General features: G+C 44.0%; 1 protein-coding gene across 2 annotated transcripts; it reads left to right on the top strand.

Moving 5' to 3' along the window:
- Window positions 1-16,946: 16,946 nt before the first annotated feature.
- Window positions 16,947-30,602, top strand: SUB1 (SUB1 regulator of transcription). Of its 2 annotated transcripts, none has more exons than XM_084782473.1 (5): window positions 16,947-17,059; window positions 18,987-19,059; window positions 21,916-22,038; window positions 27,912-28,020; window positions 30,278-30,602. In XM_084782473.1, exons 2-5 carry the CDS (start codon window positions 18,988-18,990, stop codon window positions 30,355-30,357), a joined length of 384 nt encoding a protein of 127 aa, XP_084638599.1. In that variant the 5' UTR covers window positions 16,947-17,059; window position 18,987; the 3' UTR covers window positions 30,358-30,602. The 2 variants fall into 2 exon arrangements, with proteins under 2 accessions (XP_084638599.1, XP_084638600.1); XM_084782474.1 differs by lacking the exon at window positions 16,947-17,059 and adding an exon at window positions 17,225-17,243.
- Window positions 30,603-67,569: the final 36,967 nt, after the last annotated feature.

The following is a 67,569-nucleotide window of genomic DNA, read 5'->3' on the forward strand; positions in this document are numbered from 1 at the left end:
CTTGTCTCTGGGCCTGCAGAACCACCTTGCAAATTTGAACTGTTCAATCATGAGCCAATGTCTTTTGGTCTCCTTCCCCCCACAGCCCGCTTGTATATTCTATTGCTTGTGTTTCTTTGGAGAACTCTATTTAATTTAACATAAAGACTGTAAAGTCCAAAGACTATACTGCCTGTACTTTCTAGAATTTGGTGTTAGGGTGGATATTTACAGAGCACTTGGGGCTGCAGGAATATCCAATAGGGGGCTTAGCCGGAAACATTATGTACTTTTAGACAGCACCAGGAATGTTTACATCCTGCTTTTAAAAAGTGCATGCTTTGAAAACCTCTGCTTTCCCCCTCCCCCCTACAGTTGTAGCTTTCTTTTTATTCGTCCTTCTGCTACTATTTACTCTTTCCACTCTTTCAGGGAATCTGCAAAATAGCCTCAGCCTCAGAATTATCCTCAGGAAGGCAAACGAGGAAACCACGGCACACTTTGGGAGTTAATGGTCCGTCTCTGTCTTGTCCCAGAGCTAATCACTCAGCCAGCTGTATGTGTGAGGAGGGGGCGAGGGGGGGGGGAGGGCGGGAGCGGCCTAGCTTGAAGCAATGGAAAACTGATGCTACCAGAAGGGGAGGGCTGGGGGGCAGCAGATGCAGGGAGAGCCGGCAGGGGAGAGGAGGAAGGGCTGGAGGAAGTGGGCAGCAGCCTGGGCCTGGCACTGTGCACGGCCTTTCAGGAGGGAGAGGCTGTAAAGGACCTGGGTCTTTTTGCTTTGTTTGTTTGTTTGTTTTCTGTAGCCATCATAGATGCAGGATGCACAGGAAAAGGTACCAATCGCTTCCTACCTTGTGTCAGAGCATTTAAAGCCACACCAGGATCCGGTTCCCTGCCGTTTCCGGCATGTAGAGAACAGCAACTCCTCTCGTTATTTTGAAATATGATCATTTTTAATGATATTGTGAATGTAAACGCTCCTGCCTATTTTAGAAATTCATATATGCCAGCTTTTCATTTTATGTGTGCAAGGTTCAGCACTTAAAAATAATTTCTTAACTGATAACACTGCTGAAATGTCCTAAATTATACAATTTAAAACATGCAGCGTTGTAGCTGATATGGCTGAGTGAGGGAACATCCGCAGGTGTGCTTTGAGGTACGGAGAGGTTTGTGCTGTTTCAGAGGTCTCTGTGAGAGGTGTAACGAGCCCTTTACCCCCACGCCTCACTCATCAACTTTTATATAATATATGAAAAAGGCAGTGGTAATGTGTTTTTGGAGACTGAACTAAGGAAACAGGAGCGAAAGATTGCTGCTCTGTGACCAGCCAGAGAGAGGAGTTATTACTGTCTCATTCAGAGTTCACAGGCATTCTATGATGTGCTGGAAAGTTCCCAGGAGCTGAAGCAATGACAATTCTCAGAAGTTGTGGTTTGAGTTAAGGACTATTTCCCTCCAACCCCAGGAAACAGATTTTGGTTATTACTGGGGTGTGTGTGTGTGTGTGTGTGTATGTGTGTGTGTGTGTATGTCACTGGCATCCTGTGAATAGAGACCAAGGATGCTGCCAAATATCTTAGCAGTGGCCCTCACACCAAACAATGACTTTACTCATACTGCAATAGCATTGCGGTGGAGGAACCCAGTGTTAGGATTAAAAATAACTCGAGCAGCTGTTCAGTGGTGGCGCATGCCTTTAATCCCAGCACTTAGGAGGCAGAGGCAGGCAGATGGGTGTGAGTTCGAGGCCAGCCTGGTCTACAGAGTGAGTTCTGGGACAGCCAGAGCTGTTACACAGAAAAACCCTGTCTCAAAGCAAAACAAACAAACAAAAAGTTAAAAACAACAACAAACTGGAGTGAGCCACAATAGATCTGATTTATAATAAATCTGGAGAGATTTATTATAGAAGCACATTTATTATGTGAAAGAGAGAGGAGCGTTACTGTCTGAGTGGGCCATGAGGCTGGGGGGTTGGAGGAGAGAGAGAGAGAGAGAGAGAGAGAGAGAGAGAGAGAGAGAGAGAGAGAGAGAGAGAGAGAGAGAGAGAGAGAGAAGCGGGTGCCCCTTAGAGATAGTGAAAGAGTTGGTCCTTTTTTATAGTCTGGGACACACCTGGCAGCTGCAGGCGATGACGTCATAGGCTGCTATGCAACCTAGAGGCAGCCGCCTATATGCTAACACCCAGCCCTAGAGAAAGTCTGCAGTCCTCCATACTGGCCCCCTTTTCCACTCCAAGTGCGGAACCTGAGCTTAAAGTAGACTCGTCAACCATCTCCAGCTTTTTTTTTTTCCCTTGTGGTTTTGAATCCCTTTTGAAATCTCTTGTCTAGGAGATCCCTAGCAGCCGCTGCTGGGGCATTTTAAACGTAGGAAGACCGAGGGCTCCTGTTTAAACATTGGTACCTTTACTATTTTTCACACTCTGCTTCATTTCACGACCAAACCATCGAATGAGTCATGCAGGGACAGCATTAGGCTCAAGCTCTTGCTGGGGTGTGAGGCCTCCTAGGTGCGTCCCTTGGTCCCCAAAGAGACTTGCTCAAGAGGACCCTGCGGCAGGCCCACTGCAGGGAGAAACCCACTGCCCTGAGACTCCTTTCATATCTGCTTGAGGCTCTGGAGCTCCCGGGTGTTGAGAGTTAACTTAAAACACATGGTGGAAAGCATTCAGCCTTTGTTTGGGAGCTCCCCTGGGTGAAGGGATGCCTTGCTCCATTGAAATTGTCTAGACTCAGAGACGAACGTGCCCACTAGGGGTTATATAATATTAAGAAGACTCATAAGTGAGGCGTTTTAAAATGTCCTTCCCCAGGACTGAGGATGTAGTTTGGTTGGTAGAGCGCCTGTCTAGCAAGTAGAGAGCCCTGGATTTTGGCCACAGTACTGCCCACATAAACTGGTTCCAGCCCATTATTCCTGAATGTCGGAGGAACAAACCCTGCCGTAGAGCCGGGACAAAGCCTGCTGCCAAATAACGTGTATAGAGCTGGCCTGAGACCTGCCTGCACATGCCCAGAGACTTGACCAGACACAAGCCAATGAGGAAGAGCCACAGCAGCAGCTTGCAGTCTGGGAGCCAATGGGACACCAGGTGCGGGTGAGGGTACTAAGGGGCATCCTCTTCCTGAAATAAATGAGTCTGCTTTTGCCACTTGCTTGACTCCAAGAGTCTGTGTCCTTGACTCTGCGCCAGATCACACCCTCATCCTCCCAAGGGTCCCTGGGCTGGGTTCAAGCAACACCTGAACCTGACATGTTGTTGAGGCAGGAAGATAGTAAGTTCAGTCATTCCCTCAGCCTCAAAATAAATTATAGTCTAGCCTGAGCTACATGAGATTGTCTTAACAACAACAACAACAACAACAACAACAACAACAAAAATCTTTCAATTATTCATCGTTGTTACACTTTGCATCTGAGGAGCCCAGTCCCATGTTTGAACACTTGATCCCCAGGTTGTGGTGGCATTTTGAAGGCCATGGATCTTTTAGGGGTCTGGCTGATGAGGAGTAGGTGACTGCGATGGACCTTTGGATTTTGTACCTGCCTCTGGTTTGGGCTTGCATTTTCTGCTCTGGGTGTTCCCACCTGATTCTGGTGTCATGCCCGAGCCAAAACAAGCCTTCCTTTCAGCTAGTTGCTTCTATCTGGTGTTTTGTTACAGCTGATGAGGATAACAAATAAACAAACCAACCAACCAACACACACACACACACACACACACACACACACACACACACACACGAGATGTCATTTATATATGAGTTTCTTAGAATTGGGAATCAGTACAGAGAGAGATGTCATGGACACACCATGTAAGAGTAGGGAGGTCCTCACTCTCAGGGTGCTCCACAGTCAGGGTCAGTGTGGCCATCAGCCCAGCAGTACCTTAGGGACCTCTCATTTTACTTGATACAAACATCCTGTTCTTGTAACACCTAACCTTTAGGAAGGACCAGAGGTGGTAGTTGTTGGTGTTTGTTTGTTTGTTTGTTGCCACTGAGTGGGACATACGAGGATACGAAATGCTTAGAGGATTTGTTCAGGGTCTTGCGTAATCTTGCATTTCCTTGTCTCCTGGTCTCAGATTGTTCCCTTCAGCCCTGAAATCAGTCTGTTGACAGTTCAGGATTATTTCCCTAGTTCTCCCTGCTGTTGTGTTGTCTTCCTGTTTCCAAACACTTTATACTCCTTCATTTGACCGTCTGAGCAGTGTTTCTCTGCCCTCCACACCTCTTTGGTTCTCACTCCCTCTGTTCTTGTCCTTATTAATGCACTAGTCCAAATAAGATTCACGTTCTAGTGCCTGAGCCATTTTAACCATATACAGCAGAAGGCATTTCCATGTGTAACGGGGCTAAATATTGGAAGTAGTGAGGTTTTTCCTGATTTAGCCAGAAGGACTCCAAATGTAACCACAAATATCTTTTTTCCCTTGCATATTCGTGCACGTGTGTGTGTGTGTGTGTGTGTGTGTGTGTGTGTGTGTGTGTGTGTGTGAATGTGTATATGTGTAGGTGCTCATAGAGACCAGAAGAATGTGTCAGATTTCCTGAAGGTGGAGTGCCAGCTGGTCGTCAGTCACACAGCATGAGTACTGGGGACTAAATGCATCTGGTCCTCTGTAAAAGCAGCAAGTGTTCTTCACCGCTGAGCCATCTCTCTGGCTCCACAGATGTCTTTAAAAGAGGAAGGCAGAGGAGCTTTGGATGGGAATGGACCCGATCTGCTCACATATTTGCATGCTTAGCCTCCAGTTGATGAACTCTTTGAGAAAACATGGAAGGATTAGAAAGTGTTGCCAAGTGTGTCACAGAGGGCTGGTTTTGAGAGTTCAAAAGCCCACAGCAAGCCCAATCTCTCTTTCTCCCTCCCTCCCCCCACCCCACCCCCCTCTCTCTCTGTCTCTCTGTCTCTCTCTCTCTCTCTCTCTCTCTCTCTCTCTCTCTCTCTCTCTCTCTCTCATCTGCTGACCAGTAGTATAAGTTTAACTTCTTCCTGTCTAAACTGATGAATTTCCCCACCTCAGATTTCCCCCCCCAGAATTCCTCTCTCCTGGAAGTCTCACCTTTCCTCTTCTGCCTCAGCCATTGGCCATTTAGCTCTTGATAAGACAAATCAGGAGGTGTTAGAGAGAATGTTTACAAAATAGGATTTTACAAAAAAAGAAATCACATTTCGTAGTCTTCCTTGAAGCCACTGATAACAGTTCTTTTTTTTTTTTTTAAAGATGTATTTATTTATTGTGTATACAGTGCTCTGCCTGCATGTACACCTGCAGGACAGAAGAGGGCATCAGACTGGATTATAGATGATTGTGAGCCACCAAGTGGTTGCTGGGAATTGAACTCAGGACCTCTGGAAGAGCAGTCAGTACTCTTAACCTCTGAGCCATCTCTCCAGCCCTGATAACAGTTCTTGCCAAATCTCAGAGTCATCTCTGTCATGGATGACAAAGATAGCTGTTTGCAGAGATTGAATGGGCTGGGACATGCATGAGACCTAGGGTTCTATTCCCCGGTACTGCAGGAACTGGGCATGGTGGCACATGCCTGTAGGAAGGAACATCAGAAGTTCAAGGTCATCCCCAGTTACACAGTGTGCTGGCTAGTTTTATGGCAACCTGACACAAGCCAGAGTCCTCTTAGAAGAGGGACCCTCAACTGAGAAAATGCCCCCAGCTGATTGGCCTGTGGGCAAATTTGTGGTTCGTTTTCTTGATTGACATAGGAGGGCCCAGCTCGCTGTGGGCAGTGCTACCCCTGTGTGGTTCTGCATATGGTAAGAAAGCAGGCTGAGTAAGCCATGAGAAGCAAGCCAGTAACCAGTGATCCTTCACGGCCCCTGCTTCAGTTACTGCCCCCAGCTGTCTGCCCTAACTCCCCCCTACAAGAGAGACTGTGGTGAGGACACGGGAGCTGAAGTAAGCCCTTTCCTCTCCACGCTGCTCTTGTTCATGAGACCCTAGCTAAGACACACAGTGAGCTTGAGGCCAGGCTGGACTGCATGAGGATGTGTCTCAAAACCAATCAATCAGTTCATACATAAATGGGAGTGGACGTGACTGGCACACACTATCCTTCTCAGGATGGCACAAGGAATATGAAGGTCGATGTAGCTTGGGTCTCTAATGGAATCATAGAGATAATCCTTCATTCCTGGACTGCTTGCCTACAAAGCTCCTTGTGTGTGTGTGTGTGTGTGTGTGTGTGTGTGTGTGTGTGTGTGTGTGAGAGAGAGAGAGAGAGAGAGAGAGAGAGAGAGAGAGAGAGAGAGAGAGTGTTAGCCCCTTCCCTGGTTAAGCCACTGTACTGTGTTCTCTGTTCTGTTAACCCTGTGACCCATGACTTACTTTAAATGTAGGGAGAGGCTACTCATTTCTGTTTTTGATTCCCGTGTGCCGATGCAGTGTACGTTTAGCCGTCTTTAGATTTACATGGCCAGCAGGTACCAGTGAGTGAGTCTATTAGTTGGGGCAAGCGGCTCCAGGCATTACATCAGACATAGCCTAGGTTCCCTGTGGCTCCACGGAGCAGCTTACTTCTTGTTGCTAGGAAACATGTCTTATACTTGTTTCCAGAGTATGTTGTCCTTCGTGGATGTGGGCTCTTACCTTCTTGTGGGTCTTTGCTGCACTGTCTAGATACAACAGTCTGACCTGTGCACTGGGCGAAACTGGACATTCCCAGCTCAGTTGAGCCATAAGAAAGGGGTGATGTTTAAGCTGGGCATGATGAGAATCACAGTGCGTGGGAGGCAGAGGTAGAGGACCACAAGGCTGAGGGTAGCTTGGACCACATACTACGACTCGGTTTCAAAAAACCAAAAACACCGTGCCTGGTGGGTCAGACCTGCAATCTCAGTTACTTAGGAAGCTGAGGCCAGAGGATTGCAAACTTGACATTTACCTGGGCGACAGAGAGAGTTCAGGGTAGCTTGGGCACTTAGTGAGATCCTGTCTCAAAACAAACAAAGAAACAAAGAATGTGTGTGGGACAAATTTAACTCAGTGGTAAAACTTGTCTAACTTGTGAGAGGTTGCATGTTCAGTCCCCAGTGTCAAACCAACCAGCAGGCAGCTAACCAACCAACCAACCTGATGATGTTTAAACACAAAATCAGCCAACCAACCAACCAACTGGATGACATTTAAACACAAAATTAACCAACCAATCAACCAATTGGTGACATTTGAACAGAAAACCTCCTACAAAATGGCAGATTCATATGATTTGATCTAATTTCACATATGTGATTTGAGCAAGAGGCTCTCTGAACCTGTCCCTTATCTTTAAGAAAGGTCCCAAGGCTCTCAAGAAAGTAAAAAAAAAAAAAAAAAAAGAAAAGAAAAAGAAAAAAAAATCTGCAAAGACTCAGGACCAAGTTTGACACATAGTAAGTGACTCAAAAGGACCAGCTTTAAATTTAAAAAAAATTTTTTTTTAAAAAACCTACAATCTAGTACAGACTCCTGGCACATGGCTGCCACTCTTTAATTATCTTGTTGTCGGAAGACAGGCATATGCCCCATATAGTGTAAGTTTACCCTCTTAATTGGTATATGATTTGGAAGGTGTTAGTGGGGTTTACACAATTGTGTCATCACACCATGGATCTGGCCCAGTTTTCATCGCTGGGGAAAGAAACTTCACATGTGTGAGAGCAGTTATTTTGCTTTTGTTTCCAAGTGGCTGGTATTGCACCTTTTTTAGGTCACCAAGCTCAGTAGATATTGACTTTATCTTGCAGAATTAAAGAAACAGCTCCCGTTTCCTCATTCAACAGCAAGTGGGGTGCAGCGCACATATACAGTGCACACTTTCTACACAATAGCAAGAAAGACAAAAACAACAACAGCCACACTGTTGCTGATAATGGCACTGGCTATGCCTTTACAGTGCCAGGAGGATTGCCATTGTCATGTCCTGAGCCACTGGTTTGCCTCTGCGAGAGAATTTGAAAGGAAGATGGTAACCTCCACACCCTCACATGCTCCCAGTCCCGGCAGCTGATGGCTCTGAATGAGCGGAAACTGAACCAATGGTCAGGGAATTGCCTCGAAAGCACCTTTCCTATATTAACCTTTTGATTTCAGAGACTTTTTATAAATAGCATTGTTTTGGTTACACACAAACAAGGGTGAGTCAAAGTGAAACTGGCCTAGTTCTCCTTCTTAGCTAAGAGTGCCTGATTGCACAGGATGCAACATCCGGGGTGACGGTCAATGAGGTTCAGTCACAGAAGAAGAAGGAAATGCAGTTTTACCTATTGAAAATTTCACGCCCCCTGGGAGGAAATTCTTTTATTTCCCCTTACATTCCCTTACCAATTGCCTTTCCTCCCATTCAATATTTTTTTTTCAATTTCACTTCTTTTAGTATGTTAAGAGTTCTATTTGTTTATTTGTTTATTTATTTATTTATTTGGTGTTTTAAGACAGGGTTTCCCTGTGTAGCCTTGGCTGCCCTGGACTCACTTTGAGGACCAGGCTGGCCTTGAACTCAGAGATCCGCCTGCCTATGCCTCCCGTGTACTGGGATTTCAGGCATGATGTGTATGCGTATGTCTGTGTGTGAATATATAAGATGCCTGTAGAAGCGGGAAGACATAATCCGCTCCTGCACTGGAATTACAGTTGATTATTGTGAGCCGCTTGAGATGGGTCCTGGGAACTGAGTTCAGGTACTTTGACAAAGCAGCAAGGACTCTTAGCCACTGAGCAATCTCTCCAGCCCCGCCTATTTTTTTTTTTTTTAATGTGGAATGCTTTGGAGGTTGATAATTGGTTCACCCTTTCCTTCATGTAGGTTCCCTGGATTGAACTCAGGTTGTCAGCCATGTGGCAAGTGCTCTTAATACTGAGCCATCTTGCTGGCCTTCACTAAATTAATCAATCACGTATGTATTTATTGAGACATGGTCTGACTAGGTAGCCCTAACTATCGGACTTGGTATATAGACCCTGGTAGCTTTGAATTTATAGAGATCTGCTTGATTCTGTCCCCACCCCCCACCCCTAAGTGCTGGGATTAAGGCAGACACGCACCACCTGCCCAATTTTCTAAATTAATTTTTATTCTTAAATGAGCACACACAATACTATATATCATTATAGCATTTTCAAACAATGTGTTAGTAGAGTCTGCTTACCCCTCCCCCCCACGCCCCTGCTGACCATACTCCCCTTAAAGTCTCCTTCCACCCGCTTCTGCGTTTATGTCCCGTGTGTCCACTCTCCATCCTACTTCATTGTGTAGTTTTGCTCTCTTGGTCTCCTTTATAGCTTTAGAAGATTTTACCATAATGTGTGTGCGCATGTGCATGTGCGTGCGCCCGCACGCAAACACACACACACACACACACACACACACACACACACACACACACACACATGCAAGCTAGATGCCACGTATGGGGGAGAACATGTGGTTTTTGAATGTTTGAGTTTGAGTAATACTTTGCTATCTATTAGACTTTCTGAATCTACCCATTTCCCTTTGTAGCTGAAGAAATTTCCGTTGAGTATCTGTGCCATATTGTCATTATCTATAGCCATCGGTTGGTGGGCATCAAGACTGGTCCATCTCCTTGCTCTTTCAGGCAGAGGAGACATAAGCACAGATGTGCAAGCATCTTTACAGTAAGGCTATGGAACCCTTTGGTAGCTGTCCAAGGGGCTGTACGGGTGGATCAGAAGGTGGCTCTACTTTTAATTTTTTTCAAGACTGCTTAATACTAGTTTCCATAGTATATATACTGTTTTGCACTCATGCCAGTGGTGGGTGAGGCCTTACCAGTGTCTGTGATCAGATTTCTTGATGACGCCCATTCTGACTGGCATGAGGTGCATCACTAAGTAGTTGAAATTTTCTGTCTTTAAAAAAAATTATTATTACTCGAGCTGTTGAAGAAATGTCATCATGGAAGTTAACAGTTTAATCTGGACAGGGCTCTGCATGGTTGATGATTTCAAAATGCTAATTGCTGCCTACACCTATGGGGATGGTTCACTGCTCTTGCTTTTGAAACAGCCCAGTTCTCTTTTGAACCAGCTGTCACCACAGGGCCACTGCTCTACTCTAGCCTTTTCCCCGCCCTCTTTCTAGTCTTGGAAAGTAGGAGCTGCTGGCTACTGAGAAGGAGGAACAACAGTATTGGGTGCTGTTTCTTTTTGGGGGCAACAGGATGCATTGCCATTTCAAGGTACCGCATCTTAAGTCTTGACGTTCAAGCAGGTGTAGCCAAGGAGCAAGGATGTTTATACAAAATGTTACTGAAGAGAAGAGCTTCCTGAAAAGAGAGGCAGCAGGCTGCGGGTCTGTCTTGGTTCATTAATCACAGTCAAACTGCAAAACACAAAGTGAGAAAATGTCCTGCTTAAAGCAACAAACACGCTTACCGAAGCCAAAGCAGTCAAAATATGATCAAATACCATAATAACCTTGACCTGGCTGTTCCATCCTTTTGTATTGGAGCTGAGTTTCCTATGCAGCCATTTAGAAATCTTAGGGCCCTGGGAGGTGTTGCTGCCCAACTGTAGTCTATTGGGATTTGTTAGTGTAGGTGTCCATGGTCAGTGAGTTTAGTACGTCCAGTTCTTACTTCAACTGAGACCAGGCCAGTGTTGGCCACGGCTCAGTCACTACCACAGTTCCTGCTCTGTTCCTTGGTAGGGGCACGACTGCCCGGTGTTAGCTTAGTGTTGGGTCCCAGGGAAAGAGAGGTGACCTTGGGTTGGGTTTTTCAACTGGATCCATCAGCACAGGCATTGCAATATATTATGCATGTTAAATATGAAGAACGGTGAAACTTTAACCCAAGTAATAGTACATGTAAACCTTCTTCCTAGTGTCTCTTGGAGAGGTTATGCATTTATTCGGAGGCTGTCCCCACACTTGCTCGCACACTTGAACCGTTGAAAAACTTTATCATTTTATGCATGTCTTTGTATCTCACATTACTTACCTGATTGCTAGAAAACAGTAGAAAATGGCCTCAGAAGCTCCACATTTTTTTGCCGTGGGGACTTATAAAAGATGAGGCTTCAAGCCACTCTCAAACATTCTCAAAGACGGGATCTAAAAGTTAACTCTGGCCAATGTTAGAACCACGGTGGGGCTTGCACAACCTCCAAGATAGCGCTTGAAGGAGAAAGCACTCTCAGGTATGAGTTATGGCATATTTACTAGAAACTCATTACACTATTTTATAGCACATTAAATAAAGCAGGTGTAAGCTCATCGGAGACGAGCACTCTTCACCCACTCAAAAAACGATAGTCACATATATTTGCTGTTATAAAGTGCATCCTTCTATAAAAAGTAATACTGTATTTCTAATGAAAGTTGGAGCTACGAAAGTTCACAGAAGTCACCTTAGGGACAGAATGCTCAGCAGTTTGAAATTTAATATAGTTTCTGTTATCTGCATATGACCTTCATAGAACACATATTTATCTGTAGTTACTTGAGAAAGGAGCATTAAATCTCAGGAATGACAACTTTCCCATATCCTACTCTGAAAGTCACGTTTCTAAGAGCAGATGGAATAGGAGCCTGTAGCTGCTTGTTCGAGACAATTTTATTAAGTGATTCGTGGGTTTGCCTATTAGGGAGCAAAGATAGATTTATTTTCCTTTTCTTCTTCCTACTCCTCTCAAAGCTGCCTTCTTTGGGATGCAGAGGATGAGCATTGCCTATAGCTGCTGGCAGAGCGTTCTAGAATTGATGATCAGTACTTTACCCCAGGTATGCTACCAGCAACAGACCAAAGGAACAATTCCACTCAAATCTACCTTGGTGAACCGATGAGTGAAATTACGGTGACTAATTGGGCAAGTGGCTTACCAGGAAGTGCATGGGTGAGGGTTGATTTTTCAGGACCACGGGGAAACTTCTGAGTGTTTATACCATGGAAGAAAGTATCTCTCAGTCGCCAAGTAATCATTGTTTGTCAGCATCCTCAGGGGTGTGTGTGTGTGTGTGTGTGTGTGTGTGTGTGTGTGTGTGTGTGTGTGTGTGTGTGTCTCCCCTCCTTTACCCAGCAACTGTTAACTGCCTATAAAACCTTTGGGTCCTCCCCTTACAATGGCACATTAGTGTGCTCAGTCCTGTTCAGTTCCTGTGCTTGTAATCACACTTTTGAGGCAAACGTCATGTCCTGCCCAGAGGACAGTGTTTCACAGCACAGAGCCGGTGATGCTCTCTTGTTTTTGATTGCTGCTGGCTTTCTGCCTTATAAATAGCCTATCAAACCTGAACGTATAGAACAATGGGCCAACAGACAGTACTTGCCGGCTGCTCCTTCCTCTGTCTCCAGCTGTAATTTTCCAGTGTCTCAGGGGAAAAGATGGAGAAGCGTGGTGGTTTGAACGAGAATGTCCCTCCGGCCCCCCCACCCTCCCACCCCACGTAGGCCCCTGTGTTTAAACACCTGATCCCCAGGTGGTGGTGCTATTTCAAGAGGCTTAGGAGGCGCAGCCTTGTAGGAGAAAAGATGTCACTGGAGGTAGGCCTCATGCCATTTCCTGTTTGGCCTCTCTGTTTGACCTTGTTTAGGAGATGCATTCTCAGCTTCTTGCTCTGGCTGCCCAATTTCCTGCCAAAGCCTTCCTTCTAATCTCACCCCAGCGGGGGCACGAGCATTCACCCACACCAACTCCTTTACTTGTACGCTTTTTTCCCCAGTTCTTCAGAATGACTATTAGAGGGCGCCCAGGGTTCCCTTTCATTGTGGTTTCCTTCTTCTTCGAGATTCAGATGAGCCCATCCTAAGTGGTCCACGACCTCCAGGCCTCCAGAGATGTCTACATCCTTTTACGTACAAATGGACCCATTGGTGCTACCATCCCTGGTACTCTGTGCCCTTCAGCATCCTGCTAGGTTTCCCCCAATCTGCTCTCCTGATTCAGTCAGGAGGCTGAAGGAGAGGCTGCTGGCCTCCATCTGTGTGCAGTGGGTTCCCAGCACAAACACTGTTCTTCTCCCTTTGCTTCTTGCTTCTTGCTCTTTGCATGTTGATGGTGTGATTTCTTGCTGCAATCTAAACTCTCAGAAATTGTGACTACCCTGATTTCTCTACAACTGTGATTGTAGAGATATAAAATAGCAATCACTATTTTAGTTAGAGTTGGAAACTTATTCTTAGCTAATGTCAGGTCAAACTCACGACTTTCCCTTGTTTTTACCCTTCTAAATCTGGTGTATAGCTGGGCTGTGGTGGTGCACACCGTTAATCCTAGAACTCTGGAGGCAGAGGCAGGTAGATTGCTATGAGTTCCAGGACAGCCTGGTCTACAAAGAGAGTCCAGGACAGCCAGGGATACACAGAGAAACCCTGTCTCAAAGAATTAAAAAACCAAACCAAACCAAAAACAATAAATCTGGTGTATAGAGGTGGTGTGGAGTGCCATGATGTTAGAGCATCAGGTGAGGTCCTGGCGTCTGGTGCATTTCCCTAAGTATTCTTGCTGCTCTTAAGAGTGCGTGTAGCAGCCAGGCCCAGTGGCACACACCTTTAATCCCATCACTCGGGAGGCAGAGGCAGGAGGATAACTGTGAGTTTGAGGCCAGCCTGGTCTACAAAGAGAGTCCAAGACAGCCAAGGCTACACAGAGAAACCTTGTTTCAAGACACCACTCCCACCCATCCACCCCCCACCCCCAAAAAAAGTTCATATCACATTGCTTCTTGGCCTTTTGGCTAAGATCAGGCGAAAAGTGCATGTCGCCTGGTTCTCATCCATTTCTTCACCCTGGCACTTACTGAGGTGCCTTTATTCTGCCCGTGCTATGCAGGTCATGGCTGGTGAGGTCTCGCCTGTAAGGCCTTCTCTGTGCTCTTTGCCAAGCTTCTGGGACTCTGGGAGGCCGCTTGAGCCCTCTCACCCCTGCAGCCATCAGGTACAGAGGCCCTCTGTGAGCCTGACCAGTTAGAGAGCAGCTCACTGGCTGGTTTTGCTCTCAGACCCCTGAACGACATTATGTAAAGCTGAATCACTTGTGGAAATATAACTTCAGAAACAGCTATTTGATCTGCCTTTCCTTTTATAGAGAAAGCCAGAAGATTCTTTTGGGAGAGATATTTTTCACATACGAAGGTCTGAAAATAGCCTTGATTCCTGGAGACAAGTAGTTGGGGTTGCAATAATTTGAATAAATAAATACTTTGATGTCACTTTTACCTTCTTCCACTAGCTTTGTATCACCCTACCACACATATTTCTTAGAAATACCCCCCCCCCCGAATCAGTAATTCTGGCCCAAGTAGCCACTGTCCACTATTTCTCAAAAATTTTCTTTGTTTAAAAGCACCATGGTTTTGACCATTTCTTCTCACATCACTGTCCTGTAGATTCCCCAGGCATGTGTAAATCTAATAACAACTTTTACTTTTTTTTTTCTTGTTAGTCAGATTCAATATTAATTAGGCCCCTAGATCTAGTCACAAAGCCTGGCTGAGAATCGATGGAGATTGGTGTGTGTGTCGGGGGGGGGGGGGGGGGGGGGGGGGGGGACACGACTCTCTCTTTCCTAATCCACAAACTGCCTTTGGACCTAGAGTTTCTTCTTCCCTTGAGCTGTTGTGGGTAAACAGAATGAGCTGCTTTTCAAAGACAAGGAGGAGGGGCCTTCCCTTCACAGTTTCAGGCGTGGGGGTGTGCCTGCAAAGTGGTGCAGGTGGGAGCCTCTTCTAAAGGTGTATTTGTGAATGGCTGTTGCGTGCACACGTATGTGTACCACATGCATGCAGTGCCCATGGAGGCATCGGAGCCCTTGGTACTGGACTTACAAATGTAGTCACCACATGAGTGCTGGAAAGCGAACCTGAGTCCTCTGGAAGAGCAGTTAGTACTCTTAGCTGCTGAGTGGCCTGTCCAGCCTACAGGTGGGAGTCTAAGTTGCTAGGCTGATGGAGATGTTCATGTGCATAGGACATGTAAGCAAGAGCCTTAGGCTGTCAAAGGCATCACGATAGGCATGCGCATAGTCCAAGCCAGGTGGAGTTCCAGGATGCTAAGCCATTCCTTATGCTTACTCACCTTGTAAATAGTTCTCTTATGAGACCTCTGCTCATACGAAACAAGAATCTTGTCATACGCCACAGAAAAAGCATCTCAGGACAAGTGCGTCTGAAGCAAACGTAGGGTTTATTAATAAAAGGTGGACCTGGAGAGGTGGTCCAGCAGCTAAGAATGTCTTCTGTTCCTGCAGAGGACCCAAGTTCGGCTCCCAGCACCCATGCTGGGCAGTTTACAACTGGTAACTACCTGTAACTCCAGCGCTAGGGAATCTGATACCTCTGGCTCCACAGCTACCTGCACTCATGTGCACACACATTCCCACCTGCCCATGCATGTAGTTGAAAATAAAATAAGTCTTTTAAAAAAGGAAAAGCTTTGGGAGCTGGAGTGATGATGGCCCGGTGGTGGTGAACACTCGTTGCTCTTCCAGAGGACCCAGGTTTGCCTGCCAGCATCCACATTGGTGGCTCACAACTGTTTGTAACTCCAGTATAATGAGAACCCAATGCCGTCTTCTGGCCTTAAGTGGCTTTAGACTCACAGTAATCCTCCTGCTTCAACTTCCTGAGCCATGGGATTACAGACATGTACCACCAACCGTTCGAAATTTTAAGTGTACTAACGTAAGTTATAAATATGATTTAGGTGGCTTCTGAAGTTATTTTTTCAAAGAGTTTAACATACTAAGCGCTAGAGAGATGGCTGAGGGTATGGGCACGTGTGTCTTTTGCAGAGGACCAGAGTTTGATTCTCAGTACCCTCAATGGGTGGCTATAACCGTCTGTAACTCTGGCTCCAAAGGAGCTCTGCACCTTGGACCTCATCAGGCATTTTCATGTCACTGTTGATCTTTGTGTGTGTGCTGTATGTGTGGGTATACACGTCTGCGCATGCGTGCTCACTAAGTGTGCCTGTGCACTGGAGGTTGATTTGGGGTGTCTTTATTACTGTTCATCCTGTTTTTTGAGACAGGGTCTTTTGGTGAATGTGGAACTCTCTCTTGGTCAGCCAGGCTGGCTGGCCACGCCGCCAGGCACTCTCCTGTCTGCTTTCCACATTCTCTGCTGCTCCTCACCTCATCTTAGTGTTGCAGATGAGAGCTGCCATGCCCAGCTTGTGGGTGCTGGGAATCTTAACCAAAGTTCTCAATCATACAAAGTAAGGACTTTACTCACTGAGCCATCTCCCCAGCCCTGCCAAGAGGTTTTTGTTTTGTTTTGTTTTGTTTTTTTGAGACAGGGTTTCTCTGTGTAGCCTTGACTATCCTGGACTTGCTTTGGAGACCAGGCTGGCCTCGAACTCACAGCGCTGAGTGTGCCACCTCAGCCCAGCCTGCCTCTACTTCTTATCATCATCTCGTAATGATCCCGTCGTATTATGACTGTGTCAGGGCATTAATTCATTGATTAGGGCAGAGCCTTTACGACCCAGTATCTTCTGAAAAGGCAGGCCCGCAATAAATGAGCCCACGGAGGAATTTGATATTCAAAACACAATTACTTTGCACATCCAGAAGGTCATTTTAGGGATAAAGGTTTCATGGCCAAGGACATCTGCTGGATTTCTTGGGCTTTCCGGAATTAAATAGTGCGCCTCCCTGGCTTGTTTCTTTTGGATTTTAGCAGCTTGAGTCAGATATTAAAGGTGGAACAGGAAGATCATTTGTGGGCAAATGGGTCAGCACATTGTTCTTAGTATTCCTTCATTCCAGTACAGCATTTATACAGCTAGCGCAGAGCTCCGCGCTTGTTATACACGTTTCATTTGCACCTCATTCTCTTTCAATCAGGTCAGGCCCAAGCCTTGTGGCATCTCACTGTGGCGACATCTCCCTCCGTTTCAGGAGCATCCATTTCAGGATCCGTGGCGGTCCCTTTAAGGCCCTGGAAAGGGCCGGCAATCGGTTGGCCGACGAGGCCACGCCCCGTCACGTGTCCTTCGTGCCATTGGGCGTGGCCAGAGCCTCTAAGTTGCCGTCACTTCCGGCTCTCTGTCAGTCCGGAGCGAGCGAGCGAGCGACCTAGCGGCTGTTGGACGGCAGGAGCGAAGCGTGAGTGCGCGGGACCCCGGGCCCACTCCTCGCGGCCGCGGCCGGCCCGACCCCAGGCTCCCCGCCGAGCTGCCGGGGCCCCTTCGCTCCCCTTGCCCGCCGCGGCTAGGAGAAACGGCAGCTCGGACGGGTCTCCGCGCCGCGGGCCTCACGTGGCTGCCGCTCTGGGAGCCGAGCCCAGGCGGTGGGCGCGGGCGGGCGTGCGGGCGAGCGAGCGGACGGGCGGGCGGGCTGGCGGGGAGCGGCGGGTGGTGGCCGCGCGTCCCTGGGACATGTGGCGGGGCTCCGGGCGGAGGCGCGCGCGGTCCCCACCCCCCACCCCCACCCGTGGGCTCGGGAGGGCCCCGGGGATCGATGGCCCCGCCGGGTTGAGGGGTCGGGGGCGCGCCTCGGCGAACGCGCCTGGGCTCCGAGGCTAGGATAAGATGGCGCTGGCGCAAGGCCCTCCTCTCCCGCACGCTCCCGGCGCCCCACGCCCCCTTCCTGAGACCGGCCGTAGCCCCAGCCCTCGCCTCGGGGCTTTGAGGAGCTTCCTGGCGGCGACCCCCACGGCGCCCTGCGCCTTCTCACCTTCAAGTGCCTTCTTGCAATCAGGGCTGTTATCGCCGCTCCTCCCCCATGCAAGTCATCGAGTGATCCGTATAAACTCTACGGTCACCCCTTTAGTTACCATTCCCGAATTACGAAGCTTTCCCTCCCCCCCCCCAGCCCCCAAAGAAAGTACCCCGGTAAAAGACTCATTAAAGTTAGAAGTCATAAAGGGTTGGCTTTAGTTACCGTTGTCGTCTTACTGGCTAGATTTAGGTTAGATAATGACGTGGTCATTTGAAGTAATTTTAGTTCCCTAGACAGCTTTTCGTAATGGTAGATAGATATGGCTGGCAGTTTGCAAGTGAAAGACAGTTTATGTTCAAGCTAATTCTCTGTTTAAAACAGGTTTTGTGTAGTTGCGTGTGAACAGCTAGCACGGGAAACTAACTTGATTTAGGAGATTGGGTTGAAATGGAGGCCGCCCGAAGAAAAGCGAATGGAACTGGTTAGGAGCCTTTCAGCTCCCTCCTGTCAGTTGTGTTCTGTATGGTCGTGCTTGCTTGATTTGAGCGGTTTGGATTTAATGATCAGGATTTGGATAGGTTACTTTTGCCTTGACCTCCTATTTTGGAACATTGATTTCTAGTTTGGTCTATAAAGAGCTGGGATATTATATATATATGGAAATTGAGTGTTATGTATATTAGGCCCTTTAAGCCATACAGAAATTAATAGTTTATTGAAGTGGAGAGAGCAAAAATAGTTTGGTAATTAGCTTTTTGCTACCTGGTATTACCACCAGGTATATACTACCTGGTGTAAGTATCTTGAAAAGGGCTTAGGACATGCCTTAGGATTCCTTGAAATTTGGGTTAGACTCAAGATAGTCTGCTCTTTGTTTTAGGCTTAGGCACTCAATAACCAGCCCGCTCTGGGCTCTGGGCCTTGTCTGGTGAGATTTGCCCTGGGCATACAGCCTTCACATTTTACTTCCCAAAGTAGAAAATCAGTGCAAAATACTGTGAATTGTGTATACGGTTGTGAACTCTTGACTGTTGCCTGTTATTTTGATAGTGTGGCCACAAAGTGATAATTAGTGTATACAAAGCAGGGAAAGGATGACTTACAAGGACAACATTAATTAGGTTAAAAAAAGACCCATCAACTTAGAGAAAGGTGAAGGAATGTGCACATGGCTTTTATTTCTTTGTCCTACCTGGGTTCAGAGTATTTGGTTGTGCTTATTATTTGCAATTTAGACATGTGTTCAGTGTAACGACCCCAGTGCCACAAAAAGGCAGACTAAGCCATAGAACTTCTTTTTGACTGGGAGAGAGCTAAGATGAAGATAATAAAGTACCTTGTAAATTATTCATGTAAAGTTTTTTTCTTTCAGAATGCCTAAATCAAAGGAACTTGTTTCTTCAAGCTCTTCAGGCAGTGATTCTGACAGCGAAGTTGAAAAAAAGGTGACTTTTATTGTATAAAATTTGTGGTGCATTACTTCCTCTATAATGCCAACATCCAGTTTTGAAGTGAAAGGCCTGTTGTCTTTTTAGATAGGTTTTGCCATGTTTCCTAGACCTCCTCCATCCCCCTCAGATTTCCCTGAGGGTCGGGACTGTGCTCCCAGTGCTGGGCTCAGAATGTGAGAGGAGAGAGAATCTGCAAGGGTGTTTCTGTAACGGTAGATGGCAAATGGACTGCTTGAATGAATATTAGATTCTAGGCGCATCTGCAGGCTTTAAATCAGACATGAGAGGTTGTTTTTGTGCTGTATTTGGGGTTCAACCTCAGGTCCAAGTGGTGTATCCCAGGCAAGTACTCAACACGGAGTTACATCTCTGCCCCTCCTTTAATTTCCCACAGGGTCTCAATAAGTTGTCTTGGTGACCTTGAACTGTTGTCTTATGCCTCAGCCTCATGAGTGGGGGCCCAGCTCAGATTAAACAAGTCCTCCATTGAACACCTTTAGTAACCTAAACTCACAGAAATGCTTTCTTAGACTCCAGAATTCTAATTAGGCCGAAGACTCTTCTCTGTTACTTATAAATCTGTGTCATTCACAAATCTGCTTAATCTTGGCTGTTGAGGTGGCTCAGTGGGTAAAGGCCCTTGCCATCAAACCTGACAACCCAAGTTTGGTCTCTGTTCTTCCGCATGGTGGAAGAGAACCAGTTCTACCAAGTTTGCCCTCCGACCTCATGCACCCATATACACGCATCACAAGTAATACACAAAGTAATAGTAATAAATAAAATTTTTAAAAATCTGCCTAACCTGTAGGTAGTAAGTCACTATTGGGCTGTGTCACTGACATTTTTAGTGAAAACATTAATTTGACAGCTTTCTCAGTCACTGCTCCCCCTTCCCCAAATTACTGAATTTTAGTTTAGATACATTTTTTTTGAGACAGGGTTTCTCTGTGTAGTCTTGGCTGTCCTGGACTCGTAGACCAGGCTGGCCTCGAACTCACAGCGATCCGCCTGCCTCTGCCTCCCCAGTGCTGGGATTAAAGGCGTGCACCACCACGACCGGCTGTTTAGGTACATTTTAATTTTAAGTTATTTGCTTTAAGTAAATAAAGTCATCCAGCACAACAAACACAATTTACTCATTTTGTTAGAATAAGCTTTTTATGCATTAGGTGACAGCTGTTTTGTCAACTTCATTCCACTTAATTGATCACACCAGTGAGGTGTGACATAGCAGCTCATCTTGTGGTCAAGACTTCCTTCCACATGGCTGTGTCTTGATAGAGATTTATGTCTGAATAAACACACATCCTAGAGGTTGAACAAATTGTATTCTTCTTGCTTTGTGGAAAATAATTACTAGACATATGGTTTACAAATGTTTAAGAGCAGCAGGCAGGACTGGTGATGTAGTTGAGTTGGTAAAGCGCTGGCCTATCACCCAGGAAGCCCTAGCTGTTCCCCAGCATTGCGTACACCTGAGCTTGAATGAGGAGGATGAGAAAGTCCGTCACCTGGGGTACTGGGTCCTGTTCTATTTTTTTAAGCAGCAATCCCCCTTTTGTACTACCTAACAAAAGGGAGCTCTTTATAGGAAAAATGGGAAAGTTGGAGCCTCAAAGTGTAAAGATAGCATATAGTATCATTTATAATATTGAAATAAGGCTTCAAACATCATACATAGCTGTACTTGAAATCTTTTTAGAATTTATATCAGTGTAACATCTTCTGTTTATGTAACTAATTTATATTGGGGTTGCTTTCTGGCCATGTACCAACCAGTCCAGGGAATTGCCTTCTGCTTACTAAGCTGAATTTAGTAGTTTGTCTCACATAGTACTATTAATCCTGTAAGCATTTACATTAAGTACATTCATATTTTTAATTTCATGGCTTTTTATGTGTATTGTTAACCTAGCTTTATCAAATTTAATACAGTAAATTAAAATAGTAATATTAAAATAGTTTGTGCTTGTCCACCAAGAAGGAACATGTCTGCCCTCTACTGTTCGGGGTGGGAACTTAATGTGAGGTTTTGTTTTTTGTTTTGTTTTAAGCTGTTCGCTCATTTTGAGAATGAGGCTGTATAAAATGCTTTTATACTAGTGCTTCTTCAAAAATATTATGAGGTTGAGTGCTAGTCTTAAATTATTACTGCCTATCTTCAGTATTCTTTGTGTTGAAGTTTTTGAGCTGTAGGTTGTCAGTGCTTGGCATAAAATAACTTCCTTACCTAAGCATCCATTCCTCCAACTCCCCCAGACAGGGTTTCATTATGTAGCCCTGGCTGGCTTGGAGCTTTTATGTAGCCCAGGCTGGAAGCATACATTCTTGAAAACAGTTAAGGTTACTTTTGGAATAGACAAGGAATTAATAAATATTAATGTCTTCATCATAGATTTTTTTTTTGAGATGTTTGCTGTATATAGCTTAGGCTGGTTTTGATCTTTAGTTCTCCTGCCTCAACCTTAACCAGGGTTACAGGGTATCCTACTATTCTTTGTTTTGTTTTGTTTCTGAATTAAATAATAAAAGGAAAGCTTTTAGTAGATTTGTGGTTTCTAAAAGCTTATTCAAAAATTATAGTCCACTTTCCTCCCTCATCCCAAAGAAGTATTGTATGGTTCTAGTCTATAATATATGAAGTATCTTTGGGGATTTTGAGAAGAGTTTATGAGCATGATTATTAGTTTATTATTATGAGTGAAGACTAGATTCATAGATAATTTTTTTAATGTACATATATTTCTTTTAATAGATCAAGCCTTTTTTGGTCTCTCTTTAAAAGTAATAAAGTCTTTGAATCCAATATGAATGTCTTTCCCACCCCCATTTTTTAATTTTTTTTAGTTAAAGAGGAAAAAGCAGGTTGTTCCAGAAAAACCTGTGAAGAAACAGAAGCCTGGTGAGACTTCAAGAGCTCTGGCATCTTCCAAGCAGAGCAGCAGCAGCAGAGATGACAACATGTTTCAGGTAATACTGGATTGCATTCAGTTAGTGGGACAGAGCCTTGATCTGAAGAACATTAGAAGTGTTTTGATCTGATAGCACACCACAGTCTGAGTCGTAATCCTCTTGACTAATGATTACTGACAAATGAGTAGGTAGTGAAGGTAATTTGTTCAATTTGGGCTATTGGTAAAGTCTAGAAGTCTGTGTAGTTTTGCTATATTTAAACAATGGAAATCTAACTGTTAAAGAAATCCAAAAGAATATTTAGAACTGTACATTTGGGAAGCAAATTTGAGTTGGTTGGTTGAGTATTAGACTGGAAAGAGTAATTTGATAGATTTTGAGAGAAATGGCCTAATTTAGGCTTCACAAGAACCATAAGGCTGGGGTATAACATGTGTAAAGTGCTTCAATAGCATGTTTAGGCCTTGAGTATGGGCTTAAGCCCTGGGAAAAAAAGGAGATAAATAGATAAAATGAGAGATGTGAGAACACAGGAAGAGGTCTAGTTTGGCACCTTGAGTTTATTAATGTGTTTTTAGCCATTCAATATTTGCTTCGTTCCTTAATGATCTATGAGATGAGGCATTGTGGGTGTATGATGCTGTGAGATTGCTGAGATAAATTATAGACTTTAATCTGTATTGATAAGGAAGAGGTAGTGATGGTTACAAAGATGGTAATAAAGAATGCGCCAGAGGACAGAAGTCATGAGTGAGGAGATAGACATGATGTGAATGTGTCACTTGAGGGTCTCCTGCAGCACTTGGAAGTTTTGGCTGGGAATTAAAAATAGCCAACCACCAAAGCAGATGACAGCTTGTGAGTAATTTTCAAATGGACAGTGAGAGTAGAAAGAGGATGTAAGTTGATAAGATGGTAAAAGAAAACTAAAAGTAAAGTAGTGGAAGCAAGAAACAGACACATTGTAGATTACTTAGTTACAGGTTAAATCTTCTTGATTTCTGTGCAATTTAGGGGCAGAGGTTAATTTGATATAGAATATAGATGAAGATATGTGATGAGGAATTTAAACGATGCTATTATTGCTTTGAATAATAAATTGGGTGCTTACTGTGTTCTGTATTTCATTCAGGGTTTGTCAGGTTCTGGTAATCCACGTGGAATATGGTCTATAACTTAAGGGGACCACAGTTACACACACATACATAGTAAAAATTACAGTAAGGCCTGAGAAGTAGTGGGCAGATTGTTTGAGAGAGTAGGTGTAAGAATCTCATTAAAGAAGTGGCATCAAAATCTTGTTTTGTTTTGAGAAGAGGTATCTCTGTTGTCTTGGCTGTTCTGGAACTTACCTGTAGACCAGGCTAGCCTCTGCCTCCTGAGTGCTGGGATCAAAGGCGGCATGGACCACCACTGCCCGGCTGGGACCTAAATACCCCCCACCCCCACCCCCACCCCCACCCCCACCCCCAAACAGGGTTTCTCTGTGTAGTCTTGGCTGTCCTGGACTCACTTTGTAGACCAGGCTGGCCTCGAACTCAATAGCAGTCTACCTGCCTCTGCCTCCCAAGTGCTGGGATTAAAGGCGTGCGCCACCATGCCTGGCTGGGATCTAAATCTTAGATCTTAAGGTCTTAAGGTTAAGCCAGCTGAGCAAAAAGTGTGTGGACAAACGAAGTGTTTTCAAGATTAGGATATTGAGTTAATATCTTGAAGTGGGAAGAGCTTGTGTTTTGTATGAATTTTGGAGCCTGGAAAGTCTTGCTGAGAATGAGGAGTCTATTTGGTGACGAGAATGAAGGGCAGATCTTCTAGGCTATTTGAGTTTTACTCTTAAGTACAACAAGAAACTGTTTGGGATCAGGGTAAATATAAAATTAGCAGGATTATTTCTTAGTGTTTGTAAAGAATTGATTTGGAGTAGTCAGTTTGAGTACTGTTAGTATCTGTCTTGACTTTTCTTTCATCAGTTGTGCTTCACTGTATAGAACAGGCTACATTTGAGTTGTTAGCAATCCTCCTGCTTCACAAGTACTGAGATTGTAGACATAAGGTACCATGCCCAGCTCATCTCTTGCCTTTTAACTTGCTTGTTTTTTTTATTTTTTTTTATTTTTTATTTTTTACATAGGATCACATTTCAGGGTGGCTGTGAGCTTGCTGTTGTAGCTGAGTGAGGCTTTGCACTTGTGAGCTTCCTTCCTCTGGACCTCCCAAGAGTGGAATCATAAGTCTGCATGCGATACCACACTTGGCTTGACTCTAGATTTTAATCTTTCCTATTCTCCCTAATTTTATATAGATTCTGTTTTGTTAGAGATTTTTGGGAAAATGGATTTTATTTTTTAGGGGTTTATTTTTTTCACTACAGAAAAGAGCTTTGGGTTTTTGTGTTTTGTTTTATTTGTTTTTGGTATTTTGAGAAGAGATTTCTTTGTGTAGCCATGCTGTCTTAGAAATAGTTCTAGACTCATGGAGATCTGCCTGACTCTTACGTGCTGGGATTAAAGGCTTGCACCACCACCACTGAGCAGAAGGCCTAAGGCTGTTCAAAACCTAAGTAATCTTTTTAAAAGTGTCTATCTAGAAGGAACGATAGTTCTTACTTTTATGGATTGTGTAACACTAAAGGAGGCCTGTATTTTTATTAGTAATAGTGGCTTGATAATTTCATTAGGAATTTAAAGGATAGGGTTTTTAGAAGAGAAAACAGTAAGCCCACTGATTTTTTTCTTTTCTTTTTGTTGTTGTTGTTGTTGTTAAGGGTTTTTTGTTTTTTCTTTTTCTTAAAGACAGGGATTCTCTGTGTAGCCTTGGCTGTCCTGGAATCACTCTGCAGAGCAGGCTGGCCTTAAACTCACAACTATCTGCCTGCCTCTGCCTGGGATTAAAGGGGTATGCTACCACTTCCTGGCTAGGTCGTTTTTTTTTGTTTATTTTTCTTTAAATAATTATATTCTCTATATTCTCCATTATCAAGAAAGTATACATACACAGATAAGTAATTAAAAGTCTTATTAAAGATATCACTGAGTTGTGTTCTAAGATGCCATCTAAATGCTCTTTAATACTATGTTGTTATAAATTTTTCTTTGTGTTGCTGAGTGATGTAAGTTTGAGAGATTATTTTGTAAATTGTTCTTCCATTCACCTAGGGTGGGCATTTAGCTTCTTTTTGAGTTCTTGAGCTACTAGGAATAAAGGTTTTGTGAATATTTTTTTTTAAAAAAGTATTTCTTTATTATGTATACAATGTTGTGTTCACATGTACACCTGCACACCAGAAGAGGGCACCAGATCTCATTATAGATGGTTGTGAGCCACCATATGGTTGCTGGGATTGAACTCAGGACTTTGGGAAGAGGAGCCAATGCTCTTAACCTCTGAGCCATCTTTCCAGCCCTGAATATTCTTTAGTATTAGTCTTTATGAATACTTTTGGGGGTGGTAAAAATTTATTTGCTGAATCATAAGTGTATATTTGACTTTATAAAAAACTATCAACCTGGGTGTGTTGGTGCACACCTTTAATCCCAGCACCTGGGAGGCTGTGAGTTTGAGGTTAGCCTGGTCTGCAAAGTGAGTCCAGGACAGCCAGGAATACACAAAGAACCGTGTCTCAAAACCAAAAAGAAAGAAAGAAAGAAAGAAAAAAAAGAAACTATTAAATTATTTTCCAAGTAAGTTGTATTATTTAACTCTATCATTGGCAGTACAGGATGCTAGTTGCTCCACATCCTGGGTGTTAGTCTTTTACATTTTATCCAGATTAGTTTAAAAACTGTGTATTGGGAACTCTGGTTTTATTTTGAGTTAATTTTGTGTATCTTTGATCATGTTCTTTGGCTTTTTTTGTGTCTTTTGGGAACAGTGTCTTCAGGGTTTTGTTTTGTTTTCTCTTATTTAAAAAAAAAAAAGCCTAGACCGATTTACTTAGTCATAAGGCTGTATTTTGGATATAAGGCCTTTGCTTTAATAAGTATAGTGATTTTTTATTTATAAGCTTAGGAAAAAAATGCAATCCTTTAAAACTCACTATAGTTTAAAAATGAGTCAAGAAGAAACGTCAAGAAAACAAGAGATATAAGGAAATGGATTGGATAAACACAGCCAGGAGAGAGGTAGCCTTTGCAGGCATCAGTTCTCCATTTGATGATGAGGTTTCACATCCTGGGGTTTTGTTGTCTTTTGTCTTCTGCCCCATGGTCTTCTTTTCTTCTTTTCTTTTTTTCCAAGACAGGATTTCTCTGTATAGCCTTAGTGTGCTGGACTCGATTCCTAGACCAGGCTGGCCTTGAACTCATAGCAATCCACCTGCCTCTCCCTCCCCTGAGTGCTGGGATCACAGGCTTGCGCCGCCACACCCAGCTCTTTTTCCCCTCCATCAGTCATGAAATAAAATATGTGTCTGTCACCATAGATACTGTGTGGCTTTTAGTTAAGTCACACATGTAGTGGCAAAATTGGCTAAGTTTTGTTCCCTGTAGGTAGGAAATGACTTTGAGACCATGTTTGATGTTACAATAGTCTCAAATGTGCTGTCTTCCTCTATGAAGAGACAGCATGGCCATGGCAACTCTTACAAAGGAAAACTTTTAATTGGGGCTGGCTCACAGTTTCAGAGGGTTAGTCCATTATTGTGATGGTGGCATGCAGGCCGACTTGGTGCTGGAGGAGGAGTTGAGAGTTCTTAATTCATAGGCAGCAGAAGCAATTGTGAGCCACACTGGATGTAGCTTGAGTATATGAGATCTTAAAGCCTACCCCACAGTATGTACACACTTCCTTAACAAGGCCACACCTTCTAATAGTGCCCACTCCTTGTGGATCAAGCATTCAGATACATAAGTATATGGGGGCGATACCTATTCAAACCACCATGCCCTGGGTGGTCTGGAACTTGCTATGTGTAAACTAAGCTAACCTTGAACACAGAGCTGCCTGCCTCTTCCTCCAGCTGCTTTACTTTTTGAGTTCTTTGAGTTTGACTACGTTAGGCTTTAGGTATCTCACTTAGGTTGGATCTATGACTGGCTCACCTCACTTAGCACAATGCTATAGAATGTGACAAGATTTCCTAATTTATAAAGGCTGAATAGTGTTTTATTGCATGTGTAAGCTATTGCCTCTCCTTTTTAGCAATCTCCTTGGAGAACTTAACTGCCAGTTGTTTTGAATGGACAGTATGTGCCTCAAGTTTCAGTCAGTGGCAGAGCATGTATACAGTGAGGGCACTATAGGATGGTACCATATTGTCTATAAACTGCTTCACTAAGTATGTTCTGGTGTTCACACAGGAGAGTCTTCTGAGTAGGCAGTTCTCAGGGTGTACCCGGTCTGTTAAGTATTACATGAGAGTAATGCACCCCAAACTGGGATTATTGGAACACATTATGTTTCTATTTTTGTCGAAGGACATTCATTCTATTTACTTTAGCAGTTGAGTTTATTAATATTCATAAATGTAAAAGCGAGACTGAAGAGATAGATAGCTCAGTAGGCAGAAGGCTTGTACAAACACGAGGACCTGAGTTTGGATCCTTAGCACCCACATTAGGTAGTTGGATTTGGGTGCAGATGGAGTATAATTGCCCCACTGTGGGCAGAGATGGCAGATTGTGTGTGCTCTGTGGCCAGCAAACTGAACCTTAACAGTGTGAGCTTCTAGTGCAGCAAGAGACCCTCTCAAAACAAGGCAGAGGAGAAAGACACCTCAAGTCATTCTCTAGACATCATAATGTGGATGTGTGTGTGTGCACACCCCTGCCCCATGATTGGAAAGTGGAGATTTGCTTTGTTTCATTATGTCTTTTTTAAAGCAGTGATTCCCACCCCCTTCATTATAGTTACATATATTTCAGGATTATAAGTGGAGTTAGCCTGAAGCTAGTTTTGACACCTCTTATGAATTTCTTCCCCCTCTTTGCTAGATTGGGAAAATGAGATACGTCAGTGTACGGGACTTTAAAGGAAAAATTCTAATTGATATTAGAGAGTATTGGATGGACTCAGAAGGTGAAATGAAACCAGGGAGAAAAGGTAAGGTTTCATTTCTTCTATTTGATGTTAATGCTGACTAAATACTTGCCTTAATTTGTTACAGGGTGTGCAGATTAAGGATTGGCCTTACTCAGTTGATCCTGTTATAATCAATTTGTAATGAAACCTAGGAAAACAGCATCCTAATGTTACTTTAAATTGATTGCTAATTTACTTGAACTTTCTCTTTGATTTTACATCATTTCCAGAGCTGATCAGGCATTACTTGGAAACAGAAAAATGCTGGGTTTAGTGTGTCCTTTGGTACTGTCAGTACTTCACCCAGGCCTAAGCCTCTTAGCATGTGGAAACATTCTGTCAGCAAGTAGCTAGAACCAGCTTGTATTTAGTTAACTTTTCTTGTGACAAAATACTAGACAAAAGCAATTTAAAGGAGGAGGGGTTGATTTTGACTCAGTCTGAAGGCCTAAGGCAGTTAGCTGGTCCACACTGGGGCTCAGTCAGGAAGTGGAGAGATGAGTTTGCTGGTTCTTGGCTTGGTTTCTTGGTGCCACCCACATTCAGCCTGGGTCTTCCTCCTTCAGCTTAACCTGTCTGCAAATACCCTCCTTGCCACTCCCACAGAGGTGTATTCATGACGATTCTAAATCCATCCAGTTGATAGTCAAGGTTAACTGTTAACTTGTTATTTGTACTGTAAGGAGCAACACAAATTGAGACCCATAGACAAAGGCATGCACACGAAAGTAGAAGGGGAACGGTGGGACACTAAGAGAGGGGAGTGGATGGTAAAATTATCAAAACACATTGTTTACATGTACGGAAATGTCATGGTGAAATGTTGTATATGATTATGCTGATAAACTTTGATAAAAGTCTACCATACAACCTACATTTATGTAGTTCTATGCTCTGGGTTGATCTTTAGTTGATGAAAAGCTGCTTTCTTGAGCCAGTATGGTATGGTGCCTCAGCAGGTGAAGGCACTTGCTGTGAAGCCTGATGACTCCCAGGACCCTTGAGGTGGAAGGGGAGAATGGATATTGCCTACACTGTTGTAAACACTGGCACAGGTGCCTCACACATGTACACATGTGTGTTCCCATTAAGTAAATAAATGTGACAGATACTTTGTTTGTTCTTTCGAGATAGGGTTTCTCTGTAGCCCTGGCTGGCCTGAAACCTTGTAGACCAGGTTGGCCTTGAACTCAGATTTGCCTGCCTCTGCCTCCCAAGTGCTGGAATTAAAGAGATGTGCCACTACGGACTGGCTATGTGACAGATTTTTAATAGATGAAAAAAAAAAAGCTTCATTTTCTGTACTATCCTGTCTGTTGTTAAAGATGACACTTGGTTCATGCAGTTTTGGAGTCTGTTTTAAAAGCTTCCTTTTTTATATTTGCCATTTAATTCCTGTCTGAGTTTTCACTCAGGATTTTCCTGAGTGGCTAATGTCAGATTTCATTCTTGCAAATGTTTACTGAAGGAATTCAGTTAGCCTCAAAGACTTTTCTACATGCTGCCCATTATGTTCTCTCTTTCAATTCCATGTTCCCTCAGAAGTTTTCTAAACATGTGTTGTTTGCTTGTGTTATGTGTTAGACTAAGGGGTTTCATATTACCCGATTTAATATATTATAACCACCCTTTGATGTGTAAGTCTCATTTACTGATTAAGAAAATGACCCTAGAAAATGCAGCTAGTGATGGTGAGGCTGGGTTTTCCACAGTGTACTCGCACCTATATCTGAATTCTGCATTCTGTCATGCCCCTTATGAATCACTTTCTAGGGAGTTTCCCAGAGTGGAATGGATGCTGTGGGAGAACTCAGCACAGAACTGAACACCTTGAAATTTGGTGGAACAAACACTGGAAGAGACAGGATGTAATAATGCTAACGTTTTATGCCAAATCTAGGTCCTGACTCTTAGCCTGCACATATTTGTGAAACATCTTCAAGTTATCATTACTTCTTATTGGTCAAAACAGGCATTATGTAGATGCAGTATTGGAAGCCTAGATACAAAATTGAACCTGTGACTAACAAATGTAAGATTCTAATATCAATATAGATCTCTCACAAGACCTCGTTGTAGTATTTGTCCCATTCAACATGTCAGTTTGGAGGCTGATGAGGTAGCTCTGTGATAGAGGGTGGATGTGGCATGTGTGAGGTCTGTCCTCAATACTAGAAAATCCACATGAGCAAAATGGCAGTTTGATAGAATATTTGGAAATACCAAAATCTCTAAGAAGGGATGATTTTTCACCTTGTATTTCTTAAACCTTGTCTAGGTATTTCCTTAAACATGGAGCAGTGGAGCCAGCTGAAGGAACAGATCTCTGACATAGATGATGCAGTAAGAAAGCTGTAAAATCTGAGCCATATCAAACCTGTACTGTTGTAGTTGTTTTAATCTGTCTTTTTACATTGGCTTTTGTTTTCTAAATGTTGTTTTCCAAGCTGTTGTATATTTGGATTGCAGAACAATTTGTAAGATGAATACTTTTTTTAAATGTGCATTGTTAAAATGTTCTAAGTGAAGCTAATTGTCAACTTTATTAAAGAGGATTGCTTTGTGCCCCCTACCTAGTGTAAAATAAAGTCAGATCATTACAATCTTAACTGTTGTAGCCTTTTTCATCCAGGAAAAAAGAAAAAAGAAAAAGCCCACTAGTGACTGCATAAGGCCAAAAGAACAACCTTTATAGATACATTTTTGACTTGGCCTTTACATTTAGAAGGATTTGTATTACATTGAGCTTCTTAGAGGATTGCTTTGTGGAATGCATACTCAATCTCTTCCGTTCCAGCCAGATTTATTGAAACTTTCTCCCCAATGCTTCTCCCCACGACAGTACTTTTTATTCATTTCTTTAATAACTTACTTTATGTTCAAGTTTTACATAACTCTTCGCAGATATAGTATGATGATTTGGAAAGTCAAACTGTCAATATTATTGTCTCCTAAGTCTACGGTATTAAACATTAGCAGATACCTGTTTGGTAACATGGCTTGTGTGAAAACTCCAAGCAAGTATATGTCATTACGGTGTTCTGTGTAGGTGTTTCGTAGTCTACAGAACATGGTGACTTTGATGTCTGATGAGCCTTCACTTGTAAACATTCGTGCTGGGATGATGTCTGTAAAGTCAGATGTTAAACTAGATTAGACCTTAGTAAAAACTGTGAAACTTACTGACATTATATTCTAATATGGGTATGGATTATATGTAGTCAGGCATGTCACTGAGCTTTATTGTCATGGTAGGTTCTGTGGCCAGTTTTTTGAGTTGGCTGTTGTACAGTTAATCTGGACAAGAGACTTTATGCTAAGTTTGGTAGATATGTTCATTGATTTTCATTTTAACCATGATGATAACCAGGCAGGCACAGATTTCAGGGCTATTGCCCCAATGGATAGGGCATAGTGTTCTTGAGGGAATGTGTTTGCAAAGGAAACTCACCATACTGAAGGGAGCTGGCCTGTGATGAGAAAGAATTTTTCTTGAAACTAAATGGTGTACACATGATATTTTGGTGATACAGTATGACAGTTCTATGTAGAGTAATAAGTGACAAGGATGATTTAAAGACGTGTAAGGGCTGCCATATTAGAATTGTGCTATCTTATTACCAGGTTTGATTCCCATTGTCTACACATTTTTTATAATTGTCAAGGATTTACTTTAAAAATCCATCTCCCAGGGCTCATGGTTAACTTGCCCTCCCCACAGAAATTCTTTAGGTAACTTTTTTGTTGTTGTTGTTGTTTTTTGAGCTATGGCTTCTCTGGGTAGCCTTGGCCGTCCTGGAACTCACTCTGTAGACCAGGCTTGCCCGTTCTCTCAAGCATGGGCCTTAAAGGCGTGCATCAACACTCTGCCCGACTTCAGGGATTTTTTAGTGTGTTAATTACTGCAAATTGATAGTGAAGTTTCACTTCACCTTGATAAGTACCACAGTGGTCAGGATATATTGCACATGCCATAGTTCATTCTTGAGGGATACTTACCTTATTTGGGCGTTTCATTAATATAGTTTTGTAAAGTATTCCTTATTTGCCATTTATAGAAAGGGTAGTTAGAACATAAAACTTTGGTTTTGGTATAGATGAAAAGGGGGGTAAATTTCCTAGGCCATGAGTTCACAGGGCATGTATGCATTTCAGGTATCTGTTTTGTTGTTGTTTTTTTTGAGACAGGGTTTCTCTGTGTCACCTGGCTTTCCTGGACTCACTTTGTAGACCAGGCTGGCCTTGAACTCATAGGGATCCGCCTGCCTCTGTCTGCGAGTGCTGGGGTTAAAGGTGTGTGCCACCATGCCCAGCTTTTGTAGAGATAGTGCTGTCATCTGTTACCTAGGCATTACTACCTGCTTAGCATAATAAAATCTCCACATGGAAAGCTTTCTCTGGCATTATTTGTTAGGTTGGTAGCTAAAGCCATTCACTAATGTTACAGAGTAGGTATTAATCCAGAGTTATTAACATGTGTGCATGCGTGTGTATAGGAAAGGAGAATTAGGTTCAGAGTAGAGACTGACTCAGACTGAAAAGGATACAGGCCGTCTGTTTTGCGTTCAGACTGCTCTCTGCTCAGTAACTGCCTTAGTGTCTTTTCTGTTGCTGTGATGAAGCGCCCTGACAGGCTGCTTAAGGGAGAGAGGGTTTATTCTGTACTCGGGTCAGGTCGCAATGGCAGGAACTCCAGATACCTGGACACTTTGTAGTCAGAAAGCTGAGAGCAGCGACTGCATGCTCAGCTCCCTCTCCTCTTCATTTAACCTTTAACCTAGCCCGAGAACTGCTGTCCACAGTGGGCAGGTCTTCCCACCTCAAAGGAATCAAGGTAATTCTCCAGACACACCTAGAGGGCCATCTTCCAGGTGCTTCTAAATTCTGTTAATATTGACAACACTAACCATCACAGTAAGTCTTTTCCCAGGAAGAAGGCTTGACATTTTGAGCCATGAGCGTCTTATTTCTTTTTTTTTAGTGCAGAAATAATTATATCTGCCCCCAGGTTTTGCCCTTTAATATGCTCTGTAGCAAGGCTTCCAAATGGGTTTGTCTTTTAGAGTAAAGCCAGTATTGGTCCAATTTTTACAATCAAAAATGAAAAAGAGAAACGCTTTTGTTTTGCCTCACAAATACCTAAAAACTTGGGAAATACTATCTCATTACCTAGTCAAGATGCTGTGATAGCCAGTCTATTCTGCATAGTGTCTTGGGAGACAGCAACTTAGGGAAAACCATGGAGGAAAATGCATCCTAGCCTGGCCACAAAGGGAGGGAGAAAGGACTGAGCATTTATATAAGTGTTCCTGATAGGAATGTTAGCACAGTGCTGGCCAAAAGCTTGAAGATCTTAGGAAGTGTTGAGTTATATTTAGGAATTTCTTTGTGGTTCACTTAATGGAAATTAATGTAGTGAAACACTTTTTTTTTTTTTAAAGAAAAGTGCTTCTTCCAGAAACACTGTAGTGTAAACATGCATATGAGAAGTATGTAATTCTGTAATTGTGGAATTCCTGTATGCTTTGGCATATTTTCCATGGGGTGTCAATGAACCTAATATTCTTCCTGTGAATATTTTAAATATTGAAATAAAGACAAAAAATGTACCCTCTGTGTTTTCCCATTTTCACAACCTGAAGATGATTGGATAATTTAATTTTTAAATGGGTTTTAGAGGCAAATAACCTTTGTTAATGCTCTACAATCTGTATTAGCTTTAGAGTGTTAAATCTGAAGGCCTCTGGGGCTTTGTCTGGGCCTTTTCTTCCCAACGTCCCCCCAAATCCATTGATCCTAATGGGAAAATAATGCAAATGCCAAGGTGTACACAGATAGCATCAAACTTTTTTCATCCTGAAAATGCTTTGCAGTCTGATGTCTTGATATGTGTCTTAGTCATTGTTCTATTGCTGTGAAGAAACACCATGACCAAGTCAACTTTTATAAAAGTAAGCATATAAATGAGGCTTGCTTACAGTTTCAGAGATTTAATCCTCTTCTTCATGGCAGAAAACGCGATAGCACACAGGCAGATGTGGTGTATGGGAGAAGTAGCTGAGACTTCTACCTCTAGATCTACAGGCAGCAGGAGAAAAGACACTGGGCTTGGGTTGGGCTATTGAAACCTCAAAGTCCACCCCTAGTGACATACTTTTTCCAATGAAGCCACACCTACCCTAACAAGGCCACACCTCCTATTTCTTAAGCAGTGCTACTGCCTGATGAGTAAGCATTCAAATATATGAACCTATGGGAGCCATTTGCATTCAAACCACAACAGTATAATTGTATTTTCATTCACAAAATTGTTTCATTGTTGTCAAGTTGTATTATGTAGTTAGCTCATGCATTTCTGTTTATGAACATGAATAGGGATTAAAACATGGAGAACAATTCAAGACTTATATGCTACTTTCAACCTTAGAGTTTAGTAAAACATGAATTTAAATGTTCAGTAAGAAGGGGAAGAAACTAAGTAGTACTTGAAGTTTCTGTAGTGTGGGTCAAAGAAGTTAGTAGAATAAAAGGGATTTTACAAACATGTTGAAACTGAAGTTTTTTCCTGTGCCCACTATAGCTCACAATTACCTAGACCTGTTAACATTTATTTTATTTAGCTATGTATCTATTTTTTAAAAATAAATATTGGGAGTTATAAAAAAAAAGATTGTGTATACAGTGTTCTGCCTGCATGTACATGTGCACACCAGAAGAGGGCACCGGATCTCATTATAGATCTGTGGTCCCAGAGAATTGAGCTCAGAACCTTTGGAAGAGGAGCCAGTGCTCTTAACCACTCTGAGCCATGTCTCTAGCCTCTCTTTATTTTTTTATTTTTTATTTTTTTTCTGAGATAAGGTTTCTCTGGGTAGCCTTGGCTGTCCTGGCTTTTGTAGAGCATGCTGGCCTTGAACTCACAGAGATCCACTTGCCTCTGCCTCCCCAAGTGCTGGGGTTACAGATGTGCGCCACCATGCCTGGCTCCTGTTAAATTTATTAAATCTTTAAGCACCATAACTGGGCAGATTTTGATCTTTTCTAACCTGTCTATGCTACTCTAGTTACTTAGCCCCATGCCCTGTACCTGTCCTCTAGTCTGCCCTGGTCATTCCTGCTCCATCTTTGTCCCCTATGGTGACTCCCCCACGGTGACCTCCCTCCCCACCCTCTATCTCCTTTCCCCTCTCCCCTCCTCCCTCTCTCTCACCTTTCCTACCCCTCCCCCCTTCCAGGCTGAGAACAGAAGTCCTTACTGTCTCCTCTGCCCAGTCATTGCCTTGTCAGCTTCTTTGTTAACTAATCAGAGATAATTGGGGAGAAATTTCCACACAACATTGAGAAGGGAGATTCCTCAATAGCAATGACAATACCAGAATCTCTTAGCATTTAGCTTACTGCAGGTTCGGCAATTAACATACAAGGACACACCTTAATAAATGTAAGTGAAGATCACCTCTACAAACATAGAATCTCTTCCTGTTATTACAAAGAATGAAAATTCCAACATTCGATTTTTACCAATGAAGGCTCAGGAGCCAGATGCTGGGGTGAAAACTTGCTAGCTCAGAGGAAGCACCCAGCTGACCTTCCTACTCAGCTCACCTCCCAGAGGAAAACCCAAAAAGCACAAAGCCGAAAGCTTGCTTGCTTAGCTGACAGCCTAGGAGGAAAAGCCAAAAAATTTGAAAGTCAAGGAGCTTGCTTGCTCAAAGCCCAAAAGCCCCTGCTTATCCACACTGTCTTAAATACCCTTCAACTCAAAGTCCCTCCTACTCTTTAATCTTGTCAGCTGGTTTCTTGCTCCGCCTCTTGACCTAGGGTTAACTATCAAATCCTGTATACAGAAGGATCTTGGATTAAGGGTGTGTGCTAGAAAGGGCTAGCTGAACCACACCATAATCACCTGTTTAAAATAAACAGAAAGTTCTTGGATTAAAGGTGTGTTAGGCTCAACCACACCAAACAGGAAACAGGATTTTACAGTTCACAGTCTTGGGGTTCACAATGGGATCAAGTACCCTGCAACATGTTGCATGTGATTTACTGTGTAATAAGTCTATTGATGTCATTTAGGTAAGTATCTTGCCACATAGGTCTTTCTCCACTCCTCCTGCTTTGCGTAAGTTCCTCAGAGATCATATTCTCTAGAATTGCTCTTACACTCATTTTAATCTTGGATTAATTAATAGCGTCCTGACCCTGCTTGTTTCTGTGTTTTACTTATAGGCTTCTTGTTTGTTGCAGGCTAGAGTTCAGCTTATTTTCTTCTAAATTGAATTAAGAATTAAGAAGTAGGGCTGGAAAGGTGGCTCAGAGGTTAAGCACAGTGGCTGTTCTTCCAAGGGTCTGAGTTCAATTCCCAGCAGCCACATGGTGGCTCACAACCATTTATAATGAGATCTGGTGCCCTCTTCTGGCATGCAGGTGTACATGCAGGCAGGACACTGTATACATAGTAAATAGATAAGTCTTTCAAAAAACAAAACAAAACAACAACAAAGAACTAGGAGGCACAGAAAAAGTCTGAGTTGAGAGCAAAGTTTTATTGCTGAGCAATGTAGGCTTTTGAGGCTGAGAGGGTCCCAGAGCTGGAAAACAGCTGACAAGGAGGCCTATGCTTTTCTTTTGTTTCAAGTATCCATTCCTCGTGGCTCCTTTTCTCTCCCCCACTGCCCCTGTTGGTGTTCATGTGTCCTTCCTGGCAGGTGAACTTATCTCTGAATCTCAATTAGGTGTATAGAAGAAATCTTTCTTGTTTCAGAGAAATAGGATCAAGTACTTCTACAATCAAAACCTAGAACGTATCTGAAATTGTGTGTATAGTGACTTTAGTGTGTCCTGGGAAGTGCTAGGATATTCCAGTTCTAACTGTTGTGATGAAGATGGATTCAGCTTTTGGTTAAAATACCCCATCAAAAACAACTTAAGGGAGAAAGCCTTTTTTCCTTTTTTTTTTCCCTTAGAGTTTCAGGGAGTCCTCCATGGCAGCAGGCAGGGAAGGCATGGGGCAGCGGTGGCAGTTTGGCTGATCACATTGCATCTAAGGTCAAGAAGCAGAGCAAGAACAGCAAATGCAGCCAGACTAATTAATGGGGAGGTAGCTTAAGTTGGGAGACTATAGGGCAGGAGAGAGAGTTGGGAGGGATAACACTAAGGATATTTGAGAAAACCATTTGGAAATACTGATTTCTAAGTACACAAATACATCTCTATATACAAGAGTTTAATTGGAGCTACCATACGTAGGTTGACAGAAAGCCAAGTATGTAATTCCTCCCCTTCAGTTGTTGGTTAGGGGTGCCCCAGAGACCCTCCCTCCCCCATCACCAAAATATATATTACTCATCGCTGCCCATCAGAACTTGATAGTAAGACCCTATTGCTGAAGACGTCTCATTCTTTGGTAACAGGATGTAGGGAAATCAAATCTGTGTTGACCAGGATGTTTTCTGCTGGCCAGCTTTCAAAGTACCAGAAGGTGCAATGTAGACTGCTGGGGGAGGAAAAGCAAGTTTTACTGAACTATGAATTCTGGGAGCTCCAGTAGTGACCAGTGTGCCGAGACAACGGCCATGGGTGCAGTAATGACACAGATGTTACAGTAGCAATCACCGGCTTCCTGGTTGGAGTTAAGGCCCAGCGCATGCGAAAAAATGTACCTGATGCTGTAAATCTGGCCAAGGACTAATGGCCCGGAAGTTCATAGTCCCCAGCAGTGGATGTACTACTGCTATTTTGCTAAAGGGTCATAGTGTCAAAATATCTTCTAAATTTGCTTCTCCATACCCATTAATTAGTGCAGCTCTGTCCTCATGGGAGAAGTTCCTTTGTGCAGCCGACACTGGTGAATGCAGAAACTCATGCCCGAGCCATATGGAGTGTTTGTGGAGTGCTTAGCCATAAATGGGACATCCGTAGGACACCCCCTTCCACCAAGGCTCAGGGAGCCTCTTGGAAGAGGAGGCAGGAAGATCGTAAGAGCTAGAGGCTAGGGAAGGCCGTGGGGAGACTTTCTCCTGGTCTGGGCAGGACCATTGCACTCAGGAGCAACCACCAGCTGGACAGCATCCCAGCACAGAGCAGGGAGGGGCAGCTGATGGGTTCTAGGAGAGGGATAGTCAGTTATCTTTAAGGGTCCAACCCCTGGTAAGTTGACCATGCTCCCATGGATGGCTTGACACCCCTAAGTGATCAGTGACTACGTGGGTTAGAGTATAGAGACATAAAACAAAAAAACAAAAAAAAACCCCAAACTCCCAACAAACAAATGAACAACAACAACAACAACAAAAACAAAAACAAACAAACAAAAAAAAGAAAATAGAGACATGTGGTGAGGAGGAGTGGGAGTGGGAGGAGACATGGAGTGGGAGGAGATCTGCGAGGAGTTGGGGTTGAGGAGCATCTGATAAATATATTGTATGCAAGTGTTAAGAGATTCAGGTTCTATCTTGCTGGCAGGGTCAAAACTGAGTTCATGTTCCCAGGCCCCAGAAGCCAACTCTAGCTTCTTCGGGTGTTTTCATGTTTTGTCACCAGTAAAGGATGTAATAATGTTACCATTATCCACCATCTAAACCTAAGGGACCCAGGTTATAAATGTGTTGCCTGTCTTCTTTGTTTTACTATCATTCTAAATTCCAGGCCGAAGTCCAAGAGAGGAGGTGACTGCAAAAAGCTGAGTCCAGGGTCCTGAAACCAGATGACCTGGAAAGGCCCAGTCCCCCACATTCGCTTCTTTGCCCAACCCCTTGTGTGAAAATATGAGTGGTCAATGCAACAGCCTGCCCCTCTCCCCCTTGCGTGTGTTCCCATCCTTTACAAATGTACTGGGGCTGCAGAGATGGCCCAGTGGCTAAGAGCACTGGCTGCCTTTCCAGAGGTCCTGAGTTCAATTCCCAGCAACCATATGGTGGCTCCCAACCATCCGTAATAGAATCTGATGCCCTCTTGCATGCATGGAAACAGAGCACTCATACACACAAAATAAATAAACAAGTCTTTAAAAAAAAAAAGACAAGAAAAATCTTTTTGAAAAAATTTTTTTTTTCTTTTTAAAGATACATTAAGAAAAAAAAGATGTTGTACAGTCTTCCTTCGGGGATGAGGTTGAGATGCCGAGCTGGCCACCTCCCTGTGTGCGTAGAAGGTAACGCTTGCCTTTTAAGATTCTGTCTCTGAAGTGAGTTTTCTTGCCTTCCACCCAGAACCCAACACAAGTATGAAATAATAAAAAATATTAAAAGTGGAAAACAATCCTCAAAAGCCCTCCCCCTGTGACATACTTAGTCCAGCAAAGATGTGCCTCCTAAAGGTTCTGCATCCTCCCCAAACAGTGCCACCTCCTAGGGACCAAGTGTTAAAACACACGAGCCTGAGGGAGACATTGCACATTCAGACCACGGCAGCTTTATTTTCCAGAGATGCACGTTGGTATAGGAATGGTAAGAGAACCTTAAATACGCCTCCACCCAGACACCCATTCAAATTTTGTCTATTTTTCCAATGTCTTCTAGCAAAAGCTTCTAGGATTAGAGATTTTTTTGATTTATGCTGACAGACCTTAAGTCTTTCCTTGACTTTTACAGGTGTCATTTCTGAAGTTCCTTAAAGTGAGGATCATTGGGGCTGATGGCAGGTGGGGAAAGGTGGAGGTTGTGTGAGTGAGGGACAAAGACCATGGTGGGAAAATTAGGCTGTGGTGTTCAATAAGGGATGGTGGCCATGTGTAGGACATAGAAGACGGGGGGGGGGGGGGGGGGGGGGGGGGAAGGGTGGGGACATCCGAGAGGAACCAGAGTGCACGTGGCCTCTTATCACATGCTTAAATCAAGTCAGCTGGTTTCACATTCCTTTTGCGTTTTCTCTGTCTGTGTAACTTCTGAGGTGCCACCTAGAACAGCAGCACATTTTTATACCCCAGGTTTTGAAAGTACCTCCTGGAGGTCAAGTTTGAAGACTAACCCACTGAAGACAATTTCAGAAGCCCAAAGGCATTCTTCAGAGCTCTTAGGACCAAAGGGTGCATGCTATCCAGGCATCCATAACCAGATTCATGTTTCACCTGTGGCTCATTTCTGCTGTTTGGGAATATGAGAAATGGCTCCTGTTCATTTTACACATTAGTTATTAGGCAGAGGAGCCACTCAGAAGCACTTGATAATTTCAGCACATTTGAGCCCTTTACAGTGGTGCTTGAAACAGAAGCCACGTTCATCAGAAAAGCACCTCAGAAAGCTTGAAGGGCATACACACTAAAAATAAATCTAAAAGCCAGGCATGGTGGCACATGCCTTTAATTCCAGCACTCAGGAGGCAGAGGTAGGTGGATCTCTGTGAGTTCAAGGCCAGTCTGGTCTACAAAGAGTCCAGGACATCCAGGACTGTAAGGGAAACTGTCTCGACCTCCCCTCCCCCAAATCTAAAATTGCTTCCAATACTGAGTTTGCTAATTTTTTATTTTTTATTTTTCCAAGACATGGTTTCTCTATGTAGCCTTGGCTGTCCTGGATTCGAGACCAGGCTGGCCTCAAATTCACAGATACCCTCCTGCCTCTGCCTTCCCCCAGTGGTGGGGTTACAGGCATGTGCCACCATGCCTGGCTTGGGTTTGCTAATTTTATATTTATATATTTATTTTTTCCCTTTCTTTTTAAGCTCTAGCAATAATTGGGGGGGGGTGTGTGTGGGAGGTCACAATTTAAGAATGCTTAGGACGTCTTCCTTAAGTATTTGAAAGAAGTTCAGCTAGACAGGCTTGACTTTTCTTTTTTTAATTTTAGAATCACTACATTTATATAACCTATTCCTTACTGTAAACGGCCCCGCGGAGAGCCTGGTACACCTAGTGGGCTGAGAGTCCCCACTCGCAGAGTACTGGGGTGGAGTAGCAGAAATAGTCGTAGCTATTTGGCATTTATTTCCCATTTATTTTCATTGTTCTATGATAAAGGATGGAACTAGACGACATTTTGTATATGAAGTTGAGATTTCCAGAGATTAGCTGATGAGTACAAATGGCCCAAGTGGCAGGAGTAGGATTTGAACTCTTACTCCAAAACCTTGAGCCTATATTTACTTTTCGCCCGTGTGTACCGGGCACAAAAGGATGACATGATTCACTGTTCATTGATTTAGTGGGCTTTACTGAAGGAACCCTTGCCCTAGTTTTCACTGTTGGCAGCATGAGCTAGGATTAGCATCTGACCCAGTGAATCTTGTTGGGTTTCTTAAAGCCGTCTCTCATTTCCTCACAGCAACAGAAACAGCACTTGTCTGAAGTGTGTCCACTTCTAGCTAGCTCAGGTGAACCCTCGCTGATCCATTAGACTGTGGTTCTTTTTTTAAAAAATATATTTTATTAATTTATTCATATTACATCTCAATTGCTATCCCATCCCTTGTATCCTCCCATTCCTCCCTCCCTCCCGCTTCCACCCTATTCCCCTCCCCTATGACTGTGACAGAGGGGGTCCTCCTCCCCCTGTATATGCTCATAGGGCATCAAGTAGAAGAGTGGATAAAGAAACTGTGGTACATTTACACTATGGAATACTACTCAGCTATTAAAAACAAAGAATTCCCAAAATTTGTGGACAAATTGATTGAACTAGAAATGATCAAAGTGAGTGAGTTAATCCAGAAGCAGAAAGAGTCAAATGCTATATACTCACTTATATCTGGACACTACCCTAAAGGGCATGTCCCATGAAAGAGGGGAAGACCCGTGGTTCTTAACCTGTGGGTCTCGACCCCTTAGGGGGGTCATATATTAGACATTTACAGTACAATTCATAGCAGTAACAAAGTTACAGTTACGAAGTAGCAACAGAAAGAATTTTATGGTTGGGGTCACAACATAAGGGGCTGTATTAAAGAGTCACAGCACTACGAAGGCTGAGAGCCACTGCTTTAGACTAAACTGAGGAAGCTGACTTGTACCAGTCGGGTTTCATCGCTGGCCTGAACTGAGGCAGGAGCAACAGGAGGAGCTGCGCGTGAGTGTGAGGGCTGTGGTTTCCGTTTGTCCTGGTCTCTGCTGGTTTCCAGGCACCCTGTGCACTGTTGACTGTAGAAGTTTAACCCCGTAATGAAGATAATGCGGGAAGGGGGTTGGGGGAGAAAAATACAAAGTCTCTGGCCTTGCTTTCTGCCGTTACACAACGACAGCGCCCCTGTCCTTGGGTTTGGACTCCAGCTCTTTATAGTGAGTAAGTGTAGGATGCCTTCTGGAACCCTACTTATATACCTGGCCAACTGCCCAGGAGGAGCGAGGCGACACACTTTTGGCAGCTTCTCTCTGCCAAGGCCAGTGTAGAGCCCTGGGAGGAAGTCAGAGGGAGAGAGGAGCATCAATTTAGGCTTCCAACCTCCCTTCATGGCTACCTTTACTCCTGTGAGCCTCAAAGAATGGGGACCTCTTCAGTTCCCAGCTTAGTTCCTATAGCCACCCTTTGCCTGTTCTTTCGGACCTGAAATAGTAGGTCTACTTGCTTTAATGTCACTTAATAGTCTTCATAGTCTCCGTTAAGCCCTCTCCATTAGTGAGGGTTCTCCGAAACTCCCTATGGAGTCCTGGCTGATCTGAAACTTGCTATGTAGATCAGGCTGGTCTTGAACTCACAGAAATCCACCTGCCGCCGCCGCTGCCTCCCCGAGTGCTGGGATTAGTCCCTGCTCCATCACTGAGCTTTAAGGCTCTGTTTAGGACTGCAGGCTGGAGAAGCAGAGACACGGGGCTAACATGGTTGAAGGCCTGAGGACCAAGGGGAATGAATGGTAAAGCTTTTGCTCTGAGGCTGAAGGGCTGAGACCTAGAGTTCCAGTGTCCAAGGGCAAGTGAAGATGGTGGTTCAGCTTCAGGAGAGAGGGGGAGGGGCAGGGAGAGGGAGAGGGAGGGGGAGAGAACATTTTCCTCCCCCTACCTTTTGTTAAGCTGACTGGGTGGGACCTACCACCACCACCACCACCACCTCCTCCTCCTCCTCCTCCTCCTCCTCCTCCTCCTCCTCCTTCTTCTTCTTCCTCTTTTCTTCTTTTCTTCTTTTTCTTCTTCTTCTTCTTCCTCCTCCTCCTCCTTCTCTTCTTCTTCTTCTTCTTCGCATTTTCTTTCTCTTCTGGAAACACTAGCTAGGTGAATTCCCCTCAACCTAGTCAAGTCGTCACTGCAGCCACACCTTGGTAGACCAAGGAGCTGATGATTAAATTTTTAGACACTTCACTGGAATAGAGATAAGTAAGGAAAGCGAAAGATAATCACATAGAAGTGAGAGCCAGAAGCCTCTATGGCATCTTTGAACTGCTCTCCAGTGGTTGCAGAGCAGTTCTGGGACAAGGTCAGGCTTGGCTGTTGGTGCAAACAGCCATTAAGGGCTCCTCGGTCTCTTATGTTAAAGTAAAGGGCAGCAGTTGGGAAGAGGATTGGGCTGGGAATTTTTCTTTCTTTCTTTTTTGGTTTTTCAAGACAGGGTTTCTCTGTGTAACAGCTCTGGCTGTCCTGGAACTCGCTCTGTAGTCCAGGCTAGCCTGCCTTTGCCTCCCAAGTGCTGGGACTAAAGGTGTGCGCCACCACCACCCAGCCTGGGCTGGGAATCTTAAACATCCAGATTTTCCTGGAGCTTCATTGTCTACAGAAGCAACTGTCATCTCTCCTCTTTCCCCTTCCTTAAGCTAGACTTATCCCAGCAGCTGTCAGGAGTAATGGGGCCCACACCAGGAGAGTCTGTAATGATTGAAGGACCAGTAAGCACTCTCCAGTCTCTGCTGAGGAGCCTTGGGAGTTTTGTGAGTAAAGGCCTCTACTCAAGAAGTCACATCACAGATGACCCTCTCACTTTGGCGTTTTGTTTCTTTGTGACACTTGAGTCTCCTATAGCCCAGGCTGGACTTGAACTTGCTACATTGCAGAGGAGGACCTTAAACTTCTGCCCCCCCCATTCCCCCTTGCCCCCACCCCCTCACAACCCCACCCCCCCTGCTTCCAGAGTGTTAGGATTATAGATATGCGCAGTCTCACTCAGTTTATGCACTGCTGAGGATTGAACCTGGGGCTCTGTGCATGCTGGGCAAGCAGTCCACCAACCTCCTAACCCTTACTCTTCAATTTACTAACCATTTGACCTGGTTCTTTTAACCCCCAGCTCAGTTACTTTGGGCTTGGTTTTACCGTCATAAATTTTAAGCCTATGAAAAATTTGAACAAATGGTATAGGAAACATATCTCCACTCATTATTCACTTTTTTGTTTTTGTTTTTTCAAGACTGGGTTCTCTGTGTATCCTTGGCTGTCCTGGACTCGCTTTGCAGACCAGGCTGGCCTTGAACTCACAGCGATCCTCCTGCCTCTGCCTCTCCACGTGCATGCGTCACCACCACCCGGCTTATTTCACAATAGTTTGTCTTGCTGTTTGAGTAAAATTGTAGAAATATGTATACATACACATATACTTAGATGTTTTTACTTAAACAGTTGGGGGCAACTTTTTCCAAAACTACCTGTGGTGGTTGGAATGAGAACGGGCCCCTATTGGCTCATACGTTTGAATACTTGGTCCCAGTTGGTGGAACTTTTTAGGAAGGAATAGGGGGTGTGGCCTTGTTGGAGGAGGTGTGTTGCTGGGGGCCAGCTTTGAGAGTTCAAAAGCCCAGGCCATTCTGTGTCACTCTGCCTCCTACGTGCAGATTTGCAGATTAAGATGTTGGCCCTCAGTCACTGCTCTAGCAGCATGCCTGCCTGGGCTAGCTTTTTCTTCCTTTGACTTAGGTTCTTTGTACAGCCCAGGGCGGCCTCACATTCCTAAGCCTCTTGCCTGGTCACCCAAGTGCTGAGACCTTGTGTTTGCACTACTGTGTCTGGCTTTACTATTACTAGTTTATGGTGAAGTATACAGTTTGGGAGCAGCCAAAAGGAAGGGCTGGGGAAACATCTTTGCCTTCCCTGAGGGCTCCCGCTCCTGACACCATATTTGGTCACCAACACAGGCCTCAAAGCTACCCCACTTCGTTTTTTTTGGAGTGCTTTAGTTTCTTTTCCCGTTAACGTGATTAGACACTGACAAGTCACTTGAGGGAGAAGGTTTGTTTTAAGGTCACAGTTGGCCGAGTGTGTTCCTACCACATTCAACACAAGCTTGGTTGCAAGATTACCTGAGCACACTAGGTAGGTATGTAGGAACTGTGGCTGCCTGAGTCTGGCCCAAGCCTGAAATGTGGCCAGAGCGGCTATACAGGGTGGAAACTCAATACGTGAGGCGATGCCGCACTTGGATATAGGCGCGTTTCATTCTTTTCCCTGTTTGGTGCAGAAGTCTTTCACAGAGAAGGGATCTGTTGAAAAGGTCTTGGTGACTTATGAAATTATTGGGATGAGAAAACGCTGCCACTCTTCAGCTGGGCTCCCTAGAGCTGGAGTCTCTGTGTGTGACTGGAAAAGTTGGACTCTGTGCATTTTTTTTTTTTAAAGATCCGCTAGATGTGTAAGCATAGGTGTGTCCTGGGAGTGGCTCCCGAGGGAGTTAGGAGTATTATGAGCTGTGTATCAGTACTGTGTACAGGCAGGTTCTTGCTGGCTCTCGAGAAAGCTTCATACAAGGCATCTGGAAGGTTGGTGCTGTGTGACCTTTGAGTCTTGTCCAGTGCAGCTCCTCCTCGCAGGGAGCATGCCTGCAGCAGGGAGACGGTCCTTCACCGCCACCTAGTGGCTAGCCAGGGAATGGGATAGTGACCACACTGGTCAAACTGGTGAAAGATTTGTCTTATTTCCAGAACTTTTGTTAAATTAAAAAAATTATTATATGACAAACAAAAAATAAAGGTATAAAACCTTCATTATTAAATTAAGCAAGCTGTAACATTTCAATAAATATAACTTAAATAAAAAGATAAGGAAAAAGAAGACTGTGTCCACATTGTTCCTAAAACTGGGAAGTTGGAGTGTGGTGGCCACTTCATATTAAATGTTCTAGTGTAATTTTGAACAAATGCCATAAATATAAATATTGTCTTACTGTAGCAAATTAACTTGTTTCTTTTAAAACTTTATCTAAGTCATCTGAGTTTGGTGGCACACACCTGTGATCCCCAACATTTCGGAAGCCGAGGCAGGAAGATCATGAGTTTGAGGTCAGCCTGGGGTACACAGTAAGTTCCAGGCTAGCCTGAGCCACAAGAGCAAGATCTTGTTTTTAAAAAATATTGGAAAAGTCCTACCATATATTAAACTGATGACTTGTTATTCATGGGGATACTATATAGTTTTATGTTTTGAAAAGATAACTTTATAGCAGAGAAATTGGCTTGCAGGGTACATTAGTGAGAGCTGAAAATATTTTAATGATGCAGCAAACAGTATTCATTTTAAGCTTCTTTTTTAAGCAATTAAACATTTTTATATATACATTTATATTATTACACATATATACAATAAACTACCTGTAGCAAGAAGAACCATGACACAATCAGGAATTACATAAATGTTACATTCTTAGTGTTTTGGCTATTTGTATTTGGCAGCCTTGAAGAAAACATCTTTCCTATCTTGGTGCATCTAAAGTTCTGAATGTAAATCAATCTCCATCACATATTGTCATTATCAACTTAAAACACCTATGTAGACCTAAAACATCTTAACCTCTAAGCCATTTTAAACTTTTATATAGAATGAAACAAGCCAGGCTACATTTTTATAAGTTATCTTTGGTCCTGAATCAGCCACTTTGAATAACTTTTCCTGGATTTTAATAAAATTTATCCTTTGATGTTGGAAGCAATGAATTCTAGGTTTGTCTTCACTTTTGCTGGTGGATAATAAAATCTCCATCCTCCTAGGAGGTTCTGAAGGGCTGTTAGCTGGTTTTAAGTGATAATCAATATTATTTTAACGTTTGTCTCTTCAAGCTAGAACTTGGTTTTGTTCTTAGATATTACTTGCCACTGAAAAATATGCTGCGTGAAACTCTTAAAATAATTGAAAATACTGAAGCTGTCAGGAAGATAAGTGAAAAGATGAAAGGATGAAAAAAAAAGATGGAAAAAGAGTAGTCTCAGGAGCTACCCTCGTGAAATCTCAGCAACCCAACTGCCTAACATGAGCGGACCACGGATGACACAGACAGACACGCTGACTTGTGGGGTGGGGGCGGGGGGATGATGTCAGATGAACTAGAGGCCGCTGTGGAGTGCTGAGAGCAGGAGACAGTCTTCCCCAGGGAAGTGCACACCAGCTGCTTAGCCAATACCGAATGGTCAGCCCTGAAACACACATACAAATAACACTGTCCACACTGAGCAAGTTGTACACACACATACACACACACACATGCACACACGTACGTACGTAACAACAGTTAATAAAAAAGGGGGCAGTGATTTGAAGAGAGCACACATACAAATAACACTGTCCAGACTGAGCAGGTTGTATACACACACACACACACACACACACACACACACACACACACACACGTACGTACGTAACAACAGTTAATAAAAAAGGGGGCAGTGATTTGAAGAGAGTACACATACAAATAACACTGTCCAGACTGAGCAGGTTGTATACACACACACACACACACACACACACACACACACACACACACACACACGTATGTAACAACAGTTAATAAAAAAGGGGGCAGTGATTTGAAGAGAGCATGGGCTGTGTGGAGGGGTATGTGGGGAGGCTTAGAGGGAGGCAAGGGAAGGGGAAATGATGTAATTAGATTATAATCTCAAAAAGCAAAGAAGATTTAAAAAAGATTCAGCCGTTAGCTCACTTGAAAAACATGAAAGGGTTTTCCCAAGCTACGAGTTTATTTCAGACTCTTCACGGACCTTCGCGTAACTGTGGCATCTCAGCCGATGCATCAGGTGCTGTAGCATTTCATGGGGAGTGAGTATTCTGGACCTCAAAGAATTCGCTTTTATTTCATTCACATGGTTTTTATGTGTCACTAATGCACTGTAAAGTTGACATTTCCTCAGAGAAAGAGGCAGTGGATCACGGATCACGTTGGTTTACCAGATGAAATCCAAGAGGAAAATGGTGGAAAGCGGCATTGATTTTCGGTGGTTCAGAAAGACTCCACTGAAAAGTGTGATGTTGAAAGTTGGGGAATCGAGTTGGGGAGATAGCTCAGAGGTTAAGAGCGTTAGCTGCTCTTCCAGAGGACCCTGGTTCAAGTCCCAGCACTTACCTGGCTGCTCACAACTGTCTGTAACTCAAATTCCTGTGGCTCCGACTCCCTCACACAGACATAAATGTAGGCCAAACACCAAATGTACATAAAAATAAGTAAATTTAAAAAAAAAAAATCAGAGCAAAGGCAGATGCGATCTATGATGCCAGTTTTTCCTCCTCAAAGTCTGAGGTAAAACACAATTGAAAGGTAAAAATAATTAGATATTTGACTGGGAAGTATCCAAACTGCCAAAATATTTTTTAATTAAAAAAATTTATTCTTGTCTCATACAATATATCTGAACCTCAGTTTCCCCTTCTTCCACCCCTCCCAGTCCCTCTCCCCACCTCCCTTCTCTCCCCACCTCCCTTCTCTCCCCACCTCCCTTCTCTCCCCACCTCCCTTCTCTCCCCACCTCCCTTCTCTCCCCACCTCCCTTCTCTCCCCACCTCCCTTCTCTCCCAGATCCACTCCTCAGAAAAGAGCAGGCCTCTCAGGGATATCAACCTAACCTAAGATAACAAATTACAGCAAGACTAGACACAAACCCTCATATCAAGGCTGGATGAGGCAACCCAGTAGGAGGAAAAGGGTCCCAAGATAAGCTTCCAAAATCTTATATCTGCTATTTTAGTTACAAACAGTAATAAAAAGATAAAGTTACCAAGCAATACAAATGACTTCCCAGATTTAGCTGGTAGTGTAAAATCACACATTAAAACAATTAACTTGCTTAACAACTAAAATTAGCATTAAAATAACATGTTGGAAGACAGTGTTCATCACTTGGGAGGCAGAGGCAAGCAGATTGCTGTGAGTTCAAGGCCAGCCTGGTCTACAAAGTGAGTCCAGGACAGTCAAGGCTACATAGAGAAACCCTGTTTCGAAAAACTTAAAAAAAAAAAAAAGAGTGTTTATATTTCCGCTATGTATATACACTTTAGGCTAGACTCAGTGATACAAACAAATAAATGAAACTTTGCATGTTGCAGCTGCTGCCAGTGTCTCTGCTCAGCTCAGCCTGGTGAGTGTGATGCCACCACACCAACTCACCAGGTCCCATGGTGCTATTGGAGGGAGATACCGGGACATGGCAATGCCACTGGGCTGGCGTTCTCTGTGAAATAAAGAATTGACGCCTTTAATCCTAGCACTTGGGAGGCAGAGGCAGGCGGATCACTGTGAGTTCGAGGCCAGCCTGGTCTACAAAGCGAGTCCAGGACAGCCAAGGCCACATAGAGAGACCCTGTCTCGTAAAAAAAAAAAAAAAAAAAAAAAAAGAATTGACGCAAGACTTTGGGCAAGTAAGCTAGAGGGACGTTCCAAGCAGATGGGAGCGTGGCTTGGTGCTTTGGTTTCGTGTTTCATTAGGGGTTAAGAGGAGGTAGAGGAAAGTGTGCTTGAGCAGGGCGGGCTGTGGAAAGGAGAGACGGGAGGGCGGAAGTGCACGTGAGAAGATCACAGGAGGCTGAACAGTGACAGAGATGTGGCAAGTTAGGGGGAAGTCACTCTGCTGGCATGGATGTCAAGTGATTTGTTTAAAGAGGCTTTCAAAGTTTTTGAAATACTTTTAATTCTTCATACTCTAGTTTTTTAATGACATTTGTGTGTGTGTGTGTGTGTGTGTGTGTGTGTGTGTGTGTGTGTGAGAGAGAGAGAGAGAGAGAGAGAGAGAGAGAGAGAGAGAGAGAGAGAGAGAGAGAGAGTGTACTGTGCTATGAGGAACATGTGGGAGGCAGAGGGCAGAGAACAAGGTTTGGGAGTCAGTCTTCTCCTTCCACTATGTGAGTGTTGGGAATCACGCTCAAGCCCAGGCTTGGCAGTAGTCACCTTTACCTGCTGAGCAATATTCAGATTTGAGTCTAAAATGTGAGGTGTGGGCTGGAGAGTTGGTCCAGGAGTTAAGAGCCCCATGGCTCTTGCAGAGGACCCGGGGTTCAGTTCCCAGCAACCACACATTGCCTTACAACCAACCAATCATCTGTAACTACAGTTCCAGGGGATCTGAAGCCCTCTTCTGACCTTTGTGGGACACACACACACACACACACACACACACACACACACACACACACACACACACACACTTGGGTAGCTGAGGCAGGAGAACCACATGTTCAACTCTTGACTGCTACTGCTTAGTTCAAGGACAGTTCAAGCAACTTCGTGATACTTTGTCTCAAAAGAAGAACAGAGTTGTAAGAGGGGGAGGATATAGTTCACTGGTCAAGTGCTTGCCTGGCATGCAGGAGTTCCTGGGTACATCCTGGGGCCTTGTACAACTGGTGTGACCCAGGGGAAGAGGAATGGGGCTTGATGACAGCTTGTTCCTCAGCTGTGGTTCAGGACACAATAGTGCTCATCTTCCCTGGGAGCTTATTAGAAGTATAGATTTCAGGTCCCACGCTAGGCTTTCTGGAGCAGGATCTGTATGTTCCACAAGACGACCAGCTAACCTGTGAATGTCTTAAAGTTTGTCAGCACTGCCTCAGAGAGCTCTGAGCAGACAGTTTAAGATGCAGCCGCTGGTGTGTCATGAATGTCAATTTCTTCTTTCAAAGCATATAAGTCACAATGGTACCCCATGGTTGGATGGATGGGTGAGCAAACTGAGGTATGTCCTGGTTTACTGATTCTCTGCCAATGGGAGTACAGAGTGATTTAGATAGATAGGATTTCGTGAATTCATGGTTGGGATGGCTGGACCTCACCGATGACGTCATTGCTGTGGCTGACTCCATACACCTTTTCTTTTCTTTTTTTTAAATTAAAAAAACTGATTCAAAAATGATTATCTGTATATGTGTGCCCTGTGTGTGTGCTTGATTCCTGAGAAGACCAGACGAGGGTGTTAACTCTTTTAGAACTGGAGTTACAGATGGCTGTGAGTCACCATGTGGGTGCTGGAAACTGATCTATCCCTGGTCCTCTGCAAGACAGCCTGTGCTCTGAACCACTGAGCAGTCTCTCTGGCTCCCATCACTTGATCTTTGTGAGGAAATAGCCATTTGTTCTGCCAGATGTGTGTGTGTGCGTGTGTGTGTGTGTGTGTGCGCGCGTGTTTATTTGTGAGATATATTTTCCTAGATAGCCTTCAAGTTACAGGCAGATCAACTTCTGCCTCATGCTGGGATTAAAGGTGTTAGACACCATTACTGTTTCACACATTCTAATATATGTGTGTGTGTGTGAACACCAGTCAACATATATATATATATATATATATATATATATATATATATATATATATGTGTGTGTGTGTGTGTGTGTGTGTGTGTGTGTGTATTATAGTGTGTCCTGGCTAGTTTCATGTCAACTAGACGTAAGCTAAAGTCATCTGAAAGGAGGGAATCTCATTTGAGAAAATGCTTCTAGAACATTCAGCTTTAAGGCATTTTCTCACTTGGTGATTGATGGGGGAGGGTCCTACCAGTGGTCTTGGTTCTATAGGAAAGCAGGCTGAGCAAAGCTATGTGAGCAAGCCAGTAAGCAGCACCCCTCCATGGCTTCTGCGTCAGCTCCTGCCTCCAGGTTCCTGCCATGTTTGGGTTCCTGTCCTGACTTCCTTTAATGATGACCAGAGCCTGTGGAAGTGGAGTAAACCTTTCCTCCCAGGTTGCTTGGGTCATGGTGTTTTATCACTGCAGTAGTAACCCTGACTAAGACAGTGGACTGTGAACAGGATGAACTCATACTGTGTCACTCTTCCATTGATGGGTTTTCTGCTTCTGTGATGGAATACCATGACCAGAGCAACCTGTAAGCAGGAAAAGTTTAATTGGACTTACAGTTCCTAGAGGGCTGGATTCCGTGCTGGAGGAACAGAGGTGTGGCAACAAGCCGCAGGCATGGTAGCAGGAACCGGAAGCTAAGGGCTTCTGTTTAGAACTTCAAGCAGGAAGCAAAAAGAGCTTTAGTCCTTAAGCTCGCAAAGCCTGTCCCCGGTGACCTTTCTTCCAGCAAGGCCACACTTCCTAAGCCTCCCATACTGCACCACCGAGGACGACTGGTGTTCCAACACCTTAGGCCATGGACCCAAATTAACCCAGTGCTCTAGAGCTCTCAATCTGTGGGTCAACCTTTGGGGGATTGAGGGCTCACCCAAGACCTTAGGAAAACACAAGCATTTGCACTAGGATTCATAACAGTAGCAAACTTACAGTTGTGGAGTAGCAATGAAAATAATTTCGTGTTTAGGGGGCACCGCAACATGAGGGACTGCATTAAAAAGTGGCAGCACTAGGAAGGTTGAGAACCACTCACTGGCTTAGATGATCTTAGGCAAACTTTCCTCCCTAGCAAAAAACCGAGACCGGTGCTAGTTAGCTCTTATCCCTGTGACAAAGCACCCTAGAAGCAACTTGAAGGGAGAAAAGAGTTAGTTCATGCTTACAAAGATTTCAGTCCATGGCTGGCTGGCTCCATTGCCTTTGAGCCCAGAGCAAGTCATCCTGGGAGAAGGTTGTGATGGGGCACAGCCTCACTTCCTGGCAGTCCGGAAGCAGGCAGAGAAGAAGGGACTGGGGATGAGACACCCGCCTCATAGGCTTTACCCAGCGATCTGCTTCTTCCAAGTAGGCTTGGCTTCTTAATAGCCCACTCATTTGTGGCCAGAGCAGGATGCTGAGCAGTCCTATCTTCAGCGTGAAACACAGAAAGCCTACAGGAACCAGGAGAGGTTTTTTTTTCCCTTTTACTATGGAAGCCTACTCCTCAGTCACATACTTCCTGCATCAAGGCTGAACCACCAGACACTTCCCAAACAGCACCACCAACTGGGGAACAACTAGTAAAATGACTGCCCCTGTGGGGACATTGTCATTCAAACCAACACAGGGGTTTGTCTGAAATTCTTTTCTTCCAAAGTTTTTGCTTGTATTTGTGGCCACTATTTTTCTTTTACTGCCACTGTTGAACACTGAATATTAAAAACAGTTTAAAAATTAAATTTTCTTCTGTGTTTGAAGAAGGCCTCCTTTCTCTGTGCTCCTTTCTTTTTAATAATTTTGTTTTTAATGGTAGTAGATAGAAATGAAGTGAAATTATAATTTGAACAAAATTATAGAAACTAAGTGTAATCAAATAGTCTAAGGTGATGGCTTTTTTTTTTTTTTTTTTTTTTTTTTTTTTTTTTTTTTTGCCAGAAGGTGGTAGCAAAGCTACAGTCAGACTTTGGATAAAATTTTTAAGTGTCATCACTCAATGGAAAACCAAACCAAACCAAACCAAATGAAAAGCAAAACTAAGAACAAACAACGGAACACAACCTGCTTATTTTACTAATAGTTTCATAAGTCCTGTTTTTAATAATTCAACATTGTTTTAAAAGCTATAAGATAAACGTAATTCTCTCTCCTGAGAGAGTGAGCAGGCATGTGTGCCCATGCCACAGTAAGCCTGTGGAGTTCAGAGGACAATTTCTGGAAGTTGGTTCTCTTCTTTCACAATGTGGGTCTCGGCAAGTGCTTTCCTGTGGGGGCCTTATCTCTGCACCCATAAGCAAAATGGTTTTACTTACTTACTTAATTTGCATTTTGCATTTATTTGGAGGTTCTATCAGGGAAGGAAAGCTACTTGCATAGCCTTGGCTCTCCTCTACTGGGGAAGGTCTAACCAACAGAGTGGCTTTGAGAGAGACACACATGGTGAGGGAGGATGGGGACACCAGCCTAGCAAGCTAGATTAGGCAAATCAACCCTGGCCATCGACAGAATGGCAGCTATCACAGCCGGATCACTCTCTCATCCTATTTAATTACTCAGGAGACGGCCTCCCTCCCAAACTATGAACTAGAGGTCCATAAAAATATGGCTCCAAACATTTTAAATAATAGATTTGAAATCATTTTTAGTTGTTCCTTTATGGGTGTTTTTGGCTGAGCAGTAGGTGATAAACCACACTGATGCATGTATCAAGACACGCTGCCAATCTGGTTACGTTTATAACAGTTCCTGGTGTCAAAGTTAATTTTATAGAACTGTTTGTTTCTCAGTTTTTCTCTCTCTAACATACAAATAATTGAGACACTTTTATATTTGTTTAGTAATAAGCTTCACAATACAGTAACAGCCGTTATTGCTCTATTCTTAGCCCTCTAAGCCAATCTGATTTCCTTCCAGTGTACAGCCCAGAGATAACTTGCGCTTTGTATTTTCCCCTGTTCCAGCTTTTCTTCTGATGTCCCTTGGATCTCTCCCATGTCCGAATCCCCTCTTCTTAATCCTCCTCCCCTGCCTGGCAGGAAATCCAGTCCTATACTGTCTCTTGCTCAGCAACTGGCTGAAAGCTACTTTACTGGCATATCAGGGGACAATTGGGGAGCAGTGTTTACACAACACTGAGACAGGAGATTCTCAGAACATGGATTGCAACCAGATATGGAGGGTACAGAAGTCAGCATTTGAATTACACAATAACCTTATGCCTACCTCCTGTTAAAGTATTCCCAATGGAGTTGAGAGCTCTCTTTCTCATTTTTTGGGTCCGTTGTCTTAAGAGTTGGTCCTGCAGTTGGCATACGGGGATCCAAACCCTTCCTGACGTCACTGCTAGCTCTGCTGACTCTGTAACACAGCACCCTGGCCCTTGATGACATCACTGATGCACATCCACTTCCTGTCCATCAGCTCCTTCCACGGGGTCACCTTATTGTCTCTGTCTAAGACAACAAGGGTGGTGGCTGTGACAGATCAGGTGTGTGTCACTACGTGCAGCAACCTGGGTCTAACATGCTGCCTAGGGCTTCACCTCGGGTCCAGGTGAGTACTCTACCATCGTAGGAGCAGCTGGCCATGGTACTGGTGGGAAGGCAAATGTAGGGCCCAGGTCACGCCGAACTTGGTGCTGTGGGCCTCCAGTTTCTCTCTTCCTCCTTTTGCTGGCTGCCTTCTTTTTACTACAGCACTGGACCCAAACTTCTCAATGTGTTGGGTTTCTGGCCCATTAGCTAGCTCAGGAGGTCTCCAAGCAGCATGGCGGAATCCCCACTGACAGCATCATAGCCACAGCGTGAGCACCTGTCGATCTGTACTTTCCACCGGCCTTCTCTAGTATAGGCCTGCTGTGAGAAGGTCCAGCCTGGGCTATCGCAGGTTAGATTCAGATCACAATGTGGTAAGCCCAGCACAAGGAGTTCACTCAAGAATCATGTCCCATGCGCTCAGGGATCTGCCAGGTACCATTCCCTGCTTTCCGGATAGAGTTCCGGGTCACAGGGGCACGGGGATGCCTGAGTGGTGTTCGGCATGGGACGGCCTCAGACTATTTTACACACAGGTTTCTTACGACCCTTGCAATCGGCTTTGAGAATCTGTCCACACTTGGGCACAATGAAAAAACCCGAGGTTGCTAATTGGGTGCCACTGGAGTTCATCTGGGCACCATGAGCCAAGGGCACAGGCAGCAGCAGTCCTCACAGGAGCTGTCCACAGTGTTGGCTACCGACACTAGAGCCGAAGTATTAGCCGCTAGGGCCTTAGGTTCAGCAGCTCCAAGCTGTTTCCCAACAACTCTCCCTCCGGCATCGGACTCACTGGGTCAAAGGTTCTTTTGAGGCCGGGTGTGGTGGCGCACGCCTTTAATCCCAGCACTTGGGAGGCAGAGGCAGGCGGATCGCTGTGAGTTCAAGGCCAGCCTGGTCTACAAAGTGAGTCCAGGACAGCCAAGGCTACACAGAGAGACTCTGTCTCGAAAAACAAAAAAACAAAACAAACAAACAAAAAAAAGCTAAACTTTCCTTCCATAGTCCTTTCAACTTAAGAGACAAAGATAGAATTCGTGGTCAATTAAAAAAAAAATTCATAGTGTTCCATAAGTTCTCACAATGACGTGTCACTTCATTCAGGTGCCAAATCATTCAACTTATTTGGTAAAAAGGGAAGACGGGGCGAATGATCAAAATGACCTTTACTGATATCGTTACGACTCATCTGAGAGATACTGGGCTAAAGAGATGAGGAAAAACCTGAGCGAATGCTCCTGTTTTCTCTCTTGTTCAGATTTTCAGCATTCCTTTACCTCCTGTCACCCACCTGGTGGTGCACTGTCCCCTCCTGTCCCTTCTTCTTTATAGAGCTTACTGTGTACCAGACCATGCTTGAGAGTCTGTAATAGCTGTGACCAAGACACATAAATAAGGACCCTGCTTTATACTCTAGAGTACACTAGGGCGTGGTGCCACCTGCCCCTAGGCTCTGGGCGGCAGTCATGATTGTTTACTGTGCTGCCCAGTACCGTGTCCCCCAGTAAGGCTTTCATCTCATCATTGGCAGGACTGGGCTTGGAAGGTTTCCGCTAGCCTTAAAATTCTGTAATTTCTGTTTCCACAGAATAAAATTCCACACATTCCTCTGGCACCCGGGCTTCAATGTCCAGAGTCCCGCTGGCATTAGAGTCAGGACATTGCATGGAAACACTCAAAAAGAAAAAAAAAAAAGTCACAGTCCGTGGCACAACTTCCAGTAGGTGCGAGGGCACCCGGCACAAGTGTGCGTGCCTCTCTCTGCCCCTGTGAGCTCATGACACAGGAACTCTCAGCTACGCAGCAGGAACGTCTTGAGGGAAGGATAAAATTGCTCACGGTCGGACTCTGTCTGAGTTGCAGGGATGCCCTGAGAGTTTGGATGCGAAGTTATGGCTCTTGAATATACCGTGCGGACATGAGGTCCCAGTGTGTAGCTCGGAATCTGTAAGTTGCTCGAAACACTTTCACTGGACTAATACTGAGCAAAAATAAAGCACAAACCTATTTTGTAATAGGACATCAAATAGGTCATCTAAATTATTGAATACTGAATTGAAAATGAAAACCAATAATATCTGTATGCATGAAAACTAGTTTCTATTAAGCTTCCATTTCCCCGCCATTGTGAAGTTGAACCAGCACAAGCTGGACTGCGGAAGACAGACAGCTGACTACACTAACTAACTGTGTGATGCTATCAGCTGTAGCCCCACATTCAAGTCCTTGGTTAGAATTTGAAATTTACTTAGAAGATCTGCAAGAGGTGGCTTGGGCTGTGTTTTAGAAGAAAGAGTGGACAGTAGAGACAGAGCACTTTGGTAGAGGTACAGGCACTGCCCAGCTTCGGGTGGAGTCTGAAACAATCTGCCTTTGATTATTTCTCCCTGCTAAGTGAAGTCAGCCTTTAATTATTTGTCCTTGCTAAGCAACTTTGTGCCTGTGTCCTCCTCTATTATGGTGCTTCTGGAGGGTCCCTGCCTTCCATGGGTGTGCAAATTAGACCCTGTGTTCTCTCAAGAAAAATCTCCAAAGTCAATCCGTTCCTCCTCCCTAGAGATGTTCTTTGTCATTCTCTCTCAAGGGCGTCCTCTGCTTTTTAGGATGGCCCTTGGAGCTCTTACTGACACATTTTACCCAAGGGAAGAGTGACCAATGCATCAAATGCTCTAGAACTTTCTGTGCCTTCCCACAGGTGACCCTCTCAGTTGTGATTTGAAGACAAGATGGCAAGGCCTAGAGAAGACTTCTAAAGACTTGTTGATTTTTGTTTTCTCTGAAATGTCAATGTGAAGATGACTTCCTAGAGATTGTCACTGGCCATTGTGAGCAAAAGAGAAACAGAGTGAAGGGTTTTGAATCACTTGGCCTGCTCTCTTCACACAAAGAGGGCCTACATCTGTGCGCTGGAGGAACCACCTGCAGAGGGCCAGCATTTGAACGTGGTTAACAACATATTTCCATTTTGTAATCTCACTTGGTTTTGGGCAGAGTGTTATGCTGCTGTTTTCAATTTAAGATTTTAATTTAACTATGAGGCAAATTTAAGTAAAAATGTATTGAAAAATCCCATTTTATAGTTTAGTCACATATTTTCAGTTTTAACATGTATTAGAGTTCTCAAGAGAAACAGAACAGATAGAATTAATATAAGTGTGCTATGTGTGTATACATATGTGTAATAAATATATACATTTGTAAGGTGCAGCCACGCCCGATAATGGCAGCGACTGTTACCACTTGGTGGCAACTGTTACAGTTGCTACAGTTCCCGCACATGCACAGACATAAGCCCTCTCAATGCACCCCTCCCGACAGGGGTATGCAAATGAAGTACTCCAACAGCCTCTCATCTGCGGGCATGCTAATGCGGGCATGCTAATGGGACATGCTAATGAGACATGCTAATGAGGCATCCGAATGTAACCAATGAGACATTGACACGCCACATCCAGACAGTATTTAAGCAGCGTGCTCGCAGGCATTCGGGGTCTTTCGCTTCAGCTTCAAAGGGGGGTCTTTCGCTTCAGTTTCAAAGGATGCTCCCAATAAAGCGTGATTGAGAAGAATCCTGGTGTCTGCGTCGTTCCTGCCGGCAGGAGGACGCGACATACATTTACACTTAAAGGGGATTTATTAGAGTGACTTACTGGTTGTGGTCCAGATAGTCCAGTAATGGCTGTCTCCCAGTGAGAAAGTCCAAGCATCCTGTAGTTGTTCAGGCTGGGTGTCTCAGTAGGTCTAATCCTGAAGAAGTGGCCTCTAATGCCAGGGAATCAGACAAAGAACAAAAGCTTCTTTCTCCCTGTGCTTTATACGGGCTACCATGAGAAGGTGTGGCCCAGCTTTAGGGTGGGTCTTCTGACCACAAATGATCCAAATTCAAGGTGGGTCTTCCTACCTCACATGACCCAAGCAGGCATCCCCAGTGACATAGGTTCTTAGTGCATTCTACATGTAGTCAGATTGACAAGCAAGAACAGCTATCAACACTCATGTGACCAGAGGGTACCATGTTAGATGATGAAGGTCTACACAGCAGCTGTGCAGTGTGCCATGGTGTTATTGTGTTCGCTGGGTCAACCAGGTCATGTATTGGTACAGGTGAGAGGCCAGAGATGCATGGGCCTCCATGAGCTGGATGTGGAAAGTAAGTTGGGGGACCTCAAGTGTACTATAGGAGGGGCAAGGGCTGGCCAGCTTGGAGAGCTTGTGCCCTGTGTTAATGGGCTGCTACCGAGCAACAGCCAAGGGTTGCTTTTTGGAAATGCAGGCCCAGGGGTGCTAGATCTTAACTTTAATTACTTGATTAGTTAATTTATTTATTTATGCATGCGATTGTAATGAATTTGTGTGTGTGTGTGGTCATGTGTGCACATGTGTATGTAGGTTCTTGTGTAGGTTTTTGTAGGGGACAGAGGTTTATCACAGGTGTCTCCCTCTGTTGCTTTCCATTTTGTCTTTTGAGAAAGGGTCTCATTGGCCTTGCTCACGCTGATTGGCTAGCATGGCTGTCCAGGAATCTCAGGGATCCTATATTCCTGCCCTGCCCTGAGCTTACAGATGTATGTGATCATGCCTAGCTTTCTCTTCTGAGTACTGAGGATGAGCACTCAGGTCCTCATGCCTCCGTGGCAGACATTTTGTTGAGCCATCCCAGCCCTCAGATCCCATTTATAAAGCATTTTTTAAAGGCACTAATATTATATAAGAAATTGCAATTCTGTTCTCCCACATCTAACTACATTGGAGCCCCAAGGCATCTTATGAGGCTCTAAAGTTCAGATTTTGTGGGTCAAACCACTTCACCTAAAACTGTTTCTGTGGAATTTGCTTCCACGAAAAAAAAAATTTAGGGAATTGGAGGAATGTTGATTGCAGGAGTCCAGAATCTGGGTTTGAGTTTCCAGAAATGGGCAGTCTAAATAAAAGCACCGTGGCAATGGAAAAACAAACCCCCAAATATCAACAACAACAGAAGAGTCAAAACTCTTCTTCGAGGATTGAAAGTCAGCTTCCTAGTGCTTTCAGAATGGAAGGCACCAGTGGCAGGGTGAGGCCTCCAACACAGAGGAGCCTCAATTCAGGGCAATGATTCCCTCAGTGATTCCCAGCACCTATGCCACCATCTACTGGAAGAAAAGTAAGATCATTTTTGTGATCCAAAGCACCCAGATACTAGGTGCTCCCCAAGTTTCCACTGCAAAACTTTAGAATTGTAGCACAGGGAAATACTGAGGTAGAAGACATTTTACTGAAAGGGACACATGAAGGAAAAGTGACTACATTACAGAGACGTGACTCATCATAATGAGTAAACATTCATACAGAATCCAGGAAACCACCCGGCTGAAGTTTTTCATCACTGGCTACGGAACCCAGCGCTGTGAGCATGCTAGGGATGCATGCCACGGGAGTCACAACTTCATCCCTATCTTGCTGCTAAGTGATGAAATTTACTACATAAATCATTTAACCCACTGGTCTGACTCACCTGGGTTAGTGACAAGTTTCCTATGATCACAGTGTGGAAGTAGCTGCTGCGGCACTGGGATGCAGCTCAGTTCCTAAGAAAATGTCCAGCATGCATAAGCCCTGCATAGACTCCCAGCTTTGCACACACAGGGCATGGCAGTGCATGTGTGTAATCCTGCATTGGGGAGGCAGAGGCAGGAGGATGGTGTTCAAGGCTATTAACAGCTGCAGAGGATTTTTGCGGCTACCCTGAGTTACATAAGATCCTGTCTCAGAATAAAACAAGCAAACAAACAGAAAAGAAGGTTTAATAACTTAGCACTGAGAATTTGCTCTGCCTTCAAGTTTACTAGCTATTATTTTTTAGAGCTATTAAAACTTCATTAAAGGAACTTGCAAATGAAAATATCACAAACTAGAATTAATTGGGTCCAAAGTCTATACATCTCAATGAACTTCTATGTAGTTTGTATCATTATATTGTATTTATTTACTTGCTCATTCAAATAGTTTAAGAAAAAATTGTGTATTTGCCTTTTGAATTCCAGAATTATGTCTTAGTTGTGACTCAGAAGTTCTGCTGATTGTCTTAAAGTTGTTCTTATAATTCTTTTGACATGATGTCAAGAATGTTGGGGGTGGGGAGGGAGAAAAAAAAAAGAAGCAGATTGAGAAACTTGAGTCAAACTGAGGCAACCATCAGCAAATTTCATCTGAATGCAGAAGGAACTCGCAGTGTTCCCCAGCTATTGCAACAGTCAGGATCTCTGTTCTGTTAAATTTCACTGCAGCAGCCAACATTTATTGAGTGACCGTTGTATGGCCTCAGCCAAGAGCTCCCACGCTGGCATATAGCGAGAAATTCAACATTCCCATTCTTAACCATTACAAGGCTGAACGTCAGAGATGGAGCCACCAGCGGTTTATTTATTTATTTATTCCTGAGCTGCTGCTCAAGCTGACAAACGTTGCGCGAGGGTCCAACGTGTCCCAGGTAACATGTTGGGCCCATCTCAGGCTGCAAACTGAAACAGCTTCTTGAGCAATGTTGTGAACTACCACCAATCTGTTCACAGATACAAGAACTAAATTTTTTCCCAGAATACTGAATTTCCTGGAAAAGGAAATGCCATTAAATAATAAAAAAAAAAACAAAACAAAACAAAACACTGTCACCTTTTGGCCATAGGGTCCCTTTCTCTTTGCAGACTTGCTGTATACACTGTACTTTGTTCAAGCCATCACAGAATGTATGGAGAGGAGACAGATGCTCAGAAGAAAGCTTTGTTTTATGTTTGTTTTCAGACCATGAGAGAAGAGGCCAGGAAGACAGACATACTCCTCAGTGTTTCTTCAAACAGCTGTCCTTCTGCCCACGGACAAGTGCAGTCCTCAGCCCTCATCCAGGAAACTTCTTCTTGCAGTAGATAGAAAACCACAGTCAACTGAAATTCAGAGCTGTGGAGCTCAGTACATCTACAAAACATGCCCCTTATGAGCTCAGGGAACATTGCGGAAGAGGGGGCAGAAAGAGCCGGAAGATCAGAGAGCTCGCTGTGCGTTTATAACCCCTAGTAACATCAGAAGCTACATCTGTCGAGTCTCACCAACACGACTGTCCCAATGTGAGATGACCAAGGCTGCCACTTACGAACATGCCGAACTAAAGGGAGAGAAACTCAGAAACCTCAGCCTTGTAATACAAGGATCTCTATAGACAACTGAGGAATGCTGGGAAAGGGAAACGTGGCCTTCCCAGGGAAGAGTGTAGCAATTGGTTGTCCAGTGCTAAATACTGAGCCCTGAAAACATATATACAGGTGGGATAATATGGACTGAACAGGTTATATTTATAAATTTGTATGTATATACATATACACATGTAATAACAATTAGTAAAAAAAATGCGGCTATGAATTTAAAGGAGCAAGGAAGGGGTATACGGAGGGTTTGGAGGGAAGAAAGCAATGTAGTTATGTTACAATATCAGAAATTAAAAAAAGAACAAACCTCATTAAAAAGTGTTTTATTTCCATGATTCCAATGTAGAGGACTTAGTCCTGATGACAGTTATGAGAAAGCCTTCCTCAACCTAATGATGTCTTGGGACAAAAAACAATCCCCTCCATCATTCCTTCTACCAAATGTTCATCAAGGGCTATGTGGGTACACAGCAGGGTACCACACAGGTCCTGAAGGACGTGGAGGTGACATGTGATGACTTGCCTCCTTCTATCTTCTGAAGGTTTCCAGTCACGGTCTTCGTGAGGCGTCCCCTGAAGTGCCACCGTAGGTTATTTAGCTTAGTGGACTATGTGAGGAAGGATGGCTGTGTGATTGTAAACAATTTGAACTGAAGTCGGCTGTGTGCGTGTTTAGGGTATGAGTTACTAGGTTAGTCACAGACCTTTGAAGTAGGATGTGAACGAGAAAAATATGGCTGTACAGGCCCCCGTGTTCAGTGAGATGAATCAGAAGGAAAACTGTTGTGTTTAGATGATTCAGCAAATAGGAGATGCACATACACGCTACCTGGTTAACCATGGCCTATTTGCAGAGAGACAGTGTGTGTGTGTGTGTGTGTGTGTGTGTGTGGTGTATGTGTGTAGCTTGCTTGTGCTAACAAATGCAGAGGAATCTAAAAGGCAGGTAGAATCAACTGGAAAAGGGAAACCTCAAGCTGAATGCACTGGGCCACTTTAATAGGAAGGCTCTAATATGGTGCTGCATCTCCTGAAGGATTATGGGATTTTGTCATGTTAAGGAATTTACTTCCATTCTCTCTCAGACTCCACAAGCTCTCTAACTTGTGCAGTATTCCCCATTGCTATTAATTTATTTCCTCTTTTAGACCACCCGTGGCAACCACCCTTTCTTATTTAATATTCCTTTGAGTCATTAAAGATTTAGCTAGCTCTGTGTCATCTGTTAGGTGACCGTGTCTAACGTAGTCTGTAGATGTCAGTCAGTGTCAAGGTGTCCACTCAATGGAGCTTTGGTGAGGAGCTTCTTGTTCCCTTTCATGGATTAACTCCCTTCTTGCTTGGCTTTATAAGGCCTAAAGCCTGTGCGTAGTATGTGCTTAAGGCAGTCTTGTAGCCTTCTCTCCATTTCAGGTATGACGTCATTGCCAGCGTCTGTGATAACCGGCCTTCAGTGGCCTCTCTGTGAAGCACATTGCTTCACGTACTAAGAAGCCACAGTTGCCCTTCAAGCCTGATTCAATGGCGTAGAATGGTATCTAACTCTGGCCTGTTGCCCTCTGGACTCAGAACTCAAGTTGTGGCCAAAATCTTAGCTCCGAAGATGGAGACGGGATCAGGTACCACATGGTCCCTAGAGCAGGAGCCAGTCTGAATGTGTCCTGTCACTTGATAGCGGACAGACACTCCTCATGAGCTACTCAGGACTCCAGGCGCCAGGAAGTAAGTTGAGGTCAGGGAGTTTGTTTTATCTACTGATTTGGAAAAATATTTAGCCTCCCTGGAACAGGGATGCACATTCCGTGAGCCTGAAGCCATGAAATTTGGCAAGTCCCATATCAGACGCCTAATACTGTTATACAACGCAGTCTAATTTAGATTGTAAGGCTGCCAGAGGGACCCAAGTCTCCCGCTAGGACCAAAAGGTCCCCTCTGACAATTCTTTGGGCCCAACAATCAATTACAATTAATAATAACTATAAGAATAATATCCACTGGCCAGATTTGACCTCAAGGTCAATACACACAACCTGGCATAATTAGACATTAGTATTTAGCCCATAGGGACATGAGGGTGATTTGTGCAATGATATGGCCATTCTACAAATAAAAACAAAGGTGTCTGACACTCTGAATGAGTGTGAAAGCCTCCCAAGCCACGCTCCTTCCCCTCTGACCCTGCCTATCAGAAAATAGAAGCAAGCTTTCTTGTAGCCTTTTATCTAAGAGACCATTACATGACTCAGATAATTTATCTCAAACTGTTACAAAAAAACCACTTTAATTCTGCCACCTCATTTTGCAGGGTGTATGTGTATGGTTAAGAACCAGCTCTTGAAGCTGTGACAATTAACACAGTTTGGGAAGAAGGTAAAATGGAAAGGCGAACTGAAACTCACACGCACCCTTCAAATGCTTGGTAATAACCGTGCCTATTTGAATGTGAACATAGCTCTCAGAAGACCCAGAAGATTCTTCAGTTTTCTTATCTGGATGTTCCATCCATTACAGCAAAGTATGCTCTCTAGAGAGCTGCTTGTGCAGAACGTGAGGAGGCCACAGGTAGAAAGGCGGCCGCAGTTACACATGTTTAGAGTTGTTCTGTGGAATCACAGTCCACTGGCTTTTGAATTGTAGGCTTCTCAGAGCCTTTGAGTGTTAATTTTTATGTGACTCTCCAAGAGGGAGCAATGTATAAATTAAAATGCAGCAAATAGCTAACTAGTGCCCAAATTTGGCCAAATAATGAAACTTTTGTTTTTCTCGTTTAAGTATTTCATGAGGTTTAGGAATTCAGGGAAACAACCGCGTCTCCCGGGATTCCTCAGGTCACAAGTGACAGAGGCCAACTACCAGCTCAGGCAAAACATGGGAGCTATTTGCTCTTGGAGCAGAGTCAAAAACAGGACAAGGGTGGGGATAGTCTTGTGGGCAATGAGAGGAGCTTATATTAATAAAATACTCGTATTTAATACATTTATTGAAAGCGTGCTGAGGGACCGCATGCCATGGCACCCAGGCAGAGTCAGAGGACACTTCGCAGGAGTCAGTTCTCTCCTTCTACCACATGAGTCCTACAGATGAACATCAGGTCTTCAGGCTTGGTGGCAAGCACCTGTACTGACGGGCCGTCGTGTCTGCCCTGTTATTTGTTATTGACTGTGAGATGACCATGTGGTAGGAACTGTACCAGATGCTTCATCTACCATTTCCATAAGCTAAGCGCTGCTGTCACCTCCCTTTACAAGCAGGAAACTCAGCTCCAGAGATGACAACTTCCCCATGGTTACCTGGGTAGTCAGATGTTGGTCCCCAAGCACTTAGCTTCTCATGGGACTTAAATGCTGTCAAAGTTCACTTTTCTGCTATGACACTTTGCTCTGCAGTCTACTTCATTTTCATTGTTTTTCCTCATGAGATGAGAGGCCTGGCTGTCTTCAACTTGCCCCCTCACCTCCTTCAGGAAAGGTCACCTCTCTCAATTTCTATAGAAAACATTCTGGCAACGGGCTACACTCTGATGAGCCCCTGACTTGGGTCATGTGTCCAGTCTTGGGCCAATTGCCACATTGGGATTGAGGCAGGCATACCAATCAGCTGAACTCACTCTGCCTGGAACACAGGGGCCCTGTGATGAGGCACATTCACTGCATCAACATGGTCATGGTCTGTGGAGAAGAGTTATTTAAAAGGAAGGTGTGTGTCCAAGATGGGAGGGGTCTAGGGCACTGATACTCTAAACTCTAACCTTTTCTGGGATCATCATCGTCATCATCAATTTATTTATTTTACATCCAGATTGCAGTTTTCCCTCTCTCCTCTCCTCCCTGTCCCTCCCTCTCACCTCACCTCCCTCCCATCCTCCCTTCCTCCTCAGGAGAGGCTCAGGAACAGGAATGCCTCCTATGGATACCAACCCGCCTTGGCATATCAAGTTGTAGTAGGGCAAGGCACATCTTCTCTTATTGTAGTTAGGCAAGGCAGCTCAATTAGGAGTAAGGGGTCCCAGGGTGGGCAACAGAGCCAGATATGTCTCCTGCTCCTGCTGTTAGGCGTCCCACATGAGGCCCGGGCTGCACAACTGTTACATATGTCCTGAGGGCCTAGGTATGACCCATGTATGCTCTCTGTTTGGTAGCTCAGTCTCTGTGGGCCACTATGTGCCCAGGGTAGTTTGTTCTGTAGCTTTTCTTGTAGTGTCCTTGATCTCTCTGCCGTCTTCAATCCTTTGTCCCCCTCTTCCATGGAATTCCCCAAGCTCTGCTTAATGTTTGGCTATGGGTCTCTGTGTCTGTCTCCATCAGCTGCTGGGGGGAACCTCTCAGATGACAGTTACACTAGGCTCCTGTCTGGAAGTATAGTAGAATATCATTAATAGTGTCAGGGGTGGAGTCACTCTCATAGCATGGGTCTCAAGCTGGGCTAGCCATTGGTTGGCTGGCCAGTCTCTCAATTTCTGCTCCATCTTTACCCCTGTACATCTTGTTGGCAGGCGAAATTGTGGGTCTAAGGTTTTGTAGCTGGGTTGGTGTTCCAGTCCCTCTATTGCGGTGCTGCAAGGAACCAGAACCCAGTGGTGCATGCATGCTGGTCCTGCAGATACCTGCAAGTGGGAATCAAGTAGTTTAAGTGCCAAGCTGTGCCTCCTAAACTCTGCTGTGTTCAAATGTAGTCTTATCCAGGTGGCTGCAAGTCAAAAGCCATGGAAAACTGGAACTTGAACCGTAGCAAAGCATGGTATGAACAACACACACCCGACCAGGCATAGTGGCCCACATCTTTAATCCTAGCACTTGAGAGGCAGACGCAGGTGGGTCTCTGTGAGTTCTAAGCTAGCCTGGTTCACATAATAAGTTCCAGGGCAGTGAAAGCTACATGGTGAGACCCTGTTAGAAATGTATTACTTTATTATAATAAAGAAATGCATTACTTTATTATTCATATGCCCCCCCCCCAACAATAAGCTAGGCTTATCAAATTCAGAAGAAAAGGAACAAAAAATTTTTTTCCAGACCATGAATTCCACTGCCAGTAGAACTGAATTAATGTTTAGGTGAGAAAACCTGCAAGTATAGTCCTGAGAAGCCCTCCCTGAGGCTTCTCTTTCTATATTTAATAGGCTTTTCTGTGGTGTGAGACATTGAAGAAACACAAATATTCTATACTTCATTAAACTTACAATTCATCCATTGTTTCATCAATGTTAATATAAGGTCACATTCTTGGGTTATAATCTATTATGGCTGTTACTTAGCTCTGTAGTTACACTGTCCCTGTTGTGGTCCCCTGTCAGGCAGGGCCTCTATTCTTCAAGGAGCCCTTGCTTTCTAACATGCTGCTCATGGGTCCACTGTGTCTCCTAGAAGCTCTGGTTCCTTCCCTTGTACCCAAAAATCCAGATTCAAAAAATGTTATAGATTTATTTGTAAAAAAGGATCATGGGGTGATTTCATGCTACCCAGCTCCCTGCAAT

The sequence above is a fragment of the Acomys minous genome (genome assembly GCF_964271855.1).
Source record: "Acomys minous genome assembly, chromosome: 5".
NCBI classification, from domain to species: Eukaryota; Metazoa; Chordata; class Mammalia; order Rodentia; family Muridae; genus Acomys; species Acomys minous.

Excerpts from the sequence above, each read along its gene's own strand:
- SUB1 (XM_084782473.1), top strand. The coding sequence starts at position 18,988 with ATGCCTAAATCAAAGGAACTTGTTTCTTCAAGCTCTTCAGGCAGTGAT. Across the intron at positions 22,039-27,911 it reads GAGATGACAACATGTTTCAG|ATTGGGAAAATGAGATACGT; the intron begins GTAATACTGGAT and ends CCTCTTTGCTAG. Across the intron at positions 28,021-30,277 it reads AATGAAACCAGGGAGAAAAG|GTATTTCCTTAAACATGGAG; the intron begins GTAAGGTTTCAT and ends AACCTTGTCTAG.